The following is a 72089-nucleotide window of genomic DNA, read 5'->3' on the forward strand; positions in this document are numbered from 1 at the left end:
CTTTAGGTTTCAATTTATGTTTTTTCTGATTGGATTTCAGGCTGGTGGGGGGTGCGTGTCTATAACCCTTACTTTCACTTTCACTGGGGTGATGGAAAAACTAACAAATGCTTGCCCTTGACCAGTCCAGTGTTGTGCCGTGTGATTGGCTGAGTATTCTTGGGGTCAAACAGATGCGTTTCAGAGATTCAGAGCTGTCTGTTTAGCTTGTTAACTGGCTTGAACAGTAAGCACCGAATGACTTGGGAAACCCAGCTTCAACTTGTTACATAAGCAAAGTAATTGGGAAATAAATTAAATAGCTATACTATACCTTGAGCTAAGTGGAATCTACTTGCTAAAGTAATTTATTGAATTACTTGTTAGCCAGCAACGTTCGTCTGTAAGATGAAAAGCAGACAGTCGGATCTAGCTGAGTTACATCAGTCCACCACTAGACAATTGTTTTTTCTTCACCTTTCCACAAAGTGTCTGGTATGTGTTTGCTTGATATGAGCTAGTTAACTCCAATGTACACTACATGACCAAAAGTATGCGTACACCTGCTCGTCGAACATCTCATTCCAAAGTCATAGGCATTAATATGGACTTGGTCCCCCCTTTGCTGCTATAACAGCCTCCACTCTTCTAGGAAGGATTTTCACTGGATTTTGGAACATTACTGCAGGGACTTGCTTCCATTCAGCCACAAGAGTATTAGTGAGGCTGGGCACTGATGTTGGGCGATTAGGCCTGGCTCGCAGTCAGCGTTCCAATTCATCACAAAGGTGTTCGATGGTGTTGAGGTCAGGGCTCTGTGCAGGCCAGTCAAGTTCTTCCACACCGATCTCGACAAACCATTTGGGCCTCGCTTTGTGCACGGGGGCATTGTCATGCTGAAACAGGAAAGGGCCTTCCCCAAACTTTTGCCACGAAGTTGGAAGTGCAGAATCGTCTAGAATGTCATTGTATGCTGTAGCATTAAGATTTCCCTTCACTGGAACTAATGAGTCTGAACCATGAAAAACAGCCAGACTATTATTCCTCCTCCACCAAACTTTACAGTGGGCACAATGCATTTGGGCAGGTAGCGTTCTCCTGGCATCCACCAAACCCAGATTCGTAAGTCAGACTGCAAAACGGTGAAGTGTGATTCATCACTCCAGAGAACGCACTCCTCCAGAGTCTAATGGCGACAAGCTTTACACCACTCCAGCCGACGCTTGGCATTGCGCATGGTGATCTTAGGCTTGTGTGCGGCTGCTCATCCATGGAAACCCATTTCATGAAACTCCTGACGAACAGTTATTGTGCTGATGTTACGAGTTTGGAACTCGATGGTGAATGTTGCTAAGCACTTCAGCCCTTGGCGGTCCTGTTCTGTGAGCTTCTGTGGCCTACCACTTCGCGGCTGAGCCGTTGTTGCTCCTAGATGTTTCCACTTCACAATAACAGCACTTACAGTTGACCGGGGCAGCTCTAGCAGGTCAGAAATTTGACAAACTGACTTGTTGGAAAGGTGGCATCCTATGACGATGCCATGTTGAAAGTTACTGAGCTCTTCAGTACGGGCCATTCTACTGCCAATGTTTGTCTATGGAGATTGCAAGGCTATGTGCTCAATTTTATATACCTGTCAGCACCTGGTTTTGCATCATTTCCAGTCACAACTTGTAGATGTCAGTGGCGTCGTGAAGGACAGACCAAGGCGCAGCAGATATAGTGCTCATCTTCTTTAATTTTAATAAGATAACACTTTTACAAAAAATAACAAAACCGACAACCGATAGTTCCGTCAGGTACTTACACAAAATGTAAAACAACCACCCACAAAACCCAAAGGAAAACAGGCTGCCTAAGTATGGCTTCCAATCAGAGACAACGAAAGACACCTGCCTCTGATTGGAAACCACACTTAGCCAAACCTGGAAAACAAACATATAAAATGAATACTAGAACCAAAATCCCCTAGACCAAAAACCCCAAAACACACAAAACAAACACCCCCTGCCACGCCCTGACCATACTACAATTACAAATGACCCCTTTACTGGTCAGGACGTGACAGTAGACTTGTTTACGTGTTGCTGTGCGGTTTGTTGCAAACCTTACTTTGCTACCTGCCAAACTTACGATTTTTACTTTTTAGTATTTTTTCCCTGGCTCGACTTTTTTCATCTAACTTTTTCACCCCGGTCGCTTTATCTGGCAGGGGTCTCACAACTCAATCAATGGTTGAAAACTGTTTTCTGCCCCTCCAAAAAAGATAGAATTTGTAGATAATTGGCCCTCTTTCTGGGACTCACCCATAAACAGGACCAAGCCTGGCCTGCTGAGGAGTGACGGACTCCATCCTAGCTGGAGGGGTGCTCTCATCTTATCTATGAACATAGACAGGGCTCTAACTCCCCTAGCTCCACAATGAGATAGGGTGCAGGCCAGGCAGCAGTCTGTTAGCCAGCCTACCAGCTCAGTGGAGTCTGCCACTAGCACAGTCAGTGTAGTCAGCATAGCTATCCCCATTGAGACTGTGTCTGTGCCTCAATCTAGGTTGGGCAAAACTAAACATGGCGGTGTTCGCCTTAGCGATCTCACTGGAATAAAGACCTCCTCCATTCCTGTCATTATTGAAAGAGATTGTGATATCTCACATCTCAAAATAGAGCTACTTAATGTTAGATCCCTCACTTCCAAGGCAGTTATAGTCAATGAACTAATGACTGATTATAATCTTGATATGATTGGCCTGACTGAAACATGGCTTAAGCCTGATGGATTTACTGTGTTAAATGAGGCCTCTCCTCATGGTTACACTAGTGACCATATCCCCCGCGCATCCAGCAAAGGTGGAGGTGTTGCTAACATTTACGATAGCAAATTTAAAAGTACAAAAAAAAACGACTGCGTTTTCGTCTTTTGAGCTTCTAGTCATGAAATCTATGCAGCCTACTCAATCACTTTTTATAGCTACTGTTTACAGGCCTCCTGGGCCATATACAGCATTCCTCACTGAGTTCCCTGAATTCCTATCGGATCTTGTAGTCATGGCAGATAAAATTCACATTTCTGGTGACTTTAATATTCACATGGAAAAGTCCACAGACCCACTCCAAAAGGCTTTCGGAGCCATCATCGACTCAGTGGGTTTTGTCCAACATGTCTGCGGACCTACTCACTGCCACAGTCATACTCTGGAACTAGTTTTGTCCCGTGGAATAAATGTTGTGGATCTTAATGTTTTTCCTCATAATCCTGGACTATTGGACCACCATTTTATTACGTTTGCAATCGCAACAAATAATCTGCTCAGACTCCAACCAAGGATCATCAAAAGCCGTGCTATAAATTCTCGGACAACCCAAAGATTCCTAGATGCTCTTCCAGACTCCCTCCACCGACCCAAAGACGTCAGAGTACAAAAAAACAGTTAACCACCTAACTGAGGTACTCAATTTAACATTGTGTAATACCCTAGATGCAGTCGCATCCCTAAAAACCAAAACAGTTGTCATAAGAAGCTCCCTGGTATACAGAAAATACACGAGCCCTGAAACAAGCTTCCAGGAAATTGGAATGGAAATGGCGCTACAATAAACTGGAAGTCGTCTGACTAGCTTGGAAAGACAGTACCGTGCAGTATTGAAGAGTGCTTTGGCAAAGTGGGTGGGGTTATATCCTGCCTGTTTGGCCCCGTCTGGGGGTATTGTCGGACGGGACCACAGTGTCTCCCGACCCCTCCTGTCTCAGCCTCCAGTATTTATGCTGCAATAGTTTATGTGTCGGGGGGCTAGGGTCAGTCTGTTATATCTGTAGTCTTATCCGGTGTCCTGTGTGAATTTAAGTATGCTCTCTCTAATTCTCTCTCTTTCTCTCTCTCTTGGAGGACCTGAGCCCAAGGACCATGCCTCAGGACTACCTGGCCTGATGACTCCTTGATGTCCCCAGTCCACCTGGTCGTGCTGCTGCTCCTGTTTCAACGGTTCTGCCTGCGGTTATGGAACCCTGACCTGCTACCTTGTCCCAGACCTATACCTGCATTGCTTGCTGTTTGGGGTTTTAAGCTGGGTTTCTGTACAGCACTTTGTGTCATCAGCTGATGTAAGAAGGACTTTATAAATACATTTGATTGATTGATTGAGGTGTGGCTGAAATAGCCAAGTCCCCTCATTTGAAGGGGAGTCCACATACTTTGGAGTATGGGCATAATGTGGCTGTGATTTAACAAGTTCATTGATCATACACTTGGTCATGGCCATAATTTAATATAGTTAAATATAATGACTCCATTGTTGGGAATAACATGTAGGGTACACACATAATAATGTCATAAAGATGATAACATTGAAAAAAATGAAGGACTAGTGGGCTAGTTAAGCGAGTGCAGGAATTGAGGCAAGATCCAATATTTAGGGTATTTATTAAGCCCACACACGGCATAGGGGGATTTAGAATTATATGGAGACACGAAGGGGAGAATCTGCTACATTAACAGTACATAACCAGGGCCAAATAATAGACTGTAAACTGACATTAATATGATTAACCAGCTAAACTCATGTTAACATGTCATAACGGTACACGCAACATTCAAAGGAAGACTGAGGACAAAGCAATGCCATTCATTCACCAAACATTTAACTGAGTAAAACAGATTTGCTTAATTATTTTTTAAACATTTTGATTCAAAATAATTGTCTGATTGGGAACTACCATTGTCTTTCAAATTACAGTGACAAATTATTTCAACTTGGCATTGGACATTTTATTGAGTACAGGAGTCAAAACACATATGGATTCTCATCAGATCAGATGTTATCAGCAAGCCAGAGCCATCTGTAGAAAGAGCACAAGTAGAACAAAGATATATGTGCAAACATACGACACATTAATTACATTTTAGTAATTTAGCAGACACTCTTATCCAGAGCAACTAACAGTAGTGAGTGCATACATTTTCATACTGGTCCCACTAGGGAATCAAACCCACAACCCTGGCATTGAAACCCCATGCTCTACCAACTGAGCCACATGGGGCCTGTATCATTCCCATGTATCATTTAACCAAATATTCATGCGCTCGTCGCAAATGATCTCAGCGCATCTCCTCACTTCCTCTCTACATCCTTCTCAAAACCCATTGGAGGAGGTCTCCTTTGATAGGGGTTTTAGATGGATGAAAGGAAAGATAATCAAATCAAATCAAATGTTATTGGTCACATACACATGGTTAGCAGATGTTTTTGCGAGTGTAGCGAAATGCTTGTTCTTCCAGTTCCGACAGTGCAGCAATATCTAACAAGTAATCCAACAATTCCACAACAAATACCTAATATACACACATTTAAGTAAAGGAATGGAATAATAATATATAAATATATGGAGCGGCATAGGTTAAGATGCAATAGATAGTATAGAATACAGTATATAATTATGAGATGAGTAATGCAAAATATGTAAACATTATTAAAGTGGCATAATTAAAGTGACAAGTGTTCCATTTATTAAAGTGGCCAATGATTTGAAGTCTGTATGTAGGCAGCTGTCACGATCGTCGTAATAATTGGACCAAGGCGCAGTGTGAGTAGCGTTCCACATCTTTATTATAATGTGAAACTTAGCAAAATACAAAAAACAATAAATGAACAAACGAACCGTGAAGAGAGTGAAGTGCAAATAGGCACCTACACAAAAACAAGATCCCACAAACACAGGTGGAAAAATAACTACTTAAACATGATCCCCAATTAGAGACAACGATTACCAGCTGCCTCTAATTGGGAATCATACAAATCACCAACATAGAAATAATAGCCTAGAACCCCACATATAAATAATAAACTAGAATACCCCCCAGTCACACCCTGACCTACTTCACCATAGAGAAACAATGGCTCTCTATGGTCAGGGCGTGACAGTACCCCCCCCCCCCCTCCCCAAAGGTGCTGACTCCGACCGCAAAACCTGAAACCAAATAGGGAGGGTGGGGGGGTGATTAGTGTCGGTGGTGGCTCTGGTGCGGGACGAAGTACATTTACATTTACATTTAAGTCATTTAGCAGACGCTCTTATCCAGAGCGTACCCGCTCATCCTGCGGATCCGCCAGCATCGGGGGCGGCTCTGGTGCGGGACGAAGAACCCGCTCAGCTCACGGATCCACCATCTTTGGTGGTGGCTCTGGTGCGGGCCGAAGAAACCGCTCATCCAGCGGATCCAGCCATGGACCCAGGCTGAACACTGTGCCTGGACTGGATCTCGATGCCGAGGAAGGCTCCTGCCATGGAGTGGGACTGGACACCGGCCCTGGCCTGGACATTGGTGCAGAGGAAGACTCCTGCCATAGAACGGGACTGGACGCCGTGTCTGGACTGGGCATCGGCGCCGAGGAAGACTCCGGCCATGGAGCAGGACTGGACGCCGTGCTAGGACTGGGCATCGACGCAGGGGAAGGCTCCGGCCTTGGAGCAGGACTGGACGCCGTATCTGGACTGAGCACCGGCACAGAAAAAGACTCCGGCCATGGAGCAGGACTGGACGCCTTGCCTGGAAGCTCCGGACCGTTGATCCCCGCTGAAGGTTCTGGACCGTTGACCGTCTCAGGAGGTTCCGGGTTGTGGACCGTCTCAGGAGGTTCCGGGCTGTGGACCGTCTCAGGAGGTTCCAGACTGTGGACCGTCTCTGGAGGTTCCGGACTGTGGACCGTCGGTGGAGGTTCCGGACTGTGGACCGTCGTTGGAGGTTCCGGACTGTGGACCGTCGTTGGAGGTTCCGGACTGTGAAACTTCGCCAGAAGCTCGGGACTGGAAACTGTCGCCGGAAGCTCTGGACTGGGAACCGTCGCCGGAAGCTCTGGACTGGGGACCGTCTCCGGAAGCTCTGGACTGGGAACAGTCGCCGGAAGCTCTGGACTGGTAACAGTCGCCGGAAGCTCTGGACTGTGAAGGCGCACTGGAGGCCTGGTGCGTGGAGCTGGCACAGGACGCACTGGGCTGTGGAGGCGCACTGGAGACCTGGTGCATAGAACCGGCATCAATGAAACCGGTTCGATGACACACCTCGCACGGCAAGTGCGGGGAGCTGGCACAGGACGCACTGGGCTGTGGAGGCGCACTGGAGACCTGGTGCGTAGAACCGGCATCAATGGTACTGTTTCGGTGACACACTTCGCACGGTGAGTGCGAGGAGCTGGCACAGGACGCACCGGACTGGGGACATGCATTTCTGGGTGAGTGCGAGGAGGGGACACAGGACGTACCGGACTGGGGAGGCGCACTGGAGGCCTGATGTGTGGAACCGGCACAAGTTGCACCGGACTGGTGACACATTCCTCCAAACGACAGCGTTGCCGCATACTCTTAGCCAACTCCATTCTCCAGTATCCCTCCTCGCACTGTTCCATTGACTCCCAGGTGGGCTCTGGTACTCTCTTTGGGTCGACCGACCACCTCTCTATCTCCTCCCAGGTTGTCACTGGCTCATTCTCCGGCTCCGCCGACCACCCCGTGTGCCCACCACCCAAAAAAGATTTGGGCTGTCTTTTGGGCTGTCTTTGTGGCCGCGAACCCCGGTGTCGTCGCTGTCCTCCCTTCTCTCCATTTGTCTGTCGCCAAGGAAGGCGATCATGTCCTTCCAGGATTTCCTCCCAAGTCCAGGATCCCTTCCCATCCAATATCTCCTCCCAAGTTCAGGATTCTCTCGCCTCCTGGACATGCTGCTTGGTCCTGTTGTGGTGGGATCTTCTGTCACGATCGTCGTAATAATTGGACCAAGGCGCAGTGTGAGTAGCGTTCCACATCTTTATTATAATGTGAAACTTAGCAAAATACAAAAACAATAAATGAACAAACGAACCGTGAAGAGAGTGAAGTGCAAATAGGCACCTACACAAAAACAAGATCCCACAAACACAGGTGGGAAAAATAACTACTTAAACATGATCCCCAATTAGAGACAACGATTACCAGCTGCCTCTAATTGGGAATCATACAAATCACCAACATAGAAATAATAGCCTAGAACCCCACATAGAAATAATAAACTAGAATACCCCCCAGTCACACCCTGACCTACTTCACCATAGAGAAACAATGGCTCTCTATGGTCAGGGCGTGACAGCAGCAGCCTCTCTGTGTTAGTGATGGCTGTTTAACAGTCTGATGGCCTTGAGATAGAAGCTGTTTTTCAGTCTCTCGGTCCCAGCTTTGATGCACCTGTACTGACCTCGCCTTCTGGATGGTAGCTTGGTGAATAGGCAGTGGCTCGGGTGGTTGTTGTCCTTGATGATCTTTTTGGCCTTCCTGTGATATTCGGGTGCAGTAGGTGTCCTGGAGGGCAGGTAGTTTGCCCCCGGTGATGCATTTTGCAGACCGCACCACCCTCTGGAGAGCTCTGCCATTGTGAGTGGTGCAGTTGCCGTACCAGGCGGTGATACAGCCCGACAGGATGCTCTCAATTGTGCATCTGTAAAAGTTTGTGAGGGTTTTTAGGTGACAAGCCACATTTCTTAATCCTCCTGATATTGCGCCTTCTTTACCACACTGTCTGTGTGGGTGGACTATTTCAGTTTCTCAGTAATGTGTACACCAAGGAACTTAAAACGTTCCACCTTCTCCACTGCTGTCCCGTTGATGTGGATAGGGAGGTGCTCCCTCTGCTGTTTCCTGAAGTCCACGATCATCTACTTTGTTTTGTTGACGTTGAGTGAGAGGTTATTTTCCTGACACCACACTCCGAAAGCCCTCACCTCCTCCCTCTAGGCTGTCTCGTCATTGTTGGTAATCAAGCCTACTACTGTTGTGTTGTCTGAAAACTTGACACAGAGCTGTTGCACATTTATCTCAATATGTTATGGCAGACGTCACTATGTGGGACTAAGCAGAGGTGTAAGCCTTCAACCCATGCCATTCATCAGTATTATTAAGCCATAAGAAACCTTCCTTAGGGATGGTCCACCTCAAGGTGTCATAAAACAATGCACCCCCCTTCCCCAAAGTTTAAATAATCCCCTTGTACTGTAAAATAAATTGAACACCCTCCCCCCTCATAGAATGAACTCAAAATAATGTTTACGACCACAAATAACAATAACTCTAGTGACCCTGTGTTTATAAATGTGGATATCGACATTGCCACTTCAGCATGCTTTTGTGGCACAGTCGATGCCACGCAGGGCTACAAGCCAGAAGGTTCAGAAGGTTGAGGGTTCCGCGACCACCACAGACGAGCTCACTCTCTGTCACGCCCTGACCTTAGAGATCCGTTTATGTCTCTATTTTGGTTGGTCAGGGCATGAGTTGGGGTGGGCATTCTATGTCCTTTTTTCTATGTTTGGTATTTCTTTGTTTCGGCGGGGTGTGGCTCTCAATCAGGGACAGCTGTATATCGTTGTTGCTGATTGGGAGCCATACTTAGGCAGCCTGTTTTCCTTTGGGTTTTGTGGGTGGTTATTTTCTGTTTAGTGTTTTGCACCTGACGGAACTGTTCGGTTGTTCTTTTGTTTGCTTGTCACATTAGTGTTCAGTTTTAACATTAAAATGACGAACACTTACCACGCTGCATTTTGGTCTGATTTCTCTTCCCCTTCATCCGAGGACGACGAAGACCATTACACTCTCCCTTCCTCTTTCGTTACACTATGATCAGAGCCGGCTGCAGACAATGATCAGCTAAGGGGCAATCAGATTTTCTACATTTTGAGGCTATTTATAATTTATAAAATACATGCAACAACTTTTCCAACAACAGGTTTCTGTGCCAATGCACCACACAACCAGTAAACAAAGATACTGACTTCGGCACTTCAATATCATGGTTTCCGTTTTCAACACCACCATAAATAGACTATGTCAATCTCGACAAACAGAAAATACATTCCTCCCTACCTTGTAGGCCTACCCAGTATCGAAGGCTTTGCTTGACAATCTCCGAATGTCATTCAAATTTTTGGTGTTTTGTAACAGAATTAATTGTAATTAATTAATTAATTGGCTGCTGCACAGTTTGATTGATTTTATTTGTCAGTTAAAAATAAATATATATAATTTTTTTAAGTGACCAGGATTGCACAATACATTTTGGGACCTATTTCCATTGTGATCCCTATTTTAAACATAAATATATACACAATTACATAGGTACAGACACATTACAGAGATAGATGAAAAATGCTCAACCTCAGATGAGTATGAGGGGGGAGTTTAAGTACAGTTCTTAAGAGCGTGTTTGGCTGGTAGCTTATTCTTTAGACGTTTGGGGCTGCTGGTGAACCATGATGTGCAGGCGTAATCAAAGTGACACTGCACTAGCACACTTGCCAGAGTCTTTAGGGTGTATGTGGAGTGGGTCTTGACTATTGTCTGGCTGTTCTCCAGACAGCGGTAATGCTGGAACATGTCCCAGGCACAATTGGTGGCCAATTCACCTCCCTCAGAACGAGTGAAGATATCCAGGTTCCTACTGTAATGGGAATTTTAATGTTTGTGCTTTTCTTATAACTAATTTCTGTGTTCTATTCATGTGCTGTTCTATAAACCAATATCTGTGTTCATTCAAGTGGCTGACTGAACGAATCCTCACTATCAGTAGCTGCAATTTGCCAATATGCCCAGACCTTGTTTTGAGAACGAAAGATATCTTTGTTTCAAGGTCTCAGCTTAGAGAAGAAGCCTCGTGAGGTATTGGTCTGTTATGAACCAGTATTGGTCGGTCACATGGATGAAATAAAATGGTAATGTGAATTAATTATGCTAAATCATGCAAATATAACTTGTCCGTGTACAGCCAACTGCTGGGACTGCCCAGGCAGAACTACTGATTGACATGTGTACTATGGTGCATTGACTTGGTTGGAACCTCTCCATGGCACTGACAAATAAAGGGTGATTCATTTAAGATTGACTTTGAGTGTCCCTGTGTAAAAATGTCCAAAACACTACAATGGGGTATCAGCGCAATCTATAGAGAGCACAGAAAGATACTGTACAGAAGGCTGAATCTAAAATCCTTGTAGCTCTAATTTTTATTCAAGTGTCATCAATACATCATTACCCAGAATTCTCAGTTGTGTCTAGGTGTGGGTGTGTGGGAACTAACAGAGTCAATGAGTGTGTATGGGGACTGGACATCACTGAGTGCAGAGTAGAAGGGCAAGCTCAGACGAACAGTGTAGTCCATCCTAAACAGCCAGATCATTTTTACTCGTCATTCACTGTGTATTTATTCCTTGTGTCACTATTTCAACGTTTTTTGTTTTTGTTTACTCTGCATTGTTGGAAAAGGACCCATAAGTAAACATTTCACTGTTAGTCTACACCTGTTGTTTACGAAGCATGTGACAAATAAAATGTGATTTGATCCCTGCCTCGAAACACTAGTTTGGGAGCACCAAATATCTGAGAGAGAATGAGAAAGAGAGGGGGATGCCACAAATCACTGCACTAAATCACGCACAAGAAAAGTGTGTGCAAACAAAACACAGGCATGTAATACAGGGTGTATACAGGCTTAGAGTAGACTCATATACACAAAACGTATATATCCTACACTACACACACTCACTTGCATATACAGACCCATTACTCCCTCTGTCACGCGCAACAAACATACACAGAGAGAGAGACTAGGTGTGTGTTTACAGTGATCCAGGGTGGAGGGATATCATCTGGTTGTGGTCATCAGGCAGGGTGTTGGCACAGTGACCGTTTGTTGAGATCACACTAGGATGCATCACTATCATCAACAACTCCTCCCACTGGTCCGGTAACTAAACCAACACAACAGCTACATAGACATTGGAGTTTGATACGCCTGGTCAGGACTCCACTGAGGAAGGTGGAGGGATACATATGTGCTGAGTTGTGTAAGGCACAAGATGAGTTAGGGAACACCAAAAGCCGCGGAAGAAAGTTATATCAAGGTCAAAGGTGACTCACAGGTCCAAACTTGGCGTCTTCTGCCTCGTAGGGGTAGTGGTCCAGGGCCATGAAGTAGAAGCCTGATTCCACCTTGTCCGATATATGTTCTCTACACACACACAACAACTGCAGTGATGATATCAGGAAATAACCCTTTATTTGACACCCATGTCATAATACATCATAACATCTGACATAACTTGTCATAACACTATCATGACCCACATATTTACACCTGTTGTGACATATATTGCGTTATTTTATGGCTGATTATGACACCTACACAAAAGTGGCAAAACCCACATTTATTCAAATACATTTTTTCCCTACCAAGGAGTTTCCTTTCATTTGAAAGTTTGTTTCTTAAATCCTTTTAAAAACGAATAAAAATGTTTCTCGTCCAGGAGTCTACGCAGACAGTGCACCATAGCCAATCAGAGCTAGAATAGGCCTTTATACAAATAAGCCATTTGCCACACGGGCCTGCCATCATTCACTTCTAACCTTACTGTGTGTCTACAGGCTGTTGGGGCATCAGCATGACTTTAGATCATTAGAACGCATTCGCCAAAAGCCACAAAATACACCCGAATGGATTTGTGCAAATAAGTAAATACCACGGGAGTTGTCTTACATTTGGGAACTTTACAGTCCTATTGATGAAACAACCATGAAAAGGTAGGCTCTCTCTCACTCAGTTATGCACATCAACAACAACAAGGTCAACAACTAATGCTAGCGAGAGCAAGATGAGCTAAAATCTAATGAAGGAACATTAGATAAACCTTCTCAAACTTTTTCAGGTAGTTTGGCTTTCAAAATTGCACTGATAAACGATGGGGGAATTGAAGCCTACTTGTCCCAACCAAGCACCCAAGCAAACTGGGTTAAAGTTGGTTAGCTTGCTAGCTTGCTACTTCCAGAAACAAATTAGAGAACTCACTCTGACCATTTCACTCACCCTAGCAGAGCTGGTTAGGTTGTTTACATGTTATCTAGAGCGCTTGTGACAAACAATTTTTTGGCCGTTGTTTGCTGACACTGGTCATATTAAGCGGGTGTTGCACGTTCATAAATTCATCTGTTATTCTGCGCTCTGGCAGACTCAGACAAGAGTGCTCTGAAATCGGAGTAGATAGCCAGAGTGAATTTGCAAACTGGATAAAAGTCGTTCCAAGTTCTTGCTAGCTAACCAAATGACACCTGCATCTCTAGCTGTGTATAGCCACTGAAAAACGATATGAGGGTAAAAAGTCAGTGACCCACCTACTCCAATGACATGACATTCTCCTAGCAGCTAGCTAGCTAGCTAGCTATCTAGCTAAGGTTAGGCTCCGTGTTTTTAGCATGCTACATAAATAGATACGGTAGCCTATTAGCCACGTTATGACTGACTTGTGATCATTGCCCTTGCTAATTTGATAGTATTGATATTCACAGCCCTAGTTACCGTAATTTCCGGACTATTAAGTGCACCTGAATATAAGCCGCACCCACTGAATTTTTTTATTTTTTATTTTTTTTATTTTTTTGAACATAAATAAGCCGCACATGTCTATAAGCCGCAGGTGCCTACCGGTACATTGAAACAAATGAACTTTACACAGGCTTTAACGAAACACGGCTTGTAACAAAAAATTAAAAATTAGCAGTAAGCTTTAGTTGTCTTTTTGCACTGAGTCAATTCCTCACGCTGCTGTTTCCAACGTCTTATCATTGACTCATTAAGACCAAGCTCCCGTGCAGCAGCTCTATTTCCTTTTCCAACAGCCAGATCATTCGCCTTCAACTTGAAAGCTGCATCACATGCATTTCTCCATGTCTTTGCCATGATGAGGGTGACAAAATGACTACCGTAATCAGAATGATGGGAAGTTTGAGAGCGCTCGATTTAATCTAAACAGTAAACAAAAAAGTTGTTTGACCTTAACCCGTTCGGCAATTTCATTGGTCTAAATAAAGCTTCATGCCGCCAAAAAACTGAGCATGTCACAGAATGTGTTTTTTTGGAGAAGAAAAAATTGAAAGCGGGAAAAATCCTTATATTAGCCGCGTCATTGTTTAAGCCACGGGGTTCAAAGCCTGGGAAAAAAGTTGCGGCTTATAGTCCGGAATTTACGGTACATTTGTATGTTTTTGTCCAAAATATTGAATAAATGAAACTGAAACTTTGCATCCCGAATTGAGGCAGGAAACAACGTACCACGCCAGCTTTGATTTACAACCTGATAACAATATTTTTTGGACTACCAAGAAATGTATTGGTGAATTATATTAATCATGCCAGTACAAAAAAATATATGAAATGTCTGCATTCACTACTGTAAGTCGCTCTGGATAAGAGCGTCTGCTAAATGACAAAAATGTAAATGTAATGCCTTGAACTGCATCCATCTATTCTGCCAACAACGCCTTTGTGTACGTCATGGAATGTTGAGTGAAATATAGCACATTTTTTAAAGTTGGTTTTGTAGCATAAACTGTCAACGTGATATTGTTTGCAGTTTGTTCAGATCTTCAGAGTAGTTAAAATGCTGTCAGTTCCACTTTTAAAAAATACACTTTTTGACACTGTCAAGAAGCATTATGCCCATCATAATGATATAAACCAGATAGCCCTATCACGTACATGCCCTTATATCAGTCATCAGTCAAAAAGAGGGTGTCTTGTCCTGCTCCTGAAATCTGCTCCTGCATTCATCCCAGTCATCAGCAACAGAGCATTGGGGTAGGTTCATGTCTGACATCAATGTGTGCGCAATTACAATGATAATTTAATATGGTCAATTTAAAAAAAAAATGGACACCTAGGCTATGGTGTAATGGAATGTTTTGCCTTGTGTGGTGGTTTTGTGGGTTTTGACACTCTTATGTAGGTGTCATAAAAAGCCATAAAATAACACAATATATGTCACAACAGGTCTAGATATATGTGTCCTGACAGTGTTATGACCATATTATAACAGGTTATGTCAGCTGTTATGACATATTATGACATGTTATGACCGTGTCATAACATGTTATCGCACTGAGTGTCAAGTAAAGTGTTACTGGAAATGCCATAGACAGAGTACAATTGGAGTTTAAAAAAAATGATATGTTAGTGTTGCATTCAAGGTAACAGTCCATTTAAAGACTGCTGCTGTTTCAAAAGAAGCAACTATGGATAATCAATTAGTCAAATAAGTAATAACCTACTATGTTGGACTAATTCAAGCTGTACCAACACCAGTATTGAACAGCCTGCTGTCATTTCATTCCCAACCCTCGTTGTGGAGAGCAATAGGTTTTCACTTCATCCCTTACCTACTTCTACACATGAAGTATAGAACCATCCTCTGTATAGAACCATCTTTCAACCAAATAGACAGCAGTTGGTCAAAGTCAATAACATGTCATCCTCTCTACATGACAAATGTCCAAATAACAATGCCTCCACACAGCGTCAAAACAATTAGAGGAACTCTCAGTACCACTAATGACTAAGTAACGGGGTGATTGATAGAAGTCATGGTTACCCGCAGGAATTCCCCAGAGTGCTGTGCATAGAGGAGAGCCAAGGTGCTTGGAACACAGTGGACTCTTGTATCTCCTGTCTCTGTCAGCTAAGCATAGAACAACTTCCCCAGCACATAGTGAAAGTGAGCCTGCATGGAGAGAGGGATTAAGAGAGAGATGGTTAGAGGTCATTCTCTTTTATTGTAACTGAGTAAAATTAATTACATCTGTATTTCAAATAGACTGTATCTAAAAAAAAATGCAGTTAGCGGTTTACAATATTGGCTATTTAGTTTGGCATTTGATCTCTTTAGGCTCCCCCTGAGACCCATCTCATCCCCAGAGAGGGCCTTCCCTGCCTGTTCTCACCCTACCTCTCCCTCCCCCGCCACTCCCTCCCAATTATGCTGGTCTTCCAAGTCCTCCTTCTCTACTGAACCCTCATTAACTTACCTAGCTAGCGACAATGCTCTTGGTTAAACCAAAGACACTGGTAACTTTTATATGTGGTTAAACGTTAACGTTAGCTAGCTTTGCAGTGGCAGTTAGCCTAATGGTTACAGCGTTGGGCCAGAACTGAAATGTTCCTGGATCGAATCCCTGAGCTGGCAAGGTAAAAATCTGTCATTCTTCCCCTGAACAAGGCAGTTAACCCACTGTTCCCCAGTAGGCCGCCATTATTGTAAATAAGAATTTGTTCTTAACTTATTTGCCTAGTTAAATAAAGGTTCAAGCTAGCTTCTGCTAGCGAGCTGCTAGCTGACTCTTGCCTAATCAATAATAGCCTGCTTTAATAACAGAATACCAAATAACTTCCTATTTCAATATTGAAATCCTAGCTAGTTGATTAGTTGGTTAGTTTAAAAACTATAGAGCTTAACGTTTCCTTTTTATCGTCAGCCATCATCTCTACTTCACCATCGAAGTCGGTTTCCACTAGATATCACAGCTACAAAGTCGAAATTAGTCTGTATCATGAAAATTAATGAAAACAAAAATTTGCTTTTGGTGATCATTTAAGATCAGGGTTAGGAATAAGGTTAGCAGTGTGGTTAAGGTTAGGGTTCGGTAAAGACATTGTAGAAAGAGGCAGGGTTTAGCCATAATAATTATTACTTTGTGGCTGTGTTAACTAGTGATGGTCATGTTCACTGGCTATAATTTTTCACCTGTAATTAAATGATAGTAAAATATTGCAATTGCGAGTGTACAACTCAATGTTTGCTAGCTTAATTATGTTTCATCTTGCTCGACAGTGCCATCTCACATGCAATGGACTTTAGAGGTTGATTTGACGCCACATTATTGTTCCACGTGATCTTATCAAAGCGTACAGGATCCACGAGTCACTCATGCCACTCACCCTCATTCCTGGCATTCCGGCCGAGCATTCCCCCCACCTCCACAGGCCTGGGGTTGCTGCTGGCTCTGCTCTGACCACAAAATTCCTGGCTCACTTGGTGCCTCCTCTTCAAAACCATATAAGGAACTCTCTCATTCATGTTAATCACATTATTATTAGTAAGTGTGGTTTCCCAGTAAAGGGAAAAGAGATTGGAGATATTCTCTTCACTCAGCATTATGGGTAAAGACCAAAATAAACTGTCTTGGTCTGACAAGCACATTCAATAAGATGCATGCAAAACTGGACATGTGATATGATTGGAAATAGACACTGATGTCATGTGCTAGAAATTCTTGGCTAATGATGCCATGTGTTGATATGATAGGCTAGATGTCAGAATTCAATAAATATCAAATACATTCATCAGTCACTATAGGAATTCAATGATGTGATGGCAACCCAGATTTTATTTCTGGCTTCACAAAGGTTCAGATCATGTATAACGTAGTTGCTTGTCGTGTGGATCTCCATACAACCCCCTGGGGGCCACCGGTTATGCCTGGTTTAGAGTCACCCTGCCTGTTGTAAAAGCAGAGCAGCTGCTCCCCCCTCCCGTGCAGCCAAAGATGTAATCTCTCCCTGTGTGGAGAGCTAAGCTGAGCCACTGCACTGTACTGAAACCTGATGCTAATGCTTACAGTGAACAGCTGTCCATGCTTAGGCCAAGTTACACCAGGAAAGCATAGTTATACATAACTTGGTGAGGTATACCCGAAACTGGGTGATATTTTTAACAACGGTGGAGTCTCACTTCCCTGATTGCAGCTGCATAGGATCTCATGTAGGTGAGATGCCCAGAAATGTCAGGTATTATTTTGCTTAATAAAACATTTACACACCCTGGTAATATTGTGAGTATAGTGGAGGTGGTTCTCTTGTCAATAATTCAGGGGAGGTGTAACTGAACACCATTGCTGTGAGTGATGAGAGGGAATCCCAAGTGCTCTGTGTGTGTGTGTGTGTGTGTGTGTGTGTGTGTGTGTGTGTGTGTGTGTGTGTGTGTGTGTGTGTGTGTGTGTGTGTGTGTGTGTGTGTGTGTGTGTGTGTGTGTGTGTGTGTGTGCGCACGCAGGGGAGCCCCCTCCCTCTCTGCCTGTTTCTGCAGCAGACCTCACCCATCCGCCAGCCAATGACAGCAGGATGAGATCTTCTCTTACTGGGAACTAACGTCATCGTGGATGCCTGAAGTGTGTGTGTTTATGTATGTGTGTGTGCATATGCGGGGGCTTGCGTGTGTGCGTCTGAGTGTCTTCAGCTACTGTCTTTCCGATGAAAGAGTAGAGGCTGATAACTGAAGAAAAGATCATGGAGCTCACTTCAGCCTTAAACTAACTCCTAAGACAGCCTCATTCCAGCTGGTAAATGTGGGACACAAACAGTCTCCTGGAATTTGTGAGTCAATTAAATAACCAAGTAATCAAAGCTATCAATCAGTCCTCCTCACCTTTCCCTCACTTATGGAAATACCCGGATGCAATTATTAATATATTGCAATTGAAATGCACCCAAAGTATTACGATATCTACAATGGCATGGGGTTTGAAGTTATCATACAAAAACCAACTCCAGCATGCGTCCTAGAGGACTTTTTATCAGGTGTCAAGGTAAGACACAAATGCAGACTGTGTGAAGTAACACTTTTTATTGTAACAGGGGCAGGGAAATGACAGGTCAAGGCAGGCAGGGGTCAATAATCCAGAGTAGGAGCAAAGGTACCAGACGGCAGGCAGGCTCAGGGTTAGGGATTGGAAGAGTGGTCAGGACAGGCAAGGGTCAAAAACCAGGAGGCAGAGAAAAAGAGAGACTGGGAAAAGACAGGACCTGACAGGACAAATGCTTGTAAGCTTGACAAACAAGACGAACTGGCCCAGACAGAAAACACAGGTATAAATACCCAGAGGATAATTAGGGAAGATGGGTGACACCTGGGGGAGTGGAGACAAGTACAAAGACAGGTGAAACAGATCAGGGTGTGACAGTACCCCCCCCCCCCCCCCCCCCCCAGGGGTGCCACCTGGCGTTCCACCTGGGCGGATACCTGGTTGACTGGGGTGCCGGCGGTGAAAGTCGGCGATGAGGGCCGGGTCCAAGATGTCTTTAGCGGGGACCCAGCACCTCTCCTCCGGACCATAACCCTCCCAGTCAGTCAGGTACTAAACCCCTGCCTCGTGGTCGAACCCTCAGGAGGCGTCTCACCGTGTACGCTGGCTGGCCATCGATGACACGGGGGGAGAGATGGGTCTAGAAACAGGAGACAAGGGGCAGTCAGACATGGTTTTGACTCTAGACACAGAAAAGGTCGGAAAAATATGGAGGGTTCGTGGTAACAGAGGACGAACAGCAGAGGGGCTAATGATCTTGGAGCGGGGGGGAAAGGTCTCGGCCTCCAGGGGTGTAGCCGTGGCACTTTAGCGGTGTGCCAGCGCCTCAGGCTTGACCTTCTTGGATACCGGTCGGTGCTGCGGAAGCGAAGTGGCCCGGGCCTTGCTGAACCCCTCCCGGAGGTCCTGGTACTCTGCTGAGTTGGCGGAGAGGTCGGGGGCAATTTCCAAGCCCCCAGGAAGACGTCCTGGGGCAGGCAGAGCTGACTTCAGGCAATGAGTGTAGCAGGACGGGCTCCAGCCCACGATGTCACCAGTAGCCCAGTCAATGGAGGGATTGTGTCACTGGAGCCAATAGAATCCCAATTCCACAGGAACCTGAGTAGACTCAACCAGCAGGAATTAGATCGTCTCGCTGTGGTTCCCTGACACTCGTAGGTTGACGGGGGTGGTCTGGTGGGTGACCCGGCCTATAAAGACCCATCCAGCGCTCTAACAGCCATGGGAATGGAGAGGAGTTGAGTGGGGATGCCCAACTCGGACGCCAGGGTAACGTCCATGAGACTCACATCGGCCCCCGAGGTGATGAGTACCTGGAGAGACTTAGACTGGTTGCCCCACAGCAGGGTGGCATGGAGAGAGGGGCGAGTAAGGGGAGAAGTACAATTATCTTTAAGACCCACCAGTGTACTCACTCCAACGAATGAGCTAGGTCTCTTGAAGGGACAGGTAGACACAAAATGACTGGCAGTACCGCAATACAGACAACTCTGGGTCTCAAGTCTGTGTACGCGTTCGGCTGGAGCTGCATCGGCTCGGGAAGAGGTGAATCGGCAGTCTCCGGAGGCTCTTGGAGGGACTCGGGTAAGCTCGGATCCGTTGGTAGTTCTTGGGCTGCCAGCTCATCCTTTACCTCCTCCGATTATCCGTGCAGGAATATGTCGAACAGCGCTTCCGGGTTCCAGGTACCCTCCGCTGCTGGTGTGCGGAAATCCACCATATAGTCTGCCACACTGAGGGTGTCCTGCCAATAGCTGGAGTCCCTTCCAGGCAGCCTCTCTCCCGGACACCGGAGCCTCGAAAAACTTTCTCACCTCTGCCACGAATACCTCCAGACTGAGACAGACAGCGGATTGTTGCTTCCACTCCACACCGCCGTGGCCCAGGCGAGTGCCCTCCCGGACATCAGCGTTATAATGTACGCTATCTTCGAGCGGTCCGAGGGGAACGAAGAAGGCTGCAGCCTGAAAACAAGGGAGCACTGGGAGAGAAAGGCCCGGCAGGTTCTGGAATCTCCATCGTAGCGTTCCAGGGGAGGTAAGAGGGGTTCCTGGGAAACCGGGGTGACGCCGCTGCTACCAGCTAGGTTACAGAGGGGCAGGGAGGTTACTGTCATGGTAGGCTGCCAACTCCCAGAATTGCTCCCGCAATGCATCCAAGGCTAGGTCGTGACGTTCGTCCACAGCCTTGAACCCTTCCATCAGACCGCAAAGCAACTCCTCGTGCCTACCAATGGTGGATCCTTGGGAGGAGATGGCATTGCGGAGCTGGTCCAAGTCTGCTGGGTCAGTCATGGCCAGTTCGTACTATCAGGTATCAAGGTAAGACCCAAGTGCAGACTGTGTGAAATAACAATGTTTATTGTAACAACAGGGGCAGAGAAATGACAGGTCAAGGCAGACAGGGGTCGATAATTCAGAGTAGGAGCAAAGGTCCCGGACGGCAGGCAGACTCAGGGTCAGGGTAGGCAGAGGTCAATAATCCAGAGGTGGGGCAAAGGTACAGGACGGCAGGCAGGGTTAGGGTCAGGGACAGGCAGAGTGGTCAGGCAGGCAGGTACAGGGTCAGGACAGGCAAGGGTCAAAAACCAGGAGGACGAGAAAAAGAGAGGCTGGAAAAGATCAGAGCTGAAAGGACAAATGCTGGTAAGCTTGACAAACAAGACGAACTGGCCCAGACATACAGAAAACGCAGGTATAAATACCCAGAGGATAATTGGGGAAGATGGGTGACACCTGGGGGTGACACCTGGGGGGCGACACAAGGACAGGTGAAATGTATCCTTCTAGAATTTATCCTGCTTGCCCTCTGAGAAATCTTCAAATTCCAGCCTAGCTCTGCATCTCCTCAAACGTGACTCCTTGGACTGTGACTGCCTTCCTCCCTCCCTGTCTGCCTGCCTGTTATTATGGGGGATGGGCAGCAGTGCCAATTGTCAGCCTGTGATTTAGGGCCCGATTCAATCAGCTCAGCTTTCACCGACATCCACGTAGCTTATGTTTTGACTGTGTCGGAGGTGGAACTGCGTTAGAGCTGTCAAATCCACAAGCGGCTCCCAGCATTATACCTAAAGTGGACATTGCCATTGGCTGCACAGAGTTGCATTAAGAGAAATCCCATGCAGCCTTGTTTACAAGTTCGAACACTAGGATGTGCGATGTAATCTAACGTACACTTCGATTAGGCTGATAGAAATCCTCATTATTTGGTTGAATGATTTTCAATTTCGAGGTCATTATTTCTTTTCTTTTTTTATTGTAAGATTTTATTTTATATTTTATAAACAATACAAAACATACACATACAAACGACTACATCATACAAACATCCCTACATCACACCTGCCTAGACCCACCAGCCCCCACCAATATCTCCATCGCCCTTATCACTTTCTGCCACATGGCCTCAAACTGCACCATTCTGTTTCTCTCTATCGCCCACACTCTTTACATTTTTAGACAATAAAGAATTTAGCCTTTCCATTGCATGAACGACGGAAGATTGGCTGATTTCCAGTTTTTGAGTATACATTTTTTTAAAGATAATTGATGGGAAGAGTATTGTTCAACCCATTTGGTATCTACTGCACCCTCATCTGTCATGTCTTGAAATATACTGGAAGACGAATTAAAAGTACATTTACATTGCAGTACCTCTCAGCCCATAACTTTTTAATTTTGTAACATTCCTAGAAGGCATTAATTATTGAGTCATTAGTAGTTTTTCAATTCAGACATGACTCTGCCGTTGGGCTGTAGAATTTGTGGATTTTGTCTCTTGTATAATAAATAATAATAAAGCGTCATTATTTCTATATAGCCTAAACTTTATCGTTTTGAACTTCTAGCGCGGGTGGGACAAGTGTGGCTGGCTTCGTGACAATAGCGCTGGGAAGTTAATCTCTTATTACTGACTCTGATCTTTTCGACTCATTCAGTCAAAAGAACGAATCTTTCGACTAATTTCATTCATTTGAGTCAGTAATGCCCAGAGTATGCAGGTACGGGAAATGATGATCCAAAAACTATTGGATCTGTCATTTGTGACTGAGACTTGTAAACGTGTGCTTTAAATAATGTACATGATTGATAGGCATATAAATAAGATTATTTCTCGCTACATTTGAACGAGGTCTAGATGTGACCACAACCGGACTAGATGGTGAACGACTCTTGGCGGAATGCATTGCTTGACTGCGGTGAGGGTGACAAGCTCAATGTTGTTTGAGAACTGTAGCCCCTCAAACAATTAGTTCTCGAGTTTGAGTTTGTTGACCACAGGCTGTGTATGTTTGGTCCTACAAAGCTGTGTCCATTATAACATTCAATTATCAATTGTAATCATTCTTGCACCATCCGATCAACTGTAAGCTCTAAACGTATTTTTTTCTCTATGCTCATGATCTATTTTCCTGCTCCCATTATGACAGACAGTTGGTGGTCGGAGCACGTCTCTGAGGCTGGAGAAGCTGAGCCAGAGGAGCCGGTATTAATCCTGCTGTAGGACTCATTGCGGCCAGCACTATCAGGTCAAACGAACAACTAAAATGAACGAGTCACTCAGAAAAACGAATCATGACTCACAAATCAGTAAAAAGAGTTGTTCAAAAAGAACGAATCGTTCGCAAACTGCACATCAGTGCGTCACAACAACAGCAGCTGCTCACCGATTTTACAGCTCCAACGCAATTCCACCTCAGACACTGCCAAAACATCAGCTATGCGGGTGTTGGCTATTGCCGGTTAACACTTGATCTGATTGAATGTAGGCCTAAGTCCTTATTATGTAGCGGTGGTGTAGGGGTGGTAGTGGTGGTTGCCCTAGGGCTCTCTCTCTCTCTCTCTCTCTCTCTCTCTCTCTCTCTCTCTCTCTCTCTCTCTCTCTCTCTCTCTCTCTCTCTCTCTCTCTCTCTCTCTCTCTCTCTCTGTCTATCTATCTATCCCTCCCTCTCTCTCCTTCTCTCTCACTGTCTATCTCTCTCTCACTCACTTACTCTCTCATGCCTAGCCTGAGTGCATGGGAACATGAATGGGGCTAGTCTTTTAGGATAACTAACGATCTGCCTGTGTAGAATTTCATGACATAGGATTTAGCACATGGAGAATGATTTAGATGTTTAATGTAGTTTCTTTTTCAACAGCAAAATTATAGAGCTTGAATTGATTTGAACAAAGTTAGCCTAACAAGCACATTTTCATTACACTGTCAGCATATACTGTACACTGAGTATACCAAATATTACAGTTATGTCAAGTTGGCTGGATGTCCTTTGGGTGGGAGACGCTTCTTGACACAGATGGGAAACTGTTGAGCGTTTAACCTGTCTCCTCCCCCTTAATCTACACTGATTGAAGTGGATTTAACAAGTGACATCAATAAGGTATCGTATCTTTCACCTGGATTCGTCTGGTCAGTCTATGTCATGGAAAGAGCAGGTGTTCCTAATGTTGTGTACACTCAGTGTATATACCTTACACCATTGTTGTAAAACCCTTCATGGTTCTGTCTGCTTTATCTTTGTTATTTCAGAACTCTTCACCACGTAGACACACATAGGGCCATGAATGTGAATGATGAGAACGTTCAGCAGGAATTAAAGTCCGCGTCTGCGTCATCATTCTGCTCAAAACCAGAAACATCTGCGTCACCACCCCTCAGACTGGGAGGCCCTGGCCTTTCCCTGTGATTCAGGTATGTTTTATAACCAAACAGAGTGGCTGTTCCCATGTCTGATGTGCCTCCTTCTGCAGCACCACAGAGTCAACCAGTGGGGCTGTTCCACAGTGTAGCCAACTCTCTCCCTCCGCACCCTCTGTACTGCATCAGCACCACGCACTCTGACGAAAGCAGCTCTCATCCTCTTATCTCTCATCCTCTCTCCACACGAGTCCCGTGGCTACAGGCAGGCAGGGTTGCTACATGCCCCTCTGTTCATTCTCCCCAAAAGATAGTAGTTTTTTTGCAGGGTGTTGTTGTGATGAGCTGTAGCCCTAAGTCTGCAGTAACCTCAACATGCACTGAGTGCAGCAAAATCACACATAATCAGCCTCTTGCTGTCACAGTGGAAATGCCTCTTTTTTCCACACATCCTCATCGAGCGAGCACACACAACAGAGAGTCACGACTCTTTCATCTCTCTCACTGGATGCTTTCTGCAGACTGTGTTCTCTCACTCAGAAAAAAGATTGACATCTTGCCAGTTCTAGGATTTTAAAATAGTATTTTCTGACAGCATATTCTCAGACTGGATTCTTTCACTTAAAGGGATTCTCCAGTACTTTTGCATACTTTTTAACCAGTAGTTCTGAAACTAGCACCCAGGAGCCAAAAGTGGTCCCCATAAATTGTGCACTACATCACATATGTGTAGATATGTGCACCACGTCATTGCTCTCTCTCTCGCGCTGTTGCATGTGATTCTTGCTAGTTGTCACTCAAATGGTGAGGTGCTGAATCTCATTGGTTGGAACTCAATTGCTAGAGGCCTGGCCCACTTGGGGGGAAATGTAGGGAAAATTGCACAGCATAGCTTACAGAAAACAGCCGCTTTCAAACTAGGTATTTTGTGGCTAATTGAGGTAAGACAGTAATTCTGCTAATAGATTATGCAAGTTTAAACTACACATTGACACATGCAGCCCAAAGTAGGAGGTTTAAAAAGTACTTATTAGTTGCCAAAATACTGGAGCATGTCTTTAATTGAAGTTGCTTTATTGTAACCGCCTTTGAACGCAGTCCCCATCTAGTTGGTAACCTTGACTAAGGGGCAGATCATTGAATAAGTATCACGCTGCATGCCGTGCCATGTGAAGCTGTGCTGTGCACATCTTCAGTGCCTTCAGAAAGTATTCATACCCCTTGACTTATTCCACATTTTGTCTACACACTACAAACTACACATGATGACAAAATGAAAACATGTTTCTAGACATTTTTAAAAACGTATTTAAAATGAAATACCCCATTTACATAAGTGTTCATAACCTTGAGTCAAGACATGTTAGAATTACCTTTGGCAGTGATTACAGCTGTGAGACTTTCTGGGTAAGTCTTTTTTTTTTGCGAGGCACACCTGGATTGTACAATATTTGTCATGAAGAGGGCATGACAAAACCTTTTCAACTTCAGGAGACTGAAAAGATTCGGCATGGGTCCCCAGATCCTCAAAAAATTCTACAGATTATCCATCGAGAGCATCCTGAATGGTTGCATCACCGCCTGGAATGGCAACTGCTCGGCATCTAAGGCGCTACAGTGGGTAGTCACTTCTACCCTACCTACAGTACATGTACAAATTGCCTCAACTAACCTGTACCCCACACATTGACTCAGTACCGGTACCCCCTGTATATACCCTTGTTATTGTTATTTTATTGTTATTCTTCTTTTACTTTAGTTTACTTAGTACATCTTTTCTTAACTCTTCTTGAACTGCACTGTTGGTTAAGGGCTTGTAAGTAAGCATTTCACAGTAAGGTCTTCAGTTGTTGTATTCAGCGCATGTGACAAATACATTTTGATTTGATATTTGCCCATTATTCTTTTCCAAAATTATTCAAGCTCTGTCAAATTGGTTGTTGATCGTTGCTAGACAACCATTTTTAATTCTTGCCATCGAATTTCATGCAGATTTAAGTCAAAACTGTAACTCGGCCACTCAGGAACACTCACTGTATTCTTGGTAAGTAACTCCAGTGTAGACTTAGCCTTGTGTTTTCGGTTATTGTCCTGATGAAAAGTGAATTTATCTCCCAGTTTCTGGTGGAAAGCAGACTGAACCAGGTTTTCCTCTGTGCTTAGCTCCATTCCATGTCTTTTTTATCCTGAAAAACTCTGCAGTCATTAATGATTACAAGCATACCCATAACATGATGCAGCCACCACTATGTTGAAAATATGGAGAGTGGTACTCAGTTATGTGTTGTATTGGATTTCCCCCAAACATAATACTTTGTATTCAGGGCAAAAAGTTAATTTCGTTGCCAATTTTTTTGCAGTATTACTTTAGTGCCATGTTGCAAATAGGATGCATGTTTTGGATATTTTTTAATTTTGTATAGGCTTCCTTCTTTCCACTCTGTCAATTACAGTAGGTTAGTATTGCGTAATAACTACAACGTTGTTGATCCATCCTCAGTTTTCTCCTATCACAGCCATTAAACTCTGTAACTGTTTTAAAGTTACCGTTTCCTTCCTCCCCGGCAATTGAGTTAGCAAGGATGAATGTATCTTTGTAGTGACTGGGTGTATTGATACACCATCCCATGTGTAATTAATAACTTATTTTTACCCATCTACCAATAGGTGCCCTACTTTGCGAGGCATTGGAAAAATTCCCAGGTCTTTGTGGTTGAATCTGCGTTTGAAATTCACTGCTCAACTGAGGGACCTTACAAACAATTGTATGTGTGATGTACAGAGATGAGGTAGTCATTGAAAAATCATGTCCATGCAACTTATTGTGACTTGCTAAGCACATTTTTACTCCTGAACTTATTTAGGCTTGCCATAACAAAGGGGTTGAATACTTATTGACTCGAGACATTTCAGTTTTTCATCAATTTCGAAAAACATAATTCAATTTTGACATTCAAATGAAATGAAATCAAATTAAATTGTATTAGTCACATGCACCGAATACAACTGGTGTAGACCTTACAATGAAATGCTTACTTACGAGCCCCTAACCAACAATGTAGTTAAAAAAAAATATGGATAAGAATAAGAGATAGAAGTAACAAGTAACAAGTAATTAAAGAGCAGCAGTAAAATAACAACAGCGAGACTATATACAGGGGGGTACCGATACAGAGTCAATGTGCGTGGGCACCGGTTAGTTGAGGTAGTATGTACATGTAGGTAGAGTTATTAAAGTGACTATGCATAGATGACAAGAGAGAGTAGCAGTGGTGTAAAGAGGGGGTGAGGGGGGAGCACTGAAAATAGTCTGGGTAGCCATTTGACTAGATGTTCGGAGTCTTATGGCTTGGGGGTAGAAGCTGTTTAGAAGCCTCTTGGACCTAGACTTGGCGCTCCGGTACCGTTTGCCATGCGGTAGCAGAGAGAACAGTCCATGACTAGGGTGTCTGGAGTCTTTGACAATTTTTAGTGCCTTCCTCTGACACCGCCTTGTATAGAGATCCTGTAGTGCCTTGCGGTCGGAGGCCGAGCAGTTGCCATACCAGGCAGTGATGCAACCAGTCAGGATACTGTCAATGGTGCAGCTGTAGAACCTTTTGAGGATCTGGGGACCCATGCCAAATCTTTTCAGTCTCCTGAGGGGGAATAGATTTTGTCGTGCCCTCTTCACTACTGTCTTGGTGTGCTTGGACCATGTTAGTTTGTTGGGGATGTGGACACCAAGGAACTTGAAGCTCTCAACCTGTTCCACTGCAGCCCCGTCGATGAGAATGGGGGCGTGCTCGGTCCTCTTTTTCCTGTAGTCCACAATCATCTCCTTTTTGGGCATTGTGTGTAGGCAAGTGACCAAAAACCTCAAATTAATCCATTTTAAATTCAGGCTGTAACACAACAAAATGTGAAAACAGTCAAAGGGTGTGAATACTTTCTGAAGGCACTGTATGTTCTTCATGTACGGTACAAGGTGTTTTGTCTGTGTGACTGTGCTGAAGGATGATCGATCAGCCACACCAGTCCCCACAGAGATAACTGTGGCTCGGGATAGACAGGACAGTCAGAACAGACAGGACAGGACAGGACAGGACAGACAGGACAGACAGGATTGAGAGGACAGACAGGACAGACAGGACAGGACAGACAGGACAGGCTTTAAAACAAGAGAAAGAGGAGGATCAGATCAGCACTAACCACACAGCACAGGATGTTCCCATGATGCTGCCTCTCTCCGGTCCCGCGTGACTCCTGGGGTCATGGAGGACTTTCATGGCTGGACCTTCTTGCCATTTGTGTGAATTCCTAATGAAGCAGGGTTGGGAAGTGCTTCCTGTTGGGTCTGAGGGAGGGAGGGAGAACTGCAGATCTGTCCTGTGGGGCGAGGAGAGAGATAGGAAGTGTGGCATCCTCTGCTGCCAGCTGAAGGTCAGAACTGAGAGCAGAGAACTATGCACATCTCTACAGAGGCTGGATAGAAAGGAGACGTAATAGAATGGAAAGAAACAACCAATCATGCCAGAGGCAAAGATGTGATGTGGTCACTGAAGTCTGTCATAATCCTGTGTGTGATTAACATCATCTTCATATCAATGGTTAACTTGCAGCAGCAACAACAAGGCTTTATTAACTCACTCACGTTTACGATGAATAAAATAATAATTGATTCACACATAAGCAAAGCATTCATTTTTGACGCTAATAATGAACGCTTTCTTGGTCATTATTAAGATGATTTTTAGGCCTTGTCATCATGGTTGATGTATATTTTTCATAAATAGTTTAATTCTCTAGGATAGAAAATTCAAATGATGAAGTGAGATGATTCAGCGATGGAAAACAGGTTTTCTCTGACTGACATACAGGTCAAGGTGTGTGTGTGTGTGTGTATGTGTGTGTGTGTGTGTGTGTGTGTGTGTGTGTGTGTGTGTGTGTGTGTGTGTGTGTGTGTGTGTGTGTGTGTGTGTGTGTGTGTGTGTGTGTGTGTGTGTGTGTGTGTTGGAGTGTCAGTGTAGTATTTCTGAGTGTATTTGTGTGTATTCATGTGTGATTTCTTCTCCTTCTAGGGGTATGCAATCACATTCACATGTCTGACACCTAACTGCCCAAACAGCATGGCTCAATCCTGCAGGACAGGAGCATCAGAGAGAAACAGGGTGGATTCACTACAGTGTCTTCATCTATGGCCATTGTGACTGAATACTTAACTTGATGTTTGATGTGTTTCCAAAAGACAGATCAGATGAGCCCTTTGCCCGACTTGAACCCAAGTCATGTGGCCCATGGCTGACGTGAGCTGAAGTGCTTTAATCAGAGGTGTGTTTTCACTGGATACCTTCCCCCTCTGTCTGTCTCTTCTCTTTAATCCGTCCCAGCAGCTGACAGTGGAGCAGCAGACCCGTTTCTCTCTCGTCCTGGCTCTTAATATGCTTCAGCTGCTGTGTGATAATGGACACACTCCCCAGTGTGGGCTTCCTCTGTCACACCACTGATGTTATTAAACCACCAGGCTTTGAAGCCTGACTGAATGTCAGCTAAAACCATCCCTGCATGAGGACATACTTTCAGACAGATAATATAAGGTATCTTAACCGTTATGATTGTTTTTTTCTGAGAAAAATGGGGGGGAGATCCCTCATCTCAAATTACTCTGTCTTGAAATTGCAGCGTTCAAAGCCTCTGATGCTCTCCTTTTCTCTCTTTTTTCTCTCTGTCCTTTGGTGTGCCCTGAGCCAGGGGATAATATTACATGCATGGGGCGGCTGCCAGATAGAGCAGGGGAAGGCAGGCAGGGATAAGGACGCCTATGGATGGTGTGGAGATAACGTGGAGGGGTCCTGCCTCCCTCCGGCAACGTCAACGAACACAAGCGTACTTCAGAGAGCTTAAGTGTATACTCATACACACTAAGACAGCCATATAGCTTCTGGTCTTTTAATGAACCCACCAGCATCTGAAAAGATGAGAGGCTTCATAACAAGGATTAGTGAGTTACTTCATAACCGCAGTATTATTGTCATGTTCGAGGAGATATGGTTCAAAGCGCATTCTCCATTCTCAGTTGGGTAGTGGCAATGCCATGAAATCCTTGTTAATTTTTCAGAAAATTCCATTTTGTGGTCTTCTTGTCCTCTCAGGTTCGATGCAGGCACTTGTCTTACTTCCTCCCTGTATGACAAGCCATCTCGTTAAATCCACTCCTGAGGGAGTGCTCTTGATATCTGTTAGTAGTGAGAGGTCTTAGCCCGTTCTGCTGAGATGATGGGTCCATGAAGCTACTGTATGGGTGATCAGCTCCCCTAGCACTCTGAGAGGATACAGCTCTCAGCACCCTCTGGTCCTGGCCATGTTAAATGGATACTGGTTCAGGAAGTGCAGCTATTGATTGTAGAGGTTTTCATGGTTATTAATAGCCCAGAGGAGATCCTAATGGGACTTCTACATCCTGGGGTTGTTTTATTCATGATACTTTCATTAGATCCATAATGATCCTCTTCCTGTCTGTCTGTCTGTCTGTCAGTTTGTCCGTCTGTTGCCTCTGTTCTCCCCACATAATGTTTCTGTCAGTCAGAGTGATGCCACCGCATATCCTGCCAGCAAGCTGAGGCCGGGGAACAATACTCTGATCTGGCAGCTCATGCAATGTCAAATAATTCATAAGCCATTTTTTCATCTTACAAATGTGCTTTTAAAAAGCTTTTTCTTGTCTGCGGTTGCAGTGCGTTAAGGGTTAACGCCTGCACCTCATCTGCTCTGTTTCCTGAGAGACCAGGCTGGCCCAGAGCACGGCCCCAGGCACCGATCCAGTGGTACTGTACACTGCTGTGTGTTACTCCCTGCTGGTTAGGGCTCCTAGCTGCCTGCCATAGCCTACTGCCTTACAACTCCCCACTGCCCAACTGACAGCAGCAGCCAGAGCCTCCTTCATTTCACACCCAGGAATCTTCCTCCTGCCCTAGTGTCCCTCACTGCCCACCCACGCATCTTACTGCCTCAGACAGCATTCTACCCTGGAGCTCAATTCTCACAGAACTTGCTACGGCTTAATGGAGGGTGAATTTACATTGCATCTGCTCTTTATTTTTTCTGGGTTATTTATTTTGTGCTGGGATGGTTGAAAACAGCAATTAATAGAATGTAATAGAATAGAATATGGAAATGTTCCTGTGAATGTGTTGTGATGACACATAATTAGGACATATCATTACCATGTTATGATAAGCTAGGGAGAGTGTGTTGTCTCTTCTAGCTGTATCCGGTACACTGGGAGGCAAAGGAAGACTAATGTTGCTGAGGGGAGCGTTCTTTGTTTAAAGTGAGTGTCCCATCTCACCCTGCCTATGTAACACGCAGCAGCTGGAAAAGGAAATGTGACTTGTTTTTCCTACATTCTTTGGCTTTGTGCTCCCCAGGAGCCTTCCTGACTAACACAGTCAACAAGCCTTGGTTATTTTTAATGTTAATTTGAGCAAGCCACTCATTTCCTTTCAGCCTGCGGAAGTGAGACATGGTTTTACTGTGCATGAAGATGTTGTAAACACCGTCTTAATCTCTAATCAGTCATCATACTGTGCCCCCACTGTCTTTATCCACATAACAACAATTTTCTGATGAATTTCTATTGGAGGGTTGTAAACTAATCTAATGAATAGTCTCTCTGCTGAACATCTTTCCTCCGTCTCCCTCCACTGTTTTTTCCTCTTCGGCCCTCCATTGTGGAATATTGCTACTATGGCACAGTGCAGGGCCAGTGTGTAACATACCGCTGATATCCTCTTGTTTCAACCCCTGACCCCCTCACCTGGATCTCTGAAGACCAAGCTGGGAGGGAAGGGGAGGGTCTCAGAGTCCATGAAGCCACAGAGGAAAGGAAAGGAGATGGAGCACAGACTGTGTCTATTTTTAGCAGGCCCTGGCAGGCGACTATATATAGAGATAGGGGGTGAGTGTGGCTGGCTGGCTGGCTGGCTGCAGGTTGGGGAGGGCTGGGTATAGAGTCATGGAGACGGACAGGCTGACTCTGACTCTGCCCTGGGTCCTGGCCTGGAACACTTACTCTATCTGGCTGTTGGGCTTCTGATGCTGTATAGCTGTTGTCATGGTCACCCTGGTGCAATACACTGCAACATAAAACAACACAATGCAACGCAATTATAGGATGGCTGTGAACAGTCTCATCAATACTATCCTGACACATCAACACTTTGTTGAGATCACTACTGAGTGAAGGGACAATACAGAAGAGATTTGAATCCTTTACAATGTTTGTCTTATTTGAGGGGTGGTAAGTGAACTTAATCATGGTCTGTTACAATTCTGGACTTAGTTTCTGCACAGGTTCCTTTGTTGACATACCAACCGTTGCTGAGCCGGGTTTGTTATGATTCAGCGTGCTGTCTGACTCAAATCACGAGGGGCTGTTTGAGGTTTTGTTGCTGGTTTTTATAACTATGACACCCCGCTGCTGTCATGCCAGTCTCAGCCACGCTGCTGGATTTCAGTCAGCTGGTGTGATCATCTGTTGTTTCAGGTGCCACATTGTGAGCGCAGGAGTGGACAGCTGCACACTTGCCCAGTTAAATCAACACTCAGACGTCACCGGGCTACATTTGGAGTCTCTCCTACAGCAGGGATATGTGCTCAGAGGGACAGCCCCATCTGGATGGTTTACAACATGGAAAGAGTACCACTTATGGTATCATGAAATAATTCCAGCAGGGAGCAGCGACTATTACAATACTATACTTATAATCACATGTTCCAAGGTATTCTAACCATTTGGCAATGTAATGCTGCATTGTATATGCAGACCTCCCCACTGATCATATTGAAAAGGATGATCTCATGAATCCCCTTGGAGCACACAGACAGTCACACTTTTAGTTCCACTGGAGGAACAAAGCAGAGTAGCAGCGGTAATAACAGCCTTTACCTGATCTTTAGCAGCCTACTCTACAGATAGACACCTTGAATTATTCAGCAGATGGGCTGTGCGTGTGTGCGAGTGCGTGTGTGTGCAGGGAAAATGCCATGGCTGAATATCAAATAACACTCCTCATGAGTCCTGCCCCCGGCCTTTTTACATGTGCGCCAAAGGTCTTGTCCTTTTGCATTATGGCACATTCGTCATTTATTAATGAGTTATTTTGGAATAGGAGACCTTCCAACCTGCTCTTGACTTTCGCCGTCGTGCATCATGTTTTAAATGCCACATTTATTAGAATTTGTTTTAAAGTTGATGTCTCTACTGCATGGTTACATTATTCTGGAGTGGATATTGACTGAAATGAGTAATTTACGTAAACTCAAGGAATCGCCTACAAATATGTTGAGGAATACAAGAGGACTGATAGCTGTTCTCTACGAAACGGAACAGAAAACTGTTATAATCAGCTTTACTGCCTCATAATATCAGATTCTATGGTCATCTTCCTGTAACATATTTTTTAATTCATACTGTTCGGATCGTTCCACCATGAAGGAGAAATGCAACTCTGCTGTTCCACCTGCACTGTATCCACACACACACACACACACACACACACACACACACACACACGCACACACACATGCACACACACACACGCACACACAGACAATCTGCAAAAGGTAGATAAGGACACTGCTGTGCTCTGACTGCAGACCATCCTGCACCCTCAAAATACCTGCTAGTTTGGAATCCCCACATGCATCTCCCTCTCAAAATGCAGCAGATAATAAACAAGCATTCTTTTTTTTTAGACAGCCCATTCATGTTACCAGTGGCATTTAGCCTCACAGTGTTTGCTATAGATTCAGTCATCCATGAAATGCATGCCTACAGACTGGCACGGGCACTCTGACACACACTGGCATGCACACATTTACAATAGCTGCCCATAAAATCACTTAAGGATGCACGCTAGCTTCCTGGCATCCACGCACAGAGATGCAGTGAAGAGCGTTTGCACACATGCCCTCACGCAGTGCTCTATTTTCTCTACATGCATCCACACACTCCAATGTGTGTCCAAGTCTCACGGCCTCACCCTGCACTCCGTTTAATAAATGCACTATTCTCCCAAACACTATTCTCCCAAAAAGCACAAACCACTCACTTGTTGTTTTGCTCCAGTAGCTTATTAGAGGAGGGTAGGTTTTACACACAAAATAAGTGAGTGGCTTTTTGTTAAGACAAGTCATTTCAGCTGACGCCTGCCAGATCTTACCTCGCCTGGATAGGTATTTTACGTTTCAGCTAACCGCATCAAATGTTAAAGCAATCTGTCAGTCGATGTTGATGACATGCCATGCAACCATTGGTTGATGCATGCAATGTCTGAGCAGGGAGACACAACCAATGAGTGGGAGTGGAGCATCATAGCTGGAGTGAGTGGGGTTGATTGCGGGAGGGACGGTACGATGGGGGAGGGGACTGGTAGAGCAGCTGCTCCTCAGATATAATTGCCTCAATTAGTTCATAGGGCTGCTACGGCGACAGTGTTTTCCATGTAGCCATGGAAACCTTGCTACGGCGGCTCCCATGGGGAAGCCAGTCTGATGGATTTATGAGTTGGAGGGAATATAGCAGTGTGGCGGTGGGGGTTGTTATGGTTCTAGGGGTCAGCCTGTAGGGTTGAACTCATCTTCACGTGGATTGGTTAGTTGAGGCTGGTGACCACTTGACTAAAGACTGGAGTGTAATTAATCTGTCACTTTCCCTGATCTCCGAGATGGATGAGGCTGGCCAGACAGCAGTGTGTGTGTGTGTGTGTGTGTGTGTGTGTGTGTGTGTGTGTGTGTGTGTGTGTGTGTGTGTGTGTGTGTGTGTGTGTGTGTGTGTGTGTGTGTGTGTGTGTGAGTGTGTCCACTCAGAAGCTGCCACTGGTTGTGTCACACACACTCTTTAAACCTGTCACCTCGTCACGGGCCCAGAGGAAACACCTGAAACAGAGAGGTCCCCCTATATTCATTAAATGTTGCCGTTTACAGGGCCAGGTCTGGCATTATTGAGGTGTGGGATTTATTTGTCATCCACGCTGTGGAGTAAATATATGAGGCTGAGCGGAGCAGAAAGCGCTGAGAGACCGGAGCGGGCTGAGATGAGCTGCAGTACACGCCGGTGACAGAAGCCTTCACCATGCCTAGATGAGAGACTCATCTATAGCCTTCGCCCCTGACAGATCCAGTATATGTCATTCAGCTGTAATATCCTCCCTCATAAAGAGGTTCTGTTCAGCTGATAAAAAAACAGGGCATCGCCCACAGTTATGAAGATAAGGACATGGTGTGTGAGTGTTCTTGCATGCGTGTGTGCATATGTTTGTGTGTATGTGTTTGTGTGAGTGTGTGAGCGCGCATGTGGGTGCCGTGAGTATGTGTTACTGGAGAGAGATACTGTAGGTAGTGTGACAGGTGATGTGATGCAGATCTGGTGGTGGTATTTATAAAGGCCTGTCAAGAGAGTCCAGCCTATTGAATGCAGTCTCATGCAGATATGAGGCCCTGTTTCATTCCTTCATAAAATGTCATCTGATGCTGAAAGGTCTCAATCACTGTGACACCACACAGCGGTGCGTTTACACTCACCAGTGCCAGACACACATAACATTTGAGATGATTTCATACCAGACCTCTTGCAGGTCTTCACCCACGAGTCTTCCAAGATTGGAGATATAAGACTGCCCACAGGGCAAAAACTGGTTGAATCAATGTTGTTTCCACGTCATTTCAACAACAGCAAAAACTATATCAAGACGTTGAGTCAATGTGAAAAACTGATTGGATTTGCAAAAAGACGACATCATAAGGGAATTTCATATTTTTTTCACCCAACTTTTAGCCTAAATCCAACGACATGGTGACATTAGTTGTTGATTCCACATTCTATTCACATTTGTTGAGAACTCAACCGAATGTAAATCAAGACGTTAAACTGACTAGACGTTGGACGGACGGGTGGGTACTGAGAATATTGAGTGAGTTGTTACTGTGGATTTAGTGCTTCATTAGAATTTAATGGCCACAAATGATCAATACACAGCTCATATTTTTTGCAATGTGAGTTCCAAGATCAGAAAAAGATCATGAACTGAAGAATAGCCTTGCAATATAAATGCATGGGCATCATAAGCCATTTAAAGCTGTAATCATTAATTGGTGAAACTGCCATGTCCGTTTGAGATATTCAACAAAAAAGAAGTTACTGCAAACAACGAACACTGTTTTTTGCCTCTGACGTCATTTATCTCAATATCAAATCATTTCTGGGTAACAATTAAGTACATTACTGCAATTGTTTTCAATTAAAATGGTAAAGAATAAAGAACAATTTCTCATGCAAGAATTTTGCTAGGAGTGGTCTTAGTGGGGAGGGGAAAGCTGAAATCTATCTCATTTTGACAGAGGTTTGGAACTCTCTTTCTTATTGGTCTATTGACTAATTTACTGCCTGGTGATGTCAGCAGGCAGTCCAGAACTCCATCCCACCAAAACAGGCTGAAGTTTCAGGCAGTTTTTTAAAACTGCTCTTACACTAAAAGGGCATTATCATAATTTTCAGAATTTCACAGTATTATTCCAACCTCGTAGTGTGGAAATATATATATAACACACAGGGAAAATCACGTTTTGACTGCACTGGTCCTTTAAGTGAAGTCGAATTTGTATTCCTGAGTGGATGTATCTTTTATAGGCTAGCTAATCTCTCTGTCCTCTCTCCCTAGGACCATGATGCTCCTGCTCTGGGAGTGAGGGATAAACGGAACTATATGAAACAAGGGACACATTTTGTTCTATCACAACTGCCCTCATTTTTATCACCACCCGCTTCTCCCTGTTCCCGTAAAGAATGTAACACCTCATCAAATAGGTATTTTTAGTCAGGAGGTCAATAGACGGACTGCAACACATGAACAAAAGGTCCCTCAGATAGCGTACATTATAAGCAAGCACAGACTGTGGTAGATTGTGTTGAATCTACTGTAGGAAAATCTAGAGCTGAATCCCCAGGAATTGCTATTTTTCTGCTGTTTCCATCTTCAGTGTTACTAAACAGAGCATATTATTCCTGAATCATTGCCTTGTTCCATTAATTATGATCAATAATGCTTCTCTGACCATTAATCACTCACATGCCCATTTCTAACATCACCCCCCCATCCAACCACCCTCTTCCATAGCCTTCACCCCAACCCCCATTCCTCTTATTAAAAGCACCCCAACCCATAGAATTACATATATGCCCCAACTCCCTTATTTTCAAGTTTTCTACTCCGCTAGCCAGCACCTCGCCTTAATAGGTGTGCGTTTCTTTTTCTTCTAGACCAACCCCCATATCTCCCATACATACACCTTCCTCAATCTTTCTCCTCACTCCTCTCAAGGACTCTCCATCCGTCGCTCATCACTCCCCATTGCATGCATTTGTATCAAAGTCTATCTGACTAATCACGCGTTGTGTTCCTACTCAGATCCGGATTGCTTTGGCATGAAATGTAATTTGTAGATATTGCCAATACTACTCAATCCAAAACTACAATGCTACTCTCTAGCGTATGTTAGAATATCCTTGCACGGTTTTCCTTGAGTCCTGTCTCAAAAGGCCTTATAATTTCCTTATTGCATTTGGTTGAGTTTAGTTGATTGATGGACTCAGCTTATTTATTTCCCCCAAAAGTAATTACATTAAACAGGGGTTCCTTTCTCTCCCGCCTGCATGGAGGACATGGGAACCTCTTCATTTGTCAATTTCAAGGCTTTAAAATGACTAGTCACTCCAACATTTAAATTAACAATCTCAGTAATGACCAAAGCAGCTGACATGCCTCTCTCAGTCTATCAGTTGGAGTTGGAATGCATGGTGTATGCCACAGAAGAACTGACATGGCCATATTTTCAGTTTCTGAAATGTTTTGCTTCTGATTCATTAGGCAGATTGCTGGGTTGAGATGTTAATTTTAGAAAAAATGACATTCTAGGGCTTCTGTAAAATTAAGTGAGTTTTGTTGAAAAATGTGTCTGATCAGCAAACACATCATGCACTTGTGTGTCAGTTTCCATTCAATTGGAGATAACATTTCCATGTGAATATTCAAAAATGACGTAGTGCACATAAAAATGACTGTTGTGGTTAAATTCCCATATACTGAATAAAAAAATACAATTTCAATTATTTTCAACTCCACTGATGGTTTTGTCACAAAAATAATGTGAGTTATATAGCGAATGTGCAGACTCTGCTCTTGGCAAATGCGCTCTAGCCGACAGTTCCAAACGGTAGCCATCATCGTCATGTCACCAGAAATAGACCCTCGATTCTTATTGTAAAGGGGCATCAAGCTCATCACCGTGCGCTTTCACCACCCTGTGAAGTTCATCATCATTTATTTAATCTGTCGCCTAATAAACTGCATGTTTTCTCCCAAGTTTACTTCGATATGATGGTTATTATATCAATATTGGCACATAAAAGCGTTTCCACCGCCATTTCTCGCATAATTAATTTTACAAACACAAAAAGATACCACATTGTCTAGCGTATTTTATTTTGTCGACATTTAGAAAGTTTACCAATCAATGTGCTGTTTCCATCAGGCCTGTCATGACATTTTTTATCTGACGTACTTTACTGGCATAAACAGTTTGGATGGAAACCTGGTTATAGAGCTTGATGGATGAAGGTCCCGGTTCATTTATTCCAGAAAATAACCTAACATTTTACAACAGAAAATTAATAATAATTCAAAGCATACACTGGATAATGACTATATTTGGGGAATATCCACTTGATTGTATATTCTGAGGCATGTGTGTGTAACAATTATATTGAAAATATTTTATTGACAACATAACATTGCAAATGAATAACCGAAAGTTCATGATTAAAAAAGATATACTCTATATATCTAAATTCCAAATCTGCATACTCTAACTAGACTCCATTTTTCTACAACTCCTCCAGAATGTCATGAATGGAGTATGATGTTGTGGGCGGTTAGGCAGGTGAATTCTCTATATGACTGCCACAGTTGCTGACACCTACAGTCTCCATCCACTCCCTGTACCTGGCATACCTGCTGGGCATGCTGCACTCGCTTCATTATTCCCTGGTCCGGAACTGGCTGCTCTGCTCTGAGTTGTGCTGTGGTGGCAGTCAGAGGGCACACAGGGGACTGGGGAGGGTACAGGCCAGGGCCTGCCCCGCTCTGAGGGAGGACCGTGGTCTAATCGGAGAAGATGGCGACAGTGGTCATCGCTGAATGAGAGAAGGCAGGTAGAGTTTCCCAGCGGAGCTGACGGCAGGAGAAAAAAGCACTGCCGCAGCCCCTTCCGCACCCTACCTGCTGGGAAGAGCGTGCACCCACTTCAGAGGCAAGCTGTCTCTCTCTCTGACATTCACACTCCGCCTCTGGGCGCACTGCTGTGTACTGATTTCACCGCTGTCAATTCACATTGCATCGTTCCTTTCAGCCGCACGGAAAGAGCTTCCCCTAACATTGTCCTGGTGACTTACAGTATATACAATCTGAGACAGGGCATTTATTCAACCCCCCCACACTCCTCCCTGATAGACCGTTCTACATATACAAGATAATTTGCTGCTCTATTCACCAGCAGCTAAAGATTAGCCTTGAGGCTAGCTTTAGGCATGGTTGTGTGTTTTACCTAGATTAGTCTCCTCTGCCAACTGGAACACGGCATGTTACGTAGGAAATAACACTGACAGATTGGACAGCTCAAGTGGTAGGAGGTGAGGAGATTAAAAAGAGTGCAGGTACCTAGTCATGCCTGTCTCTAAGTGTAGGTGAATGCTACATCTGCACTCTTACTGCTTTTCCCCAGGGCTGGATATGTTTGATGCATATTATTTTTCACATATTCATGGGAATCCTATGTTCCAGATGAGTTACAAGGATGATCAACACTCTCTCATACCCCAAAAAGATAGCAGGGGTGATGCACTGACAACATGTACAACGGCAACAGTAGTACACATTAAAGCTGCTGGGGTCTAAGGGATTTCATGGAAGCAGGTGTGTTGTTCTGGTAACTAGCTGCCTGGTTGGTTGCTGGAGAGTTGCTGAAGAACAAGTAGCCACCTGAGGCCAGCTGCATATGGCTCACCCATCCCTCTGCTCTTTCCACAACACAGTACATCAGCTGACCAGGAAAAGCCTTTTATCCCTTCTTTCTTATCAACCCGTTGCTCCTCCCAGTAGGAATACTATCAATACTCCCATACAGAATATCGCCAGAGCGACAATTTGTTGACTGTTTCTTAGCTTGTATACAAGATACCACTCATGATAGTTATAACTGCCTTTTCCTCCCTATTGTGGCCCTTATGCCCTGGTCCATTTCTGCCAGTTAATATACCTTGCTGCTTTGACACAACACATGTCTGACTATCTATAATTTATGGCAGAGAAGAAGCTTTGATCTCTAAGGGATGCAAAGGGCACCGGGTCATAAACGTCCCTCCATTTAAATGGCAGCTTTAACTCGGTCTCAAAAAGAAACAAAAGGCAAAGTCGGTGTGCTCAGCCTGCTCAGCCCTCTGGTTCATTTAACCCCTATGAAGAGACTCCGGAGCCCAGCAGAGCTGCACCATGCTGATAACGACAGACAGGGTGTGTGCTGCCTCTGTACGCGTGTGTGTGTGTGTGTGTGTGTGTGTGTGTGTGTGTGTGTGTGTGTGTGTGTGTGTGTGTGTGTGTGTGTGTGTGTGTGTGTGTGTGTGTGTGTGTGTGTGTGTGGCTATGGATCTGTGGCTAGGTGGTTAGTTGGAGTCTGAATGAGAATCCTAGCATGGATCAGTCATGAGAAGGACAATGAGAAGGACAAGGCCAGGAGGGAGCTTCTGACGCCATGGCTGTTGTAAAGAGCACCTCTTGCTGATGTAACAGGCTATTCATTCTTTCACTGTACAGAAAGAGCACAGACTAGATATGTCCTACTCCTACCCACACACCATATACAAGGTGATCCGGGAGAGCTATCCTTGGTCCTGAAGCAAGAACTTTGCTGTGATATAAAGGACCGTTTTATTGGGCTATTAAAATAGTATTTTTATTTAAAGTTAGATTCCTAGAAAATTAAATGACTATAACACACACACACACACACACACACACACACAAACGCACACACTTGCACACACACACACACAAATAAACAAACATGCATTTAACTCCAAGACACTAATTATATTCGTTAAGCTCAGAGGAATTTGTGTCATCTTAAACATTTCTTCCTGCTACATTATTCAAACCATGCGCAATCCACCAAATATGGTCATTGGATAAGAAACCGTCCTCAAGCTAAACTGGCCTCTTTTGAATTCAACTGTGTTTTTAAAATGGGAGGGGAAGATGATATCAAATCACACCATACTAGCTACACAAATCATATTATGAGGTTCCAAGCATCAGGTGGGATATTTTGAGCGCTGTAATGCTTTCATATATAATATCATTGCTTTTAAACAAGATCAAATCAGACAAAATATGGACTATGGGAAAATCTCATAAGAGATTGACATGTAGAAGCAGTTACAAGCATGATCAAAAACACCAGTTTCAGCATGGTGGGTCTAAACATTCTGCCTTGGTGTTTCAATCATCTCTCCCAGTACTATGATAGATTATGTTGGAAAATGAGTTTTCCATGATTACTGGTTGCAGTCAGGCTGATCCAGTGAAATCTGATCTCAATACATATAGTATGCTCGCTAAATCACCTTAGATAGTGTTATCGTGGACCCCATGATGCATGGAGATGTAACTGTGTTGTTGATTGCTAAACGACTGGTGGAGGCTTTAAGTTACCGCCTCGTCCATCTACAATCTACAACACATGGAAGCTGACATAGAGTCTTGAGGAGCTGTGAATGAACAGCTGTGTGAGGGGCATCCCTGCATGGGTTAATTAACAATAGGAATTGCCTGTCTGCGAGAATCTCGATCAGTCAGCCAGGCGTGCTGTGCTCTCTGTCCTCTTCTCCCTCCATCATCACTGATGAGATTAAAGGCCTCACGTCTATCTCTTTATCACTGCCCACATGAATAAATAATATGTAGTATACTATCATATAAATACGATAGTATTCACTGTAGTGTTTTTGCGGACTTTACTGTAGAATTCAATGCAATTGTTTGTGGACAAGACTGTAGTATTTACAGTTTACTACAGTTTAAATACTTTAGTAAAAACATTGTAGTATATACTATAGTAATTACTATAGTGTTTTTGAGGACTGTAGTATATACTGTAGTAATTACTGTGGTGTTTTTTCAGACAGTAGTATATATTATAGTAATTACTGTAGTGTTTTGTAGACTGTAGTGTATTTACTTTAGTGTTTTGCGGACTGTAGTATACTGTAGTATTAACTGTAGTGTTTAAGCGGACTGTAGTATACTGTAGTATTTACTGTAGTGTTTAAGCGGACTGGTGTATACTGTAGTATTTACTGTAGTGTTTTTGCAGACTGTAGTATATACTACAGAAATTAATGTAGTGTTTTTGCGGACTGTAGTATTTTTACTGTCGTGTTTTTGCAGACTGATGTATACTGTAGTATTTACTGTAGTGTTTTTGCAGGTAGGTAGGACTTGGGTCTGAATGGATAGTTCAGCGTTTCTGCTTTTTTTCTATAACCTGTAGGGAACACAATATATGCTATATACTTGGTATGTAAGTTTCTCACTTACGGATGGCACCAATTGGGATATGGGGGAGGAGAATGGGCAGGGTATATGCAAATTAAATACTGTAGTATTAATATAATTTAAAAAAAAATGTTTTTACTACAGTGTTTTTTGTGGATAATACTGTGTATTTACTATAAGATTCTACTGTAAGTTGTAACGCGGGTCGTATAAAGTGGACCAAGGCGCAGCGTGTAGAGTGCTCATTTCTTGACTTTAATGAAGACACTTAAACAAAACAACAAAACGACAGCAAAACAGTTCCGTCAGGTACACTTGACAAAACGGAAAACAACTACCCACACCCACACATGAAAAACAGGCTGCCTAAGTATGGCTTCCAATCAGAGACAATGATAGACAGCTGTCTCTGATTGGAAACCATACCTGGCCAAAACATAGAAAAATAAACATAGAAATAGAAATCTAGAAAACCCCACATAGAAACAGAAAACAAAAACCACCCAAAACACCCACCTGTCACGCCCTGACCACTCTACTATGGAAAATGACCTCTTACAAGGGTCAGGACGTGACAGTACCCCCCCCCCCCCCCCCCCCCCCCCCCCCCCCCCCCCCAAAGGTGCATACTCCGACTGCACCCAAACAAAACCCAACAAAAACAACCCCAAACACAAAGAGAGGGCAGGGAGGGTGACAAAAGTCTATGGCGGCTCATGTGCTACACCCAGAACCTTCCTCTCCCTCCGATCCTCCAGCAACGGAGGTGGCTCCGGCTCAGGGCGTAACCCCCGTTCCGCCCGCAGATCCCTCCGCTTCTGTAACACTGGCCTGTGGATCATTATCGGAGGAATCGGACTGTAGATCATTACCGGAAGCTCTGTGATGTAGACCACCGCTGGAGGTTCTGACCTACAGGCCGCAGCTGGAGGATCTGGGCTGCAGGCTGCTGCTGAAGGCTCTGGGCTGCAGACCGCCGCTGAAGGCTCTGGGCTACAGACCACCGCTGGAGGCTCCGGACTGAAGAGCGTCGCTGGAGGCTCCGAACTGAAGAGCGTCGCTGGAGGCTCCGGACTGAAGAGCGTTGCTGGAGGCTCTGGACTGAAGAGCGTCGCTGGAGGCTCCGGACTGAAGAGCATCGCTGGAGGCTCTGAACTGAGGAGTGTCGCTGGAGGCTCCGGACGGAAAAGCGTCGCCGGAGGCTCCGGACTGGGAGGCGTCATAATAGGTTCCGGACTAGTGACCGTTGCTGCTGGCTCCATGCCATGGATCATCTCTACAGGTTCCGCACCAAGGATCATCACTGGAGGCTTCTTACCATGGATTATCTCTACAGGTGCCGGGCCATGGATTATTCCTACAGGCTTCGTGTCATGGTTTATCCCTACAGGCTCCGGACCATTTATAATCCCTCCAGGTTTTTTGCCAAGGATTATTTCTTCAGGTTCCGGGCCATGGATTACCTCTTCAGGCTTCGTGCCATGGAATATCCCTACAGGCTCCGGGCCATGGATCTTCACTAGAGTCTTAGTGCCATGGATCATCTCTACAGGCGTCGGACCATCGATTATCACTGGAAGCTTTGTACGTGGAGCAGGAACCGGTCTCACCGGACTGGGGAGACGCACAGAGGACCGAGTGCTCAAAGCAGGCACCGGCCGTACTGGGTTATGGATACGCACTGGAGGGAGAGTGCGAAGAACAGGCACAGGACGTACTGGATTCTGGAGGCGCGCTGGAGGGAGAGCGCGAGGAGCAGGCACAGGATGTACTGTGCTATGGAAGCACACTGGAGAGAGAGTGCGAGGAGCAGGCACAGGACGTACTGTTCTATGGAAGCACACTGGAGAGAGAGTGCGAGAGGCAGGCACAGGACGTACTGTGCTATGGAGGCGCACTGGAGAGAGAGTGCGAGAGGCAGGCACATGCTCACCACAAAAAGCACGGGTAGTTGACTCAGGCATCACCCCTGGCCCAGCCAAACTACTCGTGTGCCCCCCCAAAAAAATTGGGGGGGGCTGCCTCTCGTTTTTCCCAGGTAGGCTCCGATATCTATCGATTACCTGGCCCCAAGTCCAATTCCTCCTCTCCATCCACTCCGTATGTGACTAGGTGTCCATTTCTGCCCGGGCACGCCGCTTGATCCAGTCATGGTGGGTAGTTCTGTAACGCGGGTCGTATAAAGGGGACCAAGACGCAGCGTGTAGAGTGCTCATTTTTCCTTTTAATGATAACACTTAAACAAAACAACAAAACGACAGCAAAACAGTTCCGTCAGGTACACATTTTTTATTTATTTATTTATTTCACCTTCATTTAACCAGGTAGGCAAGTTGAGAACAAGTTCTCATTTACAATTGCGACCTGGCCAAGATAAAGCAAAGCAGTTCGACAACATACAAAAACACAGAGTTACACATGGAGTAAAACAACATACAATCAATGATGCAGTAGAAAAAAAACATGAAAAACAGGCTGCCTAAGTATGGCTTCCAATCAGAGACAACGATAGACAGCTGCCTCTGATTGGAAACTATACCTGGCCAAAACATAGAAAACATAAACATAGAAATACAAATCTAGAAAACCCCACATCGAAACAGAAAACAAAAACCACCCAAAACACCCACCTGTCACGCCCTGACCACTCTACTGTGGAAAATGACCACTTACACGGGTCAGGATGTGACATAAGTACTACACATGATCGAGGGACACTACAGTATACTACAGTATACTACAGAATTCTATAGTAAGTACTGAAGTATTCTATAGTAAAAAAAATAATAATAATGTGGGTGAGTTCTTGTCAACAGGTAGGATTAAATGATGATCCCCAGTCAACGTTCATTCGATTTCAATCCAACACGGTTGCTGATGATATTGCTAAGGGATCAACACACCTCATCATCTATTCTAGACATTTCAGTGAATGCATGTGTTGCACTTTCACCCACAACATTTACCTTGTGTGGGAAAATGGGATTCTGGTTATTACAGACTGCAGCGGGGGTTGTTTGCATGCATATAGGCTATGTACAGTATGCATGTACCATGTGTGTTGTTGGCCTGTGATCGCATTGGGGGATTATTTGGCATGGATCCCCAGATCCTCAAAAAGATCTAAAGCTGCATCCTGACTGGTTGCATCACCGCCTGGTATGGCAACTGCTTGGCATCTGACCGTAAGGCGCTACAGAGGGTAGTGCGTACGGCCCAGTACATCACTAGGGCCAAGCTTCCTGACATCAATGACCTATATAATAGGCGGTGTCAGAGGAAGGCCCCAAAGACTCAAGTCACCCAAGTCATAGACTGTTCTCTCTGCTATCACACGGTAAGCGGTACCGGAGCTCCAAGTCTAGATCCAAAATGCTCCTTAACAGCTTCTACCCCCAAGCCGTAAGACTGCTGAACAATTAATCAAATGGCTACTTTGCTGCTACTCGCTGTTTATTATCTATGCATAGTCCCTTTACAAATGACCTTGACTAACCTGTACCCCCGCACATTGACTCGGTACCAGTACCCCCTGTATATAACCTCGTTATTGTTATGTAAAACTTGTTCTTTTTTTTTTACTTTAGTTTATTTTGTAAATATTTTCTTAACTCTTTTTCTTGAACTGCATTGTTGGTTAAGGGCTTGTAAGTAAGCATTTCACGGTAAGGTCTACACCTGTTGTATTCAGCGCATGTGACAAATAACATTTGATTTGATTTGATTTGGTGCTGCACAATGCATGGCGAATCACAGTCCCAGGTGCCGCTGAGATGTAATTAATTATAAGACGCTTTGACTATGAGGCAATTATGACGGAGCAGCCATGTCTTTGATGTGTTCAATGCAGGTTAGAGATTCTTTACAGGCCCAGCAGCTGCCAGCTGCACTATGCCTGGTGTTTTCACTGAATGGGTATGTGCACACGTAGGCAGCTAGGCATTTATTGTCACATTCTGGTCTTATCACCTCTGCACAGAGAGGAGATTTCTTCGTATACAGTAGAGAGTAGATTATGCTAGATTCATGTTGACATATTAACTTTAGACAGAGAATCGTGCCACTGATTGTCCTCATCATATCAATGTCTTAAGAGGAAGCCATACCCACATAAAAAAATACCCCACTTTACTATAGAATACTACAGTACCTGCAGTACCACCATTTACTAAAGTATTCTATAGTAGACTGTAGTATACCGTTGAACACTGTACTACACACTGTAGTATCCCTCGATCATGTGTAGTACTTAGTATAGAATGTTGTAGTATAATGTAGTAAACAGTAAAAAAAGCACTGTATAAAAACAACAGAAATGTCTGCAAAAACAATTTTTTTTTAAACTATAGTAAATGCGACAGTATTTAATTTGCATATACACTGCCCAGGGGCGGCAGGGTAGCCTATTGGGTTAGAGCGTTGGACTGGTAACCAAAAGGTTCCAAGATCGAATCCCTGAGCTGACAAGGTAAAAATCTGTTGTTTTGCCCCTGAACAAGCCAGTTAACCCACTGTTCCTAGGCCATCATTGAAAATAAGAATTTGTTCTTAACTGACTTGCCTAGTTAAAAAAAATGTAATTCCCCAACCAATTTGTGTCACCCATAAGTGAGAAACCTAAATGCCATGTATAGACCATATTGTGTTCCCTACAGGTTATATATAAGAGCAGAAGCTCTGAACTCTCTGTTCAGAACCCAGTCCTATCCACGTACAGGTTCTGAAAAATGTGTTCTTTTAGTTTTTCTCAAGTAGGTTACCTAAAGGAGAAAGCCCCACACTAGATAAAAATGTAATAAAAACTTGAGTAAATACTACAGTAATGTCCCCAAAAACACTACAGTAAATACTACAGTATACTACAGTCTGCAAAAACTACAGTAATTACTATAGTATAAACTACTCCTTTTTTTACTTCAGCATTTATACTATAGTAAACTGTAAATACTACAGTCCGCATAAATACTACAGTCCGCAAAAACACTACAGTGAATACTATAGTATTCCTACCATAGTATACACTACAGTATACATATATCAAACACAGTTTACATTACTGTAGACAGGATACCTATTCAAATTCTTAGCTTTGGTTGTGAGGAAATAAAAGTGCTGTATATTTGGATTAATAGTGGATATACTGTATGCATATTACTTTGGGTATGGTGAAGAACGTATAACTATAAAGGACCTGCTTTTGTGGCTTTACCGGGACATGGCCGTGCTGACACAACAATTGCACTTTCCATCTGGAGGAGTCTACTACAGAAACCCCAGTAACACTTGACTTCACATGTTGATTTGTTTTCCAATGAAAGTGATACATACTGTATGGTGAATGTAAGGTCCACCCCCTGCCTTGTCCCTCCCAACCCATCCGTCCCCTGGGAGGCTAGCTTTTGGTGGGGGAGAGTCATAGACAGCCAGGGAGTGTGACGAGACTTCCAGTAAAGTCCACTGAGTAACCGAGCAAGACAGCTCCAGCTACCCAAACAACACTACTGCACTGAGACAAGACTGACCACAGAAATAAGGACTGTACTCCTTGCAATTCAGTGGCTCAACTACAGTTCAAAGTATAGCCGATGATGATGGATGACATGAATGGAGTCTATTTCCATCAGATCTCACTGATTTATATTGTCCATCTCCATTGTATCTGCCACCATTGGATGACCCCCAACATACTGATGCATAGCAAACCTAACTGAACCAAAACACTAAACACTGTCTTTTGAGTTGAGCTCAACTAAGGATATCACAACTGTGTCAGTCAGTCAGGCTAGCCAGCTCCTAGACTTCTTTAGCATCTCTACAGACACAAATACTACAGCTCCACATGTTTATGATTACAAAGAAGGAGAAATCAAACAAATGTTATTGGTCACATACACATGGTTAACAGATGTTATTGTGTAGAGAAACGCTTGTGCAAAGTTTCCTAAGGACTAGAAGCGAGGCAGCCCTCTCTGTCGGCGCCATCTTGAATGCTACAACAGAGCAGTTAGTCACTGTGGTAGAATGCCATTTCTGGCCCAAGTTTATTGTTGGACAGTCTCATTTACAACACATTTGTTCCAAAGCCTTGTAGTCTACGCAAGATTCTTGTGGTTACCAGCCTAGACAACACATCATTTACAATGGTTTAGTCTGTCTGAAACCACGTCTGGGCCAGCCATTTGCCCTACATTCAGGTTCCTCATCACAGTGCTATTCCTCTTTCTCCTTCCTGTCTGGGAGTGTTTTGTAGGGGAATGAATGACGTCTCCGACCACAAGACAATACCTCACTGCCTCTCTGAATCACAGAGTGAGTGGAAGAGTCCAATCTCACCCAGCGGAGCAGCTGTGGCCTTGTGTTAGGTGGGCCAACCAATCAGAGTTGTTCTGACAGGTTCCCTGTCTCCCACAGAGCTGGCCAGCTCCTCCTGTGGGTTGATATAATTACCAGGGATGGAATCTGCCTGTGGCAGACAAGGGAGCTCTCACACCTGTGCATCCGCTGCTACTTCCATATCTGCAGGCATGAGGGGGGCGGGAGGGAGGGACGATACACTAGACATCCAGCAAGAGCCAAAGCAATGGGAGGAGAGGATGGAGGAAGAAGAGGAGGGTGGGGGGGTGATGATGACGGTCAGATACAGTGATAAGAGTGATGATTTTAATGAGGGCCCTCTGCCTAAGGGTGAATATGAATCAGGGTGTGTTTTAGGGCTGGGATGATACCAGAATCGCAATATTTGTTCCATGGCTTAAATGAAAGCACAAAGCAGACCAAACTATTTGGTCCTTTAAAACCTACTGTATGTAAAATGTTGTTTGCTATAGCTTGGAAAATAAATACGTTTAACCACTCTATACAGTGTGTGTTTACATTTACTTTGTTTACAAACATTGGCGTAAAACAAGCTTATATTTTGGGTTCTGATGGGGTACGACAGTAGAACTAAGCTCATAAGGCAGGGGTGTCAAACTCATTTTAGCTCAGGGGCCACATGGAGGAAAATCTATTCCCAAGTGGGCCGGACCGGTAAAATCATGGTATATATAACTTAAAAACAACAACTTCAGATTGTTTTCTTTGTTTTAATACGATCAACATAAAGCTGGAGCCTGAGGACAGTGTGTCCACAATAGTACAAGCACAACATCACTATTAATCATAAAACACCTCAAGTTTATTTGAAAATTCTAAAGAAAAAGAACACACAAACACACAATGCCTCAGTGATTCACAGAAGTATATCACAGATCACAGAACTATATCAGGGTGTCTCATGCAGCACTTTAAGTGGGGTTGCATAGTTTAGTTGACTCCTGATACCTGGCATCTTTTAGCTTTCACCAGCACATCAATATCAGGCGTCACATCCTGAGTGGCAGCCAACTTCAGGATGTGATTCAAGTGCTTGTGCGTGAGCCTTGAGCACAGCTTTGTTTTATTTATGCTCATTACAGAGAACTTGCTCACAAAGACATGTGGTTCCAAACATGCACAACAGTTTTGCAGCGAGGGCTGTCAAGTTGGGGTAACCTGGCAAGAGATTCTGATAAAATGTGTCCAAGCCAGCTGCGGCAAATTTGCCCTTCATATCCGAGTCACACTGCAAGTCTATTATTTCAAGCTGACGGGCAGATCAGAGGGATTCACGGTGAATGGCAAAAAACGTTGAAGTCTTTCTCCAGTTCACCAAAAATCTGAAAGCGTTGCTCAAACTCCCGTAACAGTCCCGTTATTTTATCTTTGAACCGCTTCATGTCTGCCACATGTTGGGTCACGCACACATTTTTCAGACAGGAGAAGTGAGCTGCATCACCACCGGCGAGTTGCGTCTCCCACAATGTCATAATACTGCGTGACGACTTTGTTGCGCCCTTGCAGCTGTTTGTTCAAGTTATTCAGGTGCTCTGTAACATCCACCATAAATGCAAGGTCCTGCATCCATTCTGCGGAATGAAATTCTAACACTGGTTTGCCCTTTTCTTCCATGAACTGTTCAATTTCTTCTCGTAAATCAAAGAAACGCCTAAGCACAGCACCTCGGCTTAACCATCTTACCTCAGTGTGGTATGGCAGGCCATGGATGTGGTCTTTCTCTCTGAGAAGGCTGTCAAACTGACGGTGATTCAGGCTTCTGGATCGGATGAAATTAACAGTTTGGATGACCACCTTCATGACGTTATCCATCTTTAATGACTTGCAACACAAAGCCTCCTGGTGCAAAATACAGTGAAAAGTCCAAAAATCACGTCCTCCATTTGCAGATTGCACTTTCTCTCTGAACTTTGTCACAACGCCTGCTTTTTTTCCCGATCATTGAGGGCGCACCATCTGTAGCCAGGCTGACAGCGCGGGACCACTCCACTCCGACCCTGTCCAGCGCGCCGAAAATATCAGCTGCTGTCGTTGTATCTGTCATCGGCACCAACTCCACGAACTCCTCGGTGACGGTCAATGTGTCATCAACTCCGCGGATGAAAATGGCCAGTTGTGCAACATCTGTAATGTCCGTACTTTCATCAATTGCAACTGAAAACCCAATAAATGACTTTACTTTTTGCTTCAACTGGCTGTCCAAATCCACTGAAAGATCGGAAATCCTGTCTGCAACTGTGTTTCTTGTCAGGCTGATATTTGCAAAAGCCTGGCGCTTTTCAGGGCACACAATCTCCGCTGCCTTCATCATGCATGTTTTTACAAATTCACCCTCACTAAATGGTTTTGAAGCCACTGCGATTTCATTAGCAATGAGGTAGCTAGCTTTCACTGCAGCGTCACTGATGTCTCGGCTGTGAGTAAACACAGACTGCTGTTTCTTCAGACCCGCCAGACCCGCGTCCACTTGTATCTTTTTTGACAGAGACATATTGGGGCAATGATGGAGCCAAAGCAAATAATGTTAGAAAGTAGAAGTCGTAATAAATATCGCGGGCAAAACAAAGTAGCTCATCCGGACTGGCTGCACTTGCTTGACCTACTTGCTCTGCTCCGGTATAAACAGTTTGCTTGCTTAACACAATTGCTATTGCGCCATCCAGTGGATGCAATTGGAACAGCAGTTTATTTTGAGAAATTGCAGCTCATTTTTATACTTTACAAAATCATCTCGCGGGCCGGATTAAACCCCTTTGCGGGCCTGATCCGGCCCGCGGGCCGGACGTTTGACACCCCTGTCATAAGGTATTTATGAGTTATATTCTTTAAGAATCAATGGGTACATTCATGTATAAGTCCAAAATGTATAAGTCCAGGTTTCTTTCAGCTATCAGTTATACTGTATGTACCCATTATCAATCGTAGGCAATCATCCTCATGAGAAAGCCCTAATGCCCAACACTCATTATGGTCCACACACTCATCATGATGTAGAGAGTAGAGACCCAGCCTTCAGTCACTTACACTGTACATCTCAGATTCAATTCTCATCCCTGCACTTCCTCCCAGTCTGTTTATTTTGCACTTTGACTGCATTTCTGAGAACAGTGGATAGGATGGGGAGCGCTCAAACAGACAATATTGTTTTCGTGTTTGATCATATCAGCAGCATATCTATGTGGTTAGAATAGAGTAAGGGCAAAACAGGATGATTCTCAGCAATGCGGTCAGTTGTATGTGTTGATCAAATATGCAGGTCTTGACTGCAATGCAACCAACGCATTTCCACCCAGAGGGTTGGTACGCCAGTGTGAATGCGATGAGTAAGGATTTCTTCATATTCTTCTTCATTTATTTACATTTTCAAAAGAACGTATTGGTATTTATGTCATCGTTCTAAGCAGTATAGTTGTGTGTCTTACTGCGTGTATTGAGATTAATATAACGTGAGAATACGACTTTGAGATGCATGCATGATGAATGTGTCCCTCTGAACAGAAGGCATGAATAGCCGAGGATCCGTTCAGAGTATACCATACATGGAGATGGAGCCAGGGGAGAGAAAAATCAGGAGCCGATGGAGAAAGAAAGCGCTGATGGGTGTGTGAAGGAAAGAAACCACTCAGTCAGCTCTGCTCCACAGCGCACTTTAAGAGACCACCACAGGAGAAAGCCACAGGAGAGCAATTCAGGTTAAGACTGCTGGAGTCTTCACTGTATATTCTCCAGCCTGCCCCACATCCTCTGCATTACCTCACTGCTGCTGTGTGAAACAAAATATGCCTGAAGCCCTGGCTCTAAAGCAGGGTTGCTTTATGAAATGAGTTCCTTTTGCTTCCCTTTGATATTTTAAGTAGAAATTGCGCACCAATATTGCATGTTGAAAGCTTGTCATATTACATGACATGCCCTTCAATATCGACAATATGGAACATTTAATACATATGATTTCTAATATGAATAAAGACTTGCTAAAGTGCCAAAATCCAGCATTTTGACATGTTCCCCTGTGCACCCGCTGTGACTTCTAGCAAGATGTTAAATCAGCCATAAATCCTCTTGTGACAGGGGGAATTTTCATAAATTACTTTGTCAAAGCAACAACATAAGTAGAGCTTTACAATGCTGATAAAAAAATGTTGGGGTTAAGTGGGTTAAGATGAAATCGTCAACCCTATTTACGGTCAACCCTGTTATGGTCATATATGTTACTTTATTTGGCACTTGATAGGCACTTACTATAGTATTTTTTTATTTAACCTCCTGAGATGGGAAAACATATTTTTATTAAGGAACAACCCAGCAGTCATAGCGGTACTAGCGCTACACCCCTTTACTTGCATTATTATGTCATGTGAGAGTGTCTTGGCATGTAGAGATGGAAGAAAAACAACTGGTTCATTGACCCACATTTATTTATCCAGATGAGGCAGATGTAGAGTGAGTAAGAGTGAGAGAAACACTGAATCTTTTCTGTCCCCTTCCCAGGTCCTCCAACCTAGATGACTAATATCAAAAGTCAAAACAAAGTATTTGATGAAGTGAACATTTCAATCTCACTTTCAAACAGATTTTTATTTCAAGTCACATACCAACTCAAGGGCCCATCTGCATGTCTGAAATTTGAATATTTCTACACAAAGCTGCAGTATTTAACTTTTTGGGCAACCAGACCAAATTCACTTAGAAATATGAGTTATAGATCTGTCATTCTCATTGAAAGCAAGTCTAAGAAGTAGTATATCTGTTTTATGTGCGCTATTTCAATACTTCCAGTTCTTAAGTTTAGTTTTTTGCTTATACAGACGGTTTTGTACACCAGCTTCAAACAACTGAAAATACAATGTTTTTGGTTATTGAAAATATATTTCACAGCAGCTTAAATGGTACAATAATTCTCTTACGTTGCTTGTTTTTTCACATACATTGAAATTAGATGAACTGTTTGAATATTTGCAACCAGGAAATGGCAGAGTGATTTCTTCATATTGCACCTCTGAAGGGATTCTCCAGTACTTTTGTATACTTTTTAGCCAGTAGATCTGAAAGTAGTGCTCACAAGCCAAAAGTATTCCACGTCATTGCTTTCTCTCTCGCTCTGCTGTGTGTGCATCACGTGCATTTTGTTAGCTGTCACTCATATGGTGAGAGCCTGAAGCTCATTGGTTGAACTCGAATTGCTAGGGGGCTGGTCCACATGGGGGGAAATTTAGGGAAAGGGCTTCCAGAAACAGCTTCCAGAAAAACAGTTGCTTTCAAAGTATGGATTTCGTGGTTAATTGAGGTAAGACAGTAATTCTGCTCATAGATTATGCATGTATGAACTACATATTGACATATCCAGCCCAAAAAGACTTAACGACCTTTCAGTAACTGGCCCAATGCTCTTAACTGCTAGGCTACCTGCCACCCTTCAGATCTACTTGTAAATTCTGCTGCCAGGATTTGGACAACCCTGTGTGGGCTGAGAATCTTGGGTTTAGAGAAACTAGGTAAGGAGCTGTGTGTGAAAACAGCTGTAAGGGGTAACTGGCATGATGGGAGGAAGTGTAGCTGTGCAGAGGCAAACATGAAACAGCCAGCCACGGAGGGATATGTTCCCTGTTCCAGAAAGAATGTGGCCTGTTGCAGCATGTTTGTGTCCAAAGAGACAGTTACAGTATTCGAGAGAACTGCTTAACCTTGCTGCCTGGGTTGCTTGGCAGTTGGCACCCTGGAATGTAATGACATCAGATTTAGAATTTTGATATGAAAAAGAATTGTTAACCTGTTAGGGCTAGGGGGCAGTATTTACACGGCCGGATAAAAAACGTACCCGATTTAATCTGCTTATTACTACTGCCCAGAAACTAGAATATGCATATAAGTATTGGCTTTGGATAGAAAACACCCTAAAGTTTCTAAAACTGTTTGAATGGTGTCTGTGAGTATAACAGAACTCACATGGCAGGCAAAAACCTGAGAAGATTCTGTACAGGAAGTACCCTCTCTGACCATTCCTTGGGCTTCTTGGCTCTGTTTATTGAAAACTTAGGATCTTTGCTGTAACGTGACACTTCCTACGGCTCCCATAGGCTCTCAGAACCCGGGAAAAAGCTGAATGATGTAATTCCAGCCCCTGGCTGAAAAACATTAGCGCCTTTGGTAAGTGGTCTATCAGAGGACCATCAGACTGAGGCGCGTGCACAGGGCAACCTCATGTTTTTACTTTCTCTCTCTTTGAACTAAAACACAGATTCCCGGTCGGAATATTATCGCTTTTTTACGAGAAAAATGGCATAAAAATTGATTTTAAACAGGGGTTGACATGCTTCGAAGTACGGTAATGGAATATTTAGAATTTTTTTGTCACGAAACGCGTCGGGCGCGTAACCCTTATTAATGAGAGAATGGTTTGTCATAGAGTAAACTATGCTCAACTCATTGGCCCTGCCCATGTGAACATAAACTATAAACTATGAAACACGCCCTTCTCTCCCTCCTATATAAAGCCCTTGACGAAAATGACAAATGTTCAAACCTAAATTGGCTATTAGACTATTCTTTAGTAAAGGTTGAATAGTCTATTGTTCAGCTATTAGCCCTCCTCCCCAACTTGCAACAAATTGCTGTTACCATCTCATTCCTTTCCCTCTTCCACACGTCATCATTCTGCTCCTGAGTGGCTCGCTTGTGGGCGTGCTAGCAGGGTATGGCAGCATCTTCGGTTGTGCATCAAGAATTCTGCATACAGTAGCACGTTTGTATGAAGGTGTGGTTATTCACAGGCAAATTGTTATATGCTATGGAGGTACATTTGTGTCTTTTTGTCGAGAGAAAAACCTTTTTTATTTTCAATCAAAAATATCTGTTCTGAAAGCAACTTTTTCCTGACACAAAGTCAGTCAAAGCGTTCGCCTACGAAGATGGCATCTCAGGTAAGCAGCACTGGGCTGTATTGACATATCCTAAAAATGACATCCGCTGCTTTAGATTGAACGGTCATATCTCAGTTATTGTTTTCATATCTATAAAAAAACAAGCTGTTTTCTTTACTTTCAGAGAGGGAGCTGACCAATGGGTCGAAAATGTAGATATTGCCAGATGTTCAAAATGAACAATACCCCAAAAGGCACAAACATAATGAACTGAACTGAATAAGGAGCTGATGAGACCAGGTGAGTAACTAACAGGTGAAATCATGAACAAAAATGAAAAACAGGTCTACGTTCAAGAACACAACGAAACAGAACACAAGGTTGACTTAGAAAATAAATACAGAACCTTACACCTGGACAGAAAAGTGACAGTTTTTCCCTACATCATACCATTACCCCATACTCTCACCTTAGGGGTTTAAGAGTAAGTAGCTAAGTTTCCAACATGACCTGACGTGTGTGTTTTACAGGAGATGAAAGCGGAGCATGCCTCCTACCTGCGGCATCACCCGGTGCTCTGTGCCATGATGGCCGGCTTCTTGCAGTTTCTCTTACTACAAAAACCGAGCAACGTCTTCATGTTCTCCTGCAAGGACTTCGCCTCCTGCCGAATCACCTTGACGACACTCACTGTGGCTGCGTCTCAATAGTCTAGTAGCTTCGTCTCATAGGCACTTTAGTGAAGACAATACTATTCAGAGACCCTCGAGATCATGAAATATCAATGCTGCCTTTTCTTTTGTGATACAGTTTACTGTTTTTGTTTGTATGAGCTGCACTGAAACAAATTCCAATCAACTCTGTTGATATGGCAATTGCAAGAGTTACAGTTATGTCATTTGGTGTTCATAAAATAAAATGTATTTCATGTCTTGAATGAATTCCAATCAACTCTGATATGGCAGTTGCAAGAGTTAGTTATTTCAGTTGATGTGAATAAAAGAAAATGTATTTTATATTGCTTTATTTCTGTTAAGTGGTTATAGTTCAAAAAGTATATATGGGATAGCAAAGTATTAAGTAGGGTTAGTGTGAACAAACCAATGTATAAATGGGAGTTGATAGCGTAAATATATTAGCAGAATCCTGCAATGTTTTCTGAACTACTTCCATTATTGTTGATGTTTTTAGGACATTAATGGATTATGTCATAACTATACAGAATAATTTCATAAGAGTCTTTCAGGAATGCTTGTTGTTAGTAGTAATATCGCCAGGAATGTTATCTTATAACAACTTATATTGCTCCAACATTTTATTGCTGAAGTAGGTTCAAGGAACGTTACAACTATTGTCATAACATCACACTATAACTTTATAAGAGTCTTGCGGGAATGTTCCCTGCATATTGTTTTGGGTAACATCCAGTCATGATTTCCAAAACCAAACATTGTACCACTATTGTCAAATCATCACACGATAACTCTAACAGCACTGTGGGAATTTGAATTGACATTTTAGTCATTTAGCAGACGTTCTTATCCAAAGCGAGTGCATACATTTTCGTACTGATCCCCTATGGTAATTGAATCCACAACCCTGGCATTGCAAACGCCATGTTCTACTAACTGAACAACACAGGAATATTCCCTGCTTGTCGTTATAGTTTTTTTTTGTAACGTCCCCATCAACATTAGCAGAACGTTCGTGTAATGTTCTCTCAGAACCATTTCTATTCACATTGTGGCAGCATGTTCTAAAAACTGATACATTGTGTTATTACATTGCACTTGGAAACCTAATGAAACGTTTGGGGAATGTTCTGCAGTGTTTATTCAGATGTTGTGCACAATCTTAGTGACTGTTAGGATTACATTCCAAGGAGGAAAAAATATATATAAAAATGAAAAAAGTAACATTTTGTTATCAAAAACGGATGTCATTCTAATGTTACATAAAACACTAACTAAAACTTAATGGGAATCTTAGCTAATGTTCTGGAAATGTTCCTGTTTTGCTGGGTGCTGTGTGGACTCTCTCCTTTAAGGATACACTGCTGTGCAAATCAAACACACTTCTGAAAGTACAATACAGAAAATCCACCTGGGCGAGCCTGACGGGCCGGCCGATACATGGGAGTCGGCTGAGGCAAGATGTGGGATGAGAGCTTGATGAGTCGGCTGAGGCGTGGGAGCCTGACGAGCCACCTGAGGCACCCACGGTTCCTTCGGCAGCAGCACCCGGGCCCGACGTCACCAACGCCAACAACAACAAAAAATTAAAATCCATCATGTTTCAAATTGTGGTGTTAGCATTTTGCAAGGACAGACACTGGGAGATGAGAAGCAAGTACAGGGAGTGAACATGTAATAAACAACGGACAAGAAACAAAACAAGGACAGCATCTGGACAGGGGAAAATAAACAATGCTGACACGGGGAACAAACAGATATAGAAGGGGCAATCAATAAAGTGAAGGTGTCCAGGTGAGTTCAATGAAATCTGATGCACTTAAGAGGGCTTGCTCACTAATCCCTATACAGTGCAATCTCTACCACCCCTGTTTTGAACATATAAACCTTGTTCCAAATGAGACAAATCAGAAAGCATACTGCCCACCCTATCCATCTTTAAGTCATAGGAAACCTTGGCAATTTCTCATATTCAGAATGTGAATTGACTTTGTCTCTTTTATGAATTATAAATGCCCTCTTGCAACTGCTTATTAAAAAACGTGGCACTTGCTACACACATCTTCTAATAACACAGTGGAACCACCGCCTTGACCTGTCGTTTGCCTGCCACTGTTGTTACAATAAACATTGTTTCTTCACACAGTCTGCACTTGGGTCTTACCTTGATGCCTGACAGTACGAACTGGCCATGACTGACCCAGCAGACTTGGACCAGCTCCGCAATGCCATCTCCTCCCAAGGAGCTACCACTGGTAGGCACGAGGAGTTGCTTCGTGGTTTGATGGAAGGGTTACAGGCCATGGCCGAACGTCACGACCTAGCCTTGTGGACGCATTGCGGGAGCAAATCCGGGGGTTGCCTATTAGGCAGCCTACCATGATGGTAACCTCCCAGCCCCTCTATAATCCAGCTGGTAGCAGCGCCATCCCCCCGGTTTCCCGGGATCCCCCTCTTACCTCCCCCGGAGCAATTCGATGGAGATTCAGGCTGCAACCTTCTTCGTTCCCCTCTGATAGCTCAAAGATAGCATACATTATTACGCTGATGTCCAGGAGGGCACTCACCTGGGACACGGCGGTGTGGGAGCAACAATCCGCCATCTGCCTCAATCTGGAGGTATTCGCGGACAGAGGTGAGAAAATTTCCGGTGTCTGGGAGAGAGGCTGCCCGGAAGTGACTCCAGCTTCGGCAGGACACCCTCAGTGTGGCAGACTCTGCGGTGGCGTTCCGCACACCAGCAGCGGAGGGTACCTAGAACCTGGAAGCGCTGTTCGACACGTTCCTGCACGGATTGTCGGAGGAGGTAAAGGATGAGCAGGCAGCCCGAGAACTACCGACGGCTCTCGACACACTCATCGCTTTAACCATCCGGATCGATGGTCAGCTACGAGAACGTAGGAGGGAGAACAGGTCTGATTGCAGTCCCAATTGCTCACTCAGGGATCCCACCTTGCAGCTGATGAACTCCGGAAGTTCCCGGTGTTTACATCCCCGTGAGGATTGGAGCTTACCCGAGTCCCTCCAAGAGCCTTCGGAGACTACCGATTCACCGCTTCCCGAGCCATTGCAGCTCGGCAGGGCTAGACTGTCTCCAGCCGAATGCGTACACAGACTTGAGACCCAGAGTTGTCTGTATTGCAGTACTGCCGGTCATTTTGTGTCTAGCTGTCCCATCAAAAGACCTAGCTCATTCATTGGAATGAGTATACTGGTGGGTCTTAAAAATAATTGTTCTTCTTCCCTCACTCGCCCCTCTCTCCATGCCACCCTGCTGTGGGGCAACCAGTCCAAGTCTCTCCAGGTACTCGTCAACTCGGGGGCTGATGTGAGTCTCATGGGCGTTACCCTGGCATCCGAGTTGGGCATCCCCACTCAACCCCTCTCCATTACCATGGTTGTTACCTATAGAGCGCTGGACGGGCGCTCTATAGGCCGGGTCACCCACCAGACCACCCCCAACAACCTACGAGTGTCGGTGAACCACAGCGAGAAGCTCAATCAATCAATCAATCAAATGTATTAATAAAGCCCTTCTTACATCAGCTAATGTCACAAAGTGCTGTACAGAAACCCAGCCTAAAACCCCAAACAGCAAGCAATGCAGGTGTAGAAGCACGGTGGCTAGGAAAAACTCACTAGAAAGGCCAGAACCTAGGAAGAAACCTAGAGAGGAACCAGGCTATGAGGGGTGGCCAGTCCTCTTCTGGCTGTGCCGGGCGGAGATTATAACAGAACATGGCCAAGCTGTGTTCATAGATGACCAGCAGGGTCAATAATAATAATCACAGTGGTTGTAGAAGGTGCAACAGGTCACCACCTCGGGAGTAAATGTCAGTTGGCTTTTCATAGCCGATCATTCAGGGTATCTCTACCGCTCCTGCTGTCTCTAGAGAGTTGAAAACAGCAGGTCTGGGACAGGTAGCACGTCCGGTGAACAGGTCAGGGTTCCATAGACGCAGGCAGAACAGTTGAAACTGGAGCAGCAGCACGGCCAGGTGGACTGGGGACAGCAAGGAGTCATCAGGCCAGGTAGTCCTGAGGCATAGTCCTAGGGCTCAGATCCTCCGACAGAGAGAGAGAGAGAAAGAAAGAAAGATAGAAGGAAAGAGAAAGAAAGAGAGAAAAAGAGAGAAAAGAGTGAGAGAATTAGAGAGAGCATACTTAAATTCACACAGGACACCGGATAAGACAGGAGAAATACTCCAGATATAACAGACTGACCCTAGCCTTCCGACACATTAACTATTGCAGCATATCTAATTCCTGCTGGAATGAGTCTCCGCAGGTTCCCGTGGTATTGGGATTATCTTGGCTCCAGCGACACAATCCCTCCATTGACTGGGCTATTGGTGCCATTGTGGGCTGGAGCCCGTCCTGCCACACTCATTGCCTGAAGTCAGCTCTGCCTGCCCCGGGATGTCTTCCTGGGGGCTTGGAAATTGCCCCCGACCTCTCCGCCAGCTCAGCAGAGTACCACGACCTCCGGAAGGGGTTCAGTAAGGCCCGGGCAACTTCGCTTCCGCAGCACCAACTGGTATCCAAGAAGATCAAACCTGAGGCGCTGGCACACCGCTATAGTGCCGCGGCTCCACCCCTGGAGGCCGAGACCTTTCCCCCCGCTCCAAGATCATTAGCCCCTCTGCTGTTCGTCCTCTGTTGCCCCGTACCCTCCGTATTTTTTCTACCTTTTCTGTGTCTAGAGTCAAAACCATGTCTGACTGCCCATTGTCTTCTGTTTCTAGGCCCCTCCCTCCCCCCCAAATAATTGATGGCCAGCCAGCGTATACGGTGAGACGCCTCCTGAGGGTTCAACCACGGGGCAGGGGTTCCCAGTACCTGGTTGACTGGGAGGGTTATGGCCCGGAGGAGAGGTGCTGGGTTCCCGCTTAACACATCTTGGACCCGGCCCTCATCGCCGACTTTCACCGCCGGCACTCCGGTCAACCGGTATCCACCCAGGTGGAACGCCAGGTGGAGTCCCTAGGGGGAGTTACTGTCAAGCAGTGATCTGTTTCACCTGTCCTTGTGCTTCTCTCCACCCCCTCCAGGTGTCGCCCACCTTCCCCAATTATCCTCTGGGTATTTATACCTGTGTTTTCTGTCTGTCTGGGCCAGTTCGTCTTGTTTGTCAAGCTTACCAGCGTTTGTCCTGTCAGCTCCTGTCTTTTCCAGCCTCTCTTTTTCTCGTCCTCCTGGTTTTTGACCCTTGTCTGTCCTGACCCTGTACCCGCCCGCACCGTTGCTCCTACTCTGGATTATCGACCCCTGCCTGCCTTGACTTGTCGTTTGCCTGCCCCTGTTGTTACAATAAACATTGTTACTTCATACAGTCTGCACTTGGGTCTTACCTTGATACCTGATATCAACAAAGTACCGAGTAAAGGGTTTGAATACTTATGTAAATGTTATATTTGTTTTTTATTTTTAGTACATTTGCAAAAAAATATCCCAAAAAATATTTTTGCTTTGTCATTATGGGGTATTGTGTGTAGACTGATGAGGGTTTAAAAAAACTATTTAATCCATTTTAGAATAAGGCTGTAATGTAACAAAATGTGGAAAAAGTCAAGGGGTCTGAATACTTTCCAAATGCACTGTAGGTCTTCCACTAAAAAACATCACAGTTGGTGAGTCAAACCACCACTCAAATACAATAAACACACAGTAGGCTTTTTGTGTGATCTGTTACTGAGGCGTCCCTGCCCTGTGCCTAGGAGTGAGTGAGGGAGGGGGGGGGGGGCGAGTTCAGTGTAACTAGGAGGGAGGTAGATAAGAATGGGCAGTGACTTCCATAGAAAGGCTACGCATGAGCTTGCTGTCACATGCTTTGGAAGTAAACAAACCTTTGGGGCTCTGTGATGAATGTGCGATTGTGCCGTTGTGTTGTCATGGACACGGTTTATGCCATTTATCAGTCATGCTGCTCACATGTATGTGCACATGTATATAGGCCTACACTAACTTACAATAACAACAGGGCTCTTGTCTCTTATACATGAATATAGAAAATGACACATTTGCTTTCATTCTGTTCTTTGTTATTCAGTTTTTCACTCTTAAATGTTGTAACATCACCACTATTATTATATATGTAAAGTTGTACGCTGCTAGTCGGGAAGCAAGTTCAGGGAGTGAATACATTTAATAAATTAGCAAAACAAGAAACACAAACAGCGCACCGACATGGAACAGGAACAGAAACAATGACGACAGGGGAAGGAACCAAAGGGAGTGACGTATAAAGGGCAGGTAATCAAGGAGATGATGGGAGTCCAGGTGAGTGTCATTATGCGCAAATGCGTGCAATGCTGGTGATAGATGTGCGCCATTACGAGCAGCCAGGTGACCTAGAGGCCGGAGAGGGAGCACGTGACAATATGAAATGTGTGACTTTATGTTTGTCATATTCACTATTTCACAGAACAACATTCCATTTAATCACCTTACGGCATTGATTGACAGATCTGCAGTGTACAATTTGTTCTGACAAGCATTTGTTCTTTTGGTGTCACACCCACACAGTATATACGTCGTGCCAAATCCTACCCCACACCTTGTGTTCCTCTGCGTATGTTCCCACCCTACCCATCCCAGGTAATTATTCACCTGGCCCATCCCCATGCTCTGGATGAATGAAAGTTATTTTACTTTTTGTTTTGTTCCATCCGCTCTCCATGTTCCAGGGAGTGTTTTGTTTTTGTTTTCCTTTTCTGAATTGTGACTCATAAGACATGTGTACTAAACTCCAAAGCGCTTGTGATTTTCAAACTTCCGGATATCGTTTTTTTTTCTTCGAAGATTAATCAGAACCATTTGAATACACTTTTTTGAATCTCACGGGTCTACTTCTCAACACAGAAAAACATAACATGTTATTTTATGCACTTCGTAATAGTGACTATTATGTTCAGTGTAGTTAATTACCGTGTAATGTACAACAATTCACAACTCTTAGGGTGTATTGTCAGGGTGGGCTCTCTGCTTCATTCTCTCTCTCTCATGTTTACTTTTCTCTTGAGGGAGGAGCTTGTATATCTTTCAGCAGGTGGTTGTGTTTCCTCATATCAGAGAAGGATGGAGGATGGATTAGACAATTAAAGCCAGCCTAAGGGGATGTGAGGGGAAAATAGACAGGAGGAAATAGCTAAATATATTCCCTTTGTTTGTTGACCTTTTGTGTTCTCGAACACAAGACAATAACACGCTACTACTCCCGGATATTGACTGGACAATCCATCCATTTTTTAACAGGATAAAACATTTGTTTACTACTCAGTTCTCATAATTTCCACTTCCTAGTTTAGCTTCTAGTCGGTTACAGGAGGAAACTGTAAATATCCCTCTGAATCCCCCATACCCCACACCTCCCCCACTACAGTGGAATCACTTGCTCATCCTTGCCCTGTGCATCAGCCTGGCCTCAGAGCAATACAAAATATACTATATGTATACTGAACAAAAATATAAATGCAACATGTAACAATTTCAACGACTTTACTGAGTTACTGTTCATATAAGGAAATCAGTTAATTGAAATAAATTCATTAGGCCCTAATCTATGGATTTCACATGACTGGGCAGGGGAGAGGCCATGGGTGAGCCTGGGAGGGCATAGGCCCACCCACTTGGGAGCCAGGCCCACTCCTCAGTTTCATCAGCTGTCCTGATGGCTGGTCTCAGCTGATCCCGCAGGTGAAGATGCCGGATGTGGAGGTCCTGGGCTGGCCCGTTGGACGTACTGACAAATTCTCTAAAACGACGTTGGAGGTTGCTTATGGTAGAGAAATTAACATTCAATTCTTTGGCAACAGCTCTGGTGGACCTTCCTGCAGACACGCTCCCTCAAAACTTGAGACATCTGTGGCATTGGGTTGTGTGACAAAAGAGCATATTTGTAGAGCCTTTTATTGTCCCCAGCACAAGGTGCACCTGTATAATGATCATGCAGTTTCATCAGCTTGTTGATATGCCACACCTGTCAGGTGGATGGATTGTCTTGGCATGGGATAAATGCTCACTAACAGGGATGTTAACAAATTTGTGCACAAAATTAGAGAGAAATAAGCTTTTTGTGTGTATGAAACATTTCTTGGATCTTTTATTTCAGCTCATGAAACATTGAATCAACACTTTACATTTTAGTCATTTAGCAGACGCTCTTAACCAGAGCAACTTACAGTAGTGAGTGCATACATTTTCATACATTTATTTTTTTTTCTTCCCGTACTGGTCCCCCGTGGGAATCGAACCCACAACCCTGGTGTTGCAAACACCATGCTCTACCAACTGAGCCACACGGGACTATTTTACATGTTGTGTTTGTATTTGTGTTCAGTATATTTTAGTGCACCTCCAAGATGTAGGATATTTAAGTGATAATGCCCAAAAAGCCGGTGTTTGGAGGATATTTTGGCACGGGTGTTGTTTGTCCTGAAACAAAGTCGAGGGCCGGCAAACCATGCCAATATATCCTCCAAACAACAGCTTCAAATCAAATCAAATTAAAGTTTATTTGTCACGTGTGCCGAATACAACACCTTACAGTGAAATGCTTACTTACAGGCTCTAACCAATAGTGCAAAAAAGGTATTAGGTGAACAATAGGTAAGTAAAGAAATAAAAACAACAGTAAAAAGAAAGTGAAAAATAAAAGTAGCGAGGCTATATACAGTAGCGAGGCTATATACAGGCACCAGTTAGTCGGGCTGATTGAGGTAGTAGGTACATGTAGATATGGTTAAAGTGACTATGCATATATGATAAACAGAGAGTAGCAGTAGCGTAAAAGAGGGGTTGGCGGGTGGTGAGTGGCGGTTGGCGGGACACAGTGCAGATAGCCCGGTTAGCCAATGTGCGGGGGCACTGTTTGGTCGGGCCAATTGAGGTAGTATGTACATGAATGTATAGTTAAAGTGGCTTCGAGGGCATTATCACTTATATACAACGGTTACCAACATATTCAAATAATGATTGCAATATTTTCATTAACTTTATTTTGATGAATTTATTCATACTATTTCTTCCTCCACGAGATATAGTCCCGACACAAATCTAGGGTTGCTACCCAAGCAGCCTGGTCGTTCATTCTATCGGTTCGGTTGCCAGAGATGCTACCCAGTCGTTAAGTATTTTTGTTCTGTATCTATAGACGCGACCCAGTCTTTTGTTCTAAATGTTCTATTGCCATACTGGCTGGCAACGTTCTTATCCCTTGCTTGCTAGCTAGCCAACTACAGCTAACTTACAGTCACATCAAACAGTGCAGCCAGCAAGGTAGTTGCATTTGCATTTGTTTAAGCTGTTTTTTTGTGACAGTTATTTGGATACATCCATAACAATGAGCTAATGATGCACGATTTCACCTGGGGTAGAAAATGTTCTCTCTCTCATCAAACTGAAGCTGGAAAGACTACAAACTAGCTGGATTTCGTTTCATTTGACCTGTTTTCTATTGACATTTCTTTGTATATATCCATACAAATGATACTGATTCACGATTTCGACTGGCTGAGAAACGCTGTCTGCCTGTCTGTCTCGTCTCAACTCCCGACCCCTACACATATATTACTATGGAACAGCTGTAGATCGAATTTTAATATTGAAACAATGTTGCAAATGTCAGAGAGACAAACAGCAAGGTTTATACAAATCTCCGCTGTTGAAAACCAATTGCTAGTATTAAAGAAATGGAAGATAATGTCTAGATGCTTTTTACAGTGGAGATTATACATTTATTTTTACATTTTATTTATTTATTTATACATTTTATAAATTTAAGTTTATAAAATGTCTGCCTGGGCTGATGAGACAGTGGATTGCGCAGTGAGATGGAACAGAGTAAATAGGCATTTCAACATCATAGCTTTAGCCGGTGCTAACTTGTGGAATAGACACCGGCTGGAATACGGTTTTAACCAGTCAGCATCCAGGATTAGACCCCCCATAAGTAGTATTATACCATGCCATTGTTGAATACCTCTTTCTGATTGGGATGAAGGGCATTCTAGAGCGTGCATTATTTCCTTATAACTCACAGTATACTTGCACAGTAGAATTCAATGGCTATAGTTTCTTTTTACATGTTTTGTTTGAGCTGCTTTTGAAAGGAAAAGTCAAATTGAAAACAGCATTGGTATTGTTGAATTAGATTTTCATAATAACAAGCTAGGTCTGATGGTTTGGTTAGCGTCACTATCAAGTCTGTTTGTTTGGTTAACACAGCATCTACTGACTGTAGTTGTCTAGTAACCTTGCTAGCTACTTCTGTGGATGTTGAACACATTGCCACAGGCAAATTAACACATTTCTAGTGGCAAATGTGTTAAATTATGGCCATGGTATAATAGGGATAATCATCTCGGGGCTCTATGCTTTCTCCCGAAAATAATGCAACTCAGTGGAAGGTCAGTTCCGCTCTGCTAGCATGTAGTGGAACACTCCTTCCACATCGTTCATTATTTTCCATAGAACGCATAGGCACTCTTTGATTACCCCTTACATGGTCTAGTTACGAAAGTAGGGAGGATGGATGGGCGCATATCGTGACTGTCTAGCAATCCAAAGGTTGCGTGTTCGAGTCGCTTTGTTGACAACTGTAGCATTTAACTAACCTTTTCCTAACCTTAACCTAATAATTCTAACCTTTTCTGGAAATTCTCCTAACCTTTGTCGTTTTAGTTCCCCTAACCACCAACATAAATTCTCCCTGTAGTTCTCCTTTGTTGTTATGATACAAGTAACCTGGTCTCAGAGAAATAAGTATAATACTATGTGTCCTCCAAGATGTATGATAAGTTATGTCATCCAATTCATATGCTATTTTACGACTAGGTAAGACGTACAGTATGATACTTTACGCCCTCAAATTTGTTTGATATTGTACGACCGCTATTCCATTCATAATGTAACCTAATCTAATGTAATATACACAATCCTACGAATTGCCCTGAGACCAGGTTGTGTACAGAAGCATTGTGCATGTTCCCTATCAGTCACTATGTTACCGTGACACTGATTCCTCAGCTGTTTTGTGTCACCATTGTTTTATCCTTTGATGTACTGAAAGAAAGCTTATTTTATCAAAGGTTTTTGTTCCCTTTCTCTGTAACTAGGGACAACATAGACTCAGGGGTCGACGTATCATAAACAATAAAACATTTTGGAAGTCAATCATCCATTTAGTAAGATATGTTACGTCCTCAAATTCGTATGATATGTTACAAATTACAATTCCTATGATATGTTACGAATTACAAATCATACAATATGTTAATACATTTTGGCTAACATTAGCTAGGTGGCTAACGTTATCTAGGCTAGGGGTTAGGATTAAGGTCAGGGTTAGTGGTTAAGGTTAGGGTTAAAGTTAGGATTAGGGTTAGGGGTTAAGGTTAGAGTTAGGGTTGGGGGAAGAGTTACCTAACATGCTATGTAGTTGCAAAGTAGCTAAAAAGTTGTACAGTTGCAAAGTTGTTAATTAGCTAAAATGCTAAAGTTGTCCCTGATGTGATTCGAACACGTGTGATTGCGTTATATGTCCACCCATGCTCCCCGACCAACCTTAAGTAACCATACCAATCGTAACATATCATATTCATTGGAGGGATAAAAATGTACATTTACAATGTTACATCTTTGAGGCAAGGCTGTGAGGGAAAATGACCAAGACAACTGTTAGATGTTTCCTTTACCTTAATGTCCAGCAATGCGTTACTTGTATGTTGTAAAATCTGGCAAACTACCTTTACATGTCACATATTGTCCGCTCAAGTTAGCCATGGTTCCTCAGTTGTGTCATCTGTCATTACATGATTGTCATTAACGGAATTGTTGGGAAAGCAGCATTATTAATTGATGGGTTACACAAGTGACCTGATTCCCAAGTAATTGAGCTCGGCAGGAGCCCTCCAGAGTGTTATACCCAAATCAGCATGAATGCATTGTGCTGGTAACTGTCTCTGATCCTATCATTTTTACTAAACGCCAGTGTAACAATAGGTCACATTCCAGTCCTGCTGGGCCCGACTACTTTATGCAGGGCTATGGTGGTGTTAGTGTGAGCGGACACTGAGCTGTACGGAGTTGTCCTGTCCTGTTAAGTGCTGCTGGACACATGTGCTTTGTGTTGGAGCTATGGGGTGAAGTGGCCCTCGATGACACCACCATGGCACCACACTGGTGCTCTTTCCTTATGGTCTCCCACATCGAAACAAAAATAAATCTGGACATGTTTACTTAGGCCCACACATGGAGATGTAATTTCTACTAGGTTATTGAAAGACAAATGAGTTCAAAAAGAAATGTGTATTCACATGAGTAGGCCTATATTTTGTTCTCTATTATTGCGTATGACCTTTAGTTACTTTAAACCACAGGCTTCTCACATGCAGTGCCAGTCTGTTCTGGTGGTCTCAGACATCCTGTCCTGACCTACAGATATCTATTCAGTACTTCTGAATACCTGATCAGTACACCATGCTCAGTGGTAGGTAATAACATTTCTTCCCTTCTATCGTAACTCATTATCTGCTACTGGGGCAGGGGACACCGTGTTCTCATGTACATATCCTCAAAGTCTTTAAAGTGGGAGTGAATGTCTCAGTGTCCAGCCCTTGCCATACTTTCCACAGCAGTGTCTCACAAATACGAGAATAGCTTTCTCTCTGCTTTACAGTGCCAGAGTGTTCTTCATTTGGTTATATAACTAACCGCACCTCTCTATTCTCTGATCCTGCAACGTCAAATTTGTGGTGCACATAAAGGGATGAATGAGAAACAAACAAACTGGGATATAGAAACTTACCAAACTTGCTGTGCATTTTAACTCTGGCAACACTCTTCTTTCTCCATTGAAAGTGACAGTGTCAGGGCGATGCCTGAAGTCCATACATTCTTACAACATACCTGGGGGTGAAAGGTAAATCTGCTCATGCTGCTGTAACTGCCAGCATTCATTATATAACAACTTATCAAATCAAATCAAACTTTGTCACATGCGCCAAATACAACAAATGAAGACTTTACCGTGAAATGTTTACTTACAAACCCTTAACCAACAGTGCAGTTCAAGAAGAGCTAAGAAAATATTTACCAAGTAGACTAAAATAAAAAGTAATAGTAAAAAGTAACACAATAAGAATAACAATAATGAGGCTATATACAGGGGGCACCGGTACCGAGTCAGTGTGCGGGGGTACAGGTTAGTTTGTACAAATTTGTACATATTTGTACATGTTACAAATGTGTACATGTTAAATTTGTACATGTAGCTGGGGGTGAAGTGACTATGCATAGATAATAAACAGCGAGTAGCAGCAGTGTACAAAAGTCAATGTAAATTGTCTGGTGGCGATTATATTTATTGTTCAGGATTCTTATGGCTTGGGGGTAGAAGCTGTTGAGAAGCCTTTTGTTCCTAGACTTGGCGCTCCGGTACCGCTTGCTGTGCGGTAGCAGAGAAAACAGTCTATGCCTTGGGTGACTGGAGTCTTTGACAATTTTATGGGCTTTCCTCTGACACCGCCTATTGTATAGGTCCTGGATGGCAGGGAGCTTGGCCCCAGTGATGCACTGGGCCGTTCGCACTACCCTCTGTAGCGCCTTACAGTCAGATGCCGAGCAGTTGCCATACCAGGCGATGATGCAACCGATCAGGATGCTCTCGATGGTGCAGCTGTAGAACATTTTGAGGGTCTGGGGACCCATGTAAAATCTTTTCAGTCTCCTGACGGGGAATAGGCTGGTCAAGTCGCGTCTGGGTTTCCCTTTGTAGTCCGCAATAGTTTTCAAGCCCTGCCACATCCGACGAACGTCAGAGCCGGTGTAGTAGGATTCAATCTTAATCCTGTATTGATGCTTTGCTTGTTTGATGGTTCATCTGAGGGCATAGCGGGATTTCTTATAAGCATCCGGATTAGTCTCCCGCTCCTTGAAAGCTCTAGCCTTTAGTTCGATGCGGATGTTGTCTGTAATCCATGGCTTCTGTTTGGGGTATGTATGTGTAGTCACTGTGGGGACGACGTCATCGATGCACTTATTGATGAAGCCGATGACAAAGGTGGTGTACTCTTCAATGCCATTGGATGAATCCCGAAACATTTTCCAGTCTGTGGTGGCAAAACAGTCCTGTAGTGTAGCATCTGCGTCATCTGACCACTTCCGTATTGAGCGAGTCACTGGTACTTCCTGCTTTAATTTTTGCTTGTAAGCAGGAATCAGGAGGATAGAATTATGGTCAGATCTGCCAAATGGAAGGCGGGGGAGAGCTTTGTATGCATCTCTGTTTGTGGAGTAAAGGTGGTTTAGGATTTTTTTTTCTCTGGTTGCACATGTGACATGCTGGTAAAGATTTGGTAAAACTGATTTAAGTTTGCCTGCATTAAAGTCCCCGGCCACTAGGTGCGCCGCTTCTGGGTGAGCATTTTCTTCTTTGCTAATGGCCTTATAGAGTTGGTTAACAGGTCTTAGTGCCAGCTTCGTTCTGTGGTGGTAAATAAATGGCTACAAATAGTATAGATGAGAACCCTCTTGGTAGATAGTGTGGTCTACAGCTTATCATAAGGTACTCTACCTCAGGCGAGTAATACCTTCTCTGTTCCTCCGGTGCATGGAAAATTCCGCTAGCTATATATTGTCCGTATTGTCGATGTTACAGTTTTTAATGTCCCGTCGGTAGGATAATCTTAATCGTAGGTCATCAATTTTATTTGCCAATGTTTGCACATAACGGATGGCAGTGGGAGTTTACTTACTCGCCTACGGATTCTCAGAAGACTGCCCGATCTGCGGTCCCTTTTCCTGCTTCTTTTCTTCACGCTAAAGGCCTGGATCTGGGCCTGTTGCAGTGAAAGCAGGATATCCTTCTCGCCGGACTCATTAAAATAAAGGTTTCTTCCAGTCTGCGGTGAGTAATCGCAGTTCTGATGTCCAGAAGTTATTTTCGGTCATAAGAGATGGTAGCAGCAACATTGTGTACACAATAAGTAAAAAAATAAGTTACATAAAATGCAAAAAAAATTACAAAATAGCACAAATGGTTGGGAGAATGTAAAACGTCAGCCATGATCTTTGGCACCATTCTTATGCTACACACATTGACAGTATGGTGCTACTACAACATACAGTGATTCCAATCCTTCGAAAATAAATAATTAGACATGCCACAACTTCCATTTTGAATAATAGTGTGTCCTTTAGGCATTAAAGGGGCGCTAAAGTGGCAAGTGGAAATATTCTCTATCAATGCACAGCCCTCTTCGTGATCAGGATAAATGATCTGAGAATATTGAGAGAGAGAGAGAGAGAGAGAGAGAGAGAGAGAGAGAGAGAGAGAGAGAGAGACTGGAAATGGGGGATGATTAAGAAAGCCGCCAGAGCCAAATGGGAATCTCCTGTGTCAGCCATTGACGTCTGATCATGGCTCAGGTTTCCAGCTCAGCCTGGGCTGACAGCACTGGCCTACTAACTTGATCTCTTTTACGTTCTCATACA

At 43.9% G+C, this 72089-nt stretch overlaps 1 long non-coding RNA gene across 2 annotated transcripts; it reads left to right on the top strand.

The window, feature by feature from the left end:
• The first annotated feature begins 54059 nt into the window (after window positions 1-54059).
• On the top strand, window positions 54060-57057 carry LOC115165947 (uncharacterized). Of its 2 annotated transcripts, none has more exons than XR_003870255.1 (3): window positions 54060-54332; window positions 56090-56205; window positions 56436-57057. It is a non-coding gene; the product is annotated as an uncharacterized LOC115165947 (long non-coding RNA). The 2 variants fall into 2 exon arrangements; XR_003870254.1 differs by lacking the exon at window positions 54060-54332 and adding an exon at window positions 55389-55965.
• The last annotated feature ends 15032 nt before the right edge of the window (window positions 57058-72089 follow it).

Source organism: Salmo trutta, chromosome 28, assembly GCF_901001165.1.
Source record: "Salmo trutta chromosome 28, fSalTru1.1, whole genome shotgun sequence".
NCBI lineage: Eukaryota > Metazoa > Chordata > Actinopteri > Salmoniformes > Salmonidae > Salmo > Salmo trutta.